The sequence below is a fragment of the Brachypodium distachyon genome, chromosome 2 (genome assembly GCF_000005505.3).
Source record: "Brachypodium distachyon strain Bd21 chromosome 2, Brachypodium_distachyon_v3.0, whole genome shotgun sequence".
Classification (NCBI taxonomy): Eukaryota; Viridiplantae; Streptophyta; class Magnoliopsida; order Poales; family Poaceae; genus Brachypodium; species Brachypodium distachyon.
Window position 1 is genome coordinate 38063859 of NC_016132.3, and position 69610 is coordinate 38133468.

A 69610-nucleotide genomic window follows, 5' to 3' on the forward strand; every position below is an offset into this window, starting at 1 on the left:
AAGATGTTCAGGCAAAAAAAGGCTTGGAAGTCTTGGTGAAAGATTTTGACTGAAGACAGCTTCTTTTCAAACAAGGTAGCAGTGTAGCCGAGCAGGGGATTCTGGCTAAAAGTAACCATTTAGGCGGCTTCAGTTAGTAGTAGTAGTAGCAGCAGCTTACAGTTCAGCCTCGGCTGTTTTGACATATTTCGCATCTTCTGTAGATCAAACAGCAGAATTATTGCTGCAGGAAGCTGGCAGTACTTTAACATGTTCTCTAGCCTTTTGTTTCAACTGTGGGCATGCACTCTCTTTTTTGCAAAATACATATAGACATATTATACTGTATGAAACTTGTATTTTGGCTGGTGAACCATCTCCATAATACGTACAGTTAATTAAGAAGGAGTTTTTATCCCTCAAAAGCAATTAAGGAGTTTTATGTTCAGAGTGTAGTGTGGGTGGATTTCCATGTAGCCTAAAGATATTCGTAGTGAAATGGAGAAGCATTACATTTTCAGGGACAAACGTAAAGAGGTACAGTAAAGATAGCACTAATCTTCTTCCTCGAGAATGACATTATGACATGCATGGAAGCAATCAGCAATGCGATGTGACCTAACACATGCACAAGCACAAGAGAATTTCATCACAATCCTGCATATATATGCAAGAAACCCAAGAACACACAACTCTCTGCCTCGATTAGGACTTACAGTAATTGTCATAGCATCAGAACATGCATGATCGATCGGCCGGCTGTTGGTTAATTACTTGGTTTTGAACTTTACCACACACATATTAGCATTCAAATCTCTTTACAGTACAGATATTTTCATGGAGTTAACCCTTTGGTTTCCTCGGTACAGATTCATTACTTACACTCGTCAAACGATCCATCAATCAGTCGTCGCGTTGACTAAATTATTTTTCTTAATTAGGATTTGAATCATGTCCAGAGCGGCTCGTCAGCCCAACCGATGGGGCTAGCCTGCATGATCCCTCCACCTCCGGCGCCGGCGCCGGCGCTGTCGCCGACGTAGAGGAGCGCGGCGTCTACCACGGGCGCCGCGGCAACGGGGACGGCGGCGGCGGCGACCGGCGGCGATCCGTGGCCGGCGCCGGCGATCTCGACGGCGCCGCAGAGGAGGGCGAGGAGCTGGGCGTGGTGAGCGCGTGCGGCGGCGAGGTCGGCGTGCGCCCGGGCGAGCTGCGCCTTGAGCCCGTCGAGCTGGCGCTGCAGCTGGCAGATGGCCCCCGCAGCGCCGTAGACCGGGTCCCGCGCCCGCGCCGCCGCCTCGTACACCATGCTGCTCACCGCGTCCGCACGATGCTCCTCCGGCAGATCCTGCGCGTCCATGCATGATCAGAGCACGTACGTCAGCGGCCGGAGCCATTGATTTATCGGTTTCATAATTGAGAGAGAATGGAGTAATTGGGATTATTTGGGACCTGGAGGAGCTTGATGATGTTGCTGGCGCCGAAGACGCGGTGGGCGGCGGCGAACTTGTGGGGGTCCGTGGGCGGGAAGTAAGGGGCCAGGATGCACCGGTCCACGCACCGCCGGCGGAGGATCTTGCACGCCGCGCACGGGCTCAGCACCACCGTTGCCGTTGCTGGCTGCGGCTGCGGCGATGCCGACGAGTGGTGCGGCGGCGGCGCGGTGGTGTCGCATGACGACGACTCCATGCAGCAGAAGCTCGTATGGTTCAATTCGTGCTTGGTTTTAGTCGAGGCTCGAGCTTAGCTGAGCTGAGTCTTGTGAATATTGGTGGGCTGTGGCCTGCGCGCAAAGCTAGCTAGGAGGAGTGGAAGCTCATCGCTGCTTCTGGTCCTATATATACTTGTGGGTGATGGCGGAACTTAATTAGCTTCAACCTAATCGAGCACCAGAAAATTAATGCACGCAAAAACCACACTCGCAATTAGCGCGGACAATACCTGAATGTTGCTACGAACTAGTAAAATGTACTATTCCCTCCCTCCGTCCAACTAAAAATGTCTCAAGTTTGTCAAAAAAATTAGATATATCTAAACATGACTTAATGTATAGATGCATTCAAATTTAGTCAAAGTTGAGACATTTTTGTTGGACGGAGCAAGTACGTGTTTACCGAGAATGTTGTAACCTCCGTCCCGAATTAACTTGCATGAATTCGCATATATTCTTATACAAATCCACGTCAGTTAACCGGAGCGGAAGGACTACTGTAATCAGTTATCTTATACTCACTCCGTCCCGAAATAAGTGACATCCGGACGGAGGGAGTATTATATCTCCATCCATGCTCGAGTTCTAGATTTTTTTCACTTTTTGACAAAACTAGCAGAATGCCCGTGCGTTGCCACGGTCCAGGAAAGCCACTTTTGGGTCTTTTCTTTTTTCTTTTTCTTTTTCTTTTTTTTTCCTCTTGGGCCACACCCGTTCTCCCTCTTGAGTTAGCTTTCCCGAGAACACGCAGCCCATGCCCGCACGAGCGCCCGTGCCCGTCTTCTTTCTCGCGCCAAAAGCAGCCCCCGCGCACGCCGGCCGCCGCAATCTCCGCCCTCGATGACACCTCCTCGACCCGCAACCCGTTCAGGTGCTCCGAACCGTATCCCATGGCCCTTCCCTTCCTTTTTCCCTCCTCGAGCATCCCCCATAATCACGGTTAGACCACCTTAGCGCGCGTTGTCGTAGCGGCTCTCGTTGGTCCAGATCAACACGCGGGGGATGAGGGCTGAGAGAACGAACATATTCCCCTGTTTTCTGTGGAATTAAATGGCTGCTGAACCGCCTTAGCGCGCGTTGTCGTAGCGGCTCCCGTTGGCCCAGATAAACTCGTCGGGGGATTAGGGCTGAGAGAACGAATCAATTCCCCTGTTTTCTCTGGAATTAAACGGTGTCTGACAAGATAGAGCCTGTAGGCCAGCGCCGCCGGCTCTCGGATGGAAGTAGGCACCGCATGTTGGACCATATTTTTTGTGACGAATTAATCTGCCGCTGCACCTAAAGATAATGAGCATCACCAAAGCAGCAGAGAAAGGTTGAAGGTGTGAAGAGATACTTTTGGTCTTTTAATTGGGTTTTCTTCGCTGCGTCAGGGGAAGTATTTTTTATGTTGGATTACGAAGGGTCTCCTATTGGTCTTCGCCAGGAGGGGGGAGCTCGGCGTCTGGAGCGGACGAAGGAGTAGTTTGCATGCAGGCGCACAAGGTGGGTCTGGGGGCTTGGCGAAAAAAAGAAGAAAAAAAAATGGAACGGTCCGTATTTTTTACATTGGTAGGTATACATAGATTCGGTGCAATCCTGGGGGCCCACAATTTTTTTTGGAAAGTTTGACAGACGACGGTGAAAAGAACGGTCCGTATTTTTTAGATTGGTACAGATAAGTGATATCTCGGACGTTCTTTTAAAAACAAGAAAACGTATATTTTTGGTATCTCATCAACTGTTAGCGTAGATTTTGTAACTCGATTCACAAAACTAAAAAGAGGCCTAATCCCTTAACCGGTTTTGGTCCCTCACGCCATTCTATGAGTGGTTTCATTGATGAGGTGGCACGATCATAACCGGGATCACTCGACAACAAGGCATTGTTTGACCATTGACTGTACCACATCAACGTGAGAGGAGACGTGTCCGCTTGCGTGTCGTGCCACTAGCTAGGAAGCTAGCTGACAACATCTATGCACATGCCTACGTCATCATATATTATGCATGCAACGTAAAAGAAGAGAGGCACGTACGATATTCTATTGGATGGAGATCGAGCTCCTAGACACATCCACAGGTGACGTCATGCTGACGAAGGACGCGCCCATGCACGCGTACGGCTCGGCCGTTCATTCGCTTTGCTAGCGAGTCAGCGAGATAAAGCTGCATATGTTGCGTTATATTCTTCACATGAATATATTGATCGATTTGGAAACAGCCTGTGTTCCACGTACCACACGTAACGTAGCACTATACCATGTTATTAGCAATTCGATCTACACGCATTCTCGTGATAGCAACGTGCAATTAATAGCCACATTACAGATACTCACTCCGTTTAACAAATCATGTCTCAAATTTCACCAAATTTAAATGCATCTATACAATAAGTCATGTCTACATACATTTAAATTTTGACAAATTTGATACATCTTTTATTGGAGAGAGAAAGTATATAATTAAATACACCAATTAATAATATATGCGTACGAGACATATATGTATGTACGTATCTATCTATAGTACGGTAGGTGTAGTGGAGTCTTTTTTTTAATTCCATTTGTATATCAATCAATCGAACTTGTGTTCCAAATTCCGATATGCATTTCGTACATATCTCAGCTCGATCCGGCCGGGAGGTTCTAAAGTTCGCATGATTGTGTATCCTAATGCCGCGTGGACTTTTATTTTGCTAGCAGAGTAGCAGTACTAGCTAGTGTACACAATAATGCAGATATGCACTTGTTGAGTTTCAAAAAAAGAAATGCATATGTATTTGCCGGCTATAGCTGGTGTGCTTTTTTCAAGCTCGATTGCTCATACGCGCAATCGAGCTTGCAAAAACTAACAATATATAGCATGACAGATTTAATAAAATTAATTAAAATTATAAGTGTTGGTAGATTTTTCTTTAAACTTGACATATAATCTTAAGAAGTTTGATTTTAGGAAAATTTAGAACATGTTATATTTAAAAACGTAGAACTAGCTAGAATATCTATTTGTTTTGCTAGCGAGCACACTACTGGTGTGCCACCTCACCTTTTGCAGTCAAATCATCTCATCTTTTGCATGCGCCCGTTTTTTCAATTCATATGAGAGAATATAAGTTCAGTACGTAAGTTGTAATTGTGCATTTGCCGATCGACTGCGCCGACATGCATACATAGATATGCACCGATTATATATAGGATTCGCACGTACGTACGTGATCTTGCATGACTAATCATCTGGGCCGTCGAGTCCATGCATGGATCGATGGATCTATGGGCATGTTTCTACGAAGCCAATTAACATATAGTCTAAATTCGAGCATGCATGCATGCATGCACATTATCTAAGACTTTAACCAGTAGAATTAATGGCACGTTGGCTGGAACGCACTCTGTGAAGTCCCAGTTGAGCCCAACCTGGCACGTCAAATACACGAATATGCATGCACCAAACAGATACACATCGACGAGACGACGACTAGTGCATATATGCAGGGGGCAACAAAACGCGAGCAGTGCAACAAAAACATAACTTTCAATCTGAAAGGGACGATTTTCTCGTCCTCGCAGCGCGCCACCTCAGCGAGTAAGCTAGCTGCGACAGTTAGGTATAGTGATCCACCAAGCACGCAAAAAAAAAAGAGTACACAAAAAGACTTTGGGACCCCTGCATGCATGATGGATGCATGGCTAGCTAGCTGGCCGGTTACTTAACAAGTTATTATTATAAGCTTGTGTGAACCGGGTTGTAGAGAAGCACAGTGCATGCATGTATATGTATAAACGCACAAATTAAAGCTAGCAGTAGTATACTATGCGTACTGCTCCATCCGTTTTATAATTCTTGTCAAAATATTACATGTATCTAGATATTTTTTAGAAATAGATACATTCATTTTTGGATAAATTTGAGACAATAATTATGAAACGGAGAATATATCAGTATATGTAATGCGAGGTAGGGCACTGTGCTTAATGCTGCCTTTCGTTTGCATGGAGAATAGTCTTTTCTTGCTCATTTCTTACGCCGTAATGGCAGTGTACCGAACTCGATCAGCCAAAGTTGGGCGCAGACGCGTACACGTGTATACGTATATCTACACACATTTTCTGCACGGGAATAATTAGGCGCCCGCCAGAGACGCGCATATCATGCACTGCATAGTGCATGCAAGCTAGCTCATATATGTCTCATGTATGATCTCGTCTACTCAATCTCAAGTAAGTATCTCAGGTTGCGAAGTTGGTTCCTGAGGTGGAACCAGCCTTTAAGGTTCAAGTTTTCGACTTGACGTGGGTGCTCGTATTTTCCTGTATTTATTTCAAGATCTAACCGGAGTTGTGTTTTCAGTGGGAGTGATGTATCCGTCAACTACGAAACGCATGTGGTGGATTCGTCAATCTCAAGATGATGTGCCAGACCAGTCTCTCGGAGGTGCTCCTAAGGATAGGGTGTGCGTGCGTACTTATGAGCGTCTACGTCTGTGTTTCCTTAAAAAAAAAGTAAGTATCTCAGGTTATATTAACGGATTGACGTCATTGATGGGCGAGTCAGGAGAAGAAGAAAAAAGAAACAACGTCTAACGGAGGCATATGAATTTATTTATTTATATTTGTAGTTTTTTTTGAAATTACATCTGTAGTTTGATCAGTTTTAGCTTTTGGTTTGAACAAGTGTTGACTGGAAAAAAAAAGTGTTTCCATCGCGTTCGTAAAAACAAAGAGTAACAAATAAAAGCGAAATTTGTTGCTGCTAGCTAAAAAATAAGTTGGAAAATACCGTCACTCCAGAGCACGTAGTATATTTCTGATGCTTCTTAGCTTTAAATATGCCCTTAAAAATAATGTACTTCTGCTCCAATATGTGTGAACAATAATGCGATAGAGATTAGAGGATGATAGTATGTATTTTTTTTATTTTTTTTGGGGGGGACGCTATGTATACTTTCATTTTTCCGATGAGGTAGCCGTATTTGGTTTTGGGGCTAACAATGCAGGTCCATTCACGAAGTTCTTACTGGGCCCTCCTTGTACCAGCAAGGCTGGCGTCAGAACAAAAACGGAAACAGTATACATGGGCCTAACTGAATCCGGACAGACACTTGGGCCGCTGAAAGGCTGTAATCTCACAAATTAAAGTTTTCTTCCTTCGTTTGGAGTAAGCAGTAAAATGGCAAATAAAATCAAGATCCCTACTCCAGCACTCTTACCAAAGTAAATTGAGAAACCACAGGCAGCCCAGCTGCCCAAGGAAGAGCAAAATGGCAGTATTTCCTGGAGTGATCAGTTAACTGTTGGCCGTATCCACGTCAGAAGATGCAAAATCTGTTTGATTCCTGCATATGCCATTTGTCCTCCTGCCATCCACTGTGTTTTACACACAAGTGGTTACTACCACCAACTTGGTCAAACCTGGTCGTCGTGTTGCCCACGTGGCGGTACACGTGGCGGCACCTGGTCCCTCCCACTCAACAAGATGAGTGGAAAAGAAAAATCATGATGTGCCTGGTACCTTTGCTGCTCTTCTGTCCTTGTGCTACCTCGAAACATTTTTAAGATTTCCCGGCCAGCTTAAGCTCTGCGGTTGACACGTGTAGATTTATTTTCATTGGGTCGTCGCTGGGTCAGGCTGGTGACCGTGTCGTGTCATGTTTCGAATTTTTTGCTCCTTTGACCCACAAAGCTCCACGTGTGACCATCCGCCAACTCAAAGCGCGGAAGGATCATTCAGCCAATTCAAAGAGCGGAAGGATCATTCAGTCAATTGAAATGGCAGAAGGGCACTGTTCGCTAGTGGAAAGCTTGAGTGGAACCCGGACGGGACAGGCTGTGTCGGTTCAAAAGAAAACAAAAAACTTTGTGTGGTGCCTGCACCTGCCACGTGATGCTAAAATAAAATCCTGATCTCTCTAACACACGAGCTAGTAGTATACTAGCTTTGGCTTTGGTTTTGATTAGCCGGCGGTAGTACTAACTCGCTAGCTAGGTTACAAGTACTAGCCTGTGGAATCTTGGCAGTGTCCACATCGGTCAAATAAGAGCGTCTTTCTGCCATGTCAGATGCAGAAATGGTGTTTCCGCCATTTAAGTTGGCGCAATGTGTGTGTAGCCCACTCTATTGGCGGAAAGTGCCACGTGGTGCATTTTAAACCTTCCGCCAGATCTTTTTGACATTCAGTTCGAAAAAAGAAGTTTATTTCTGTCAATTGCACTCGGGAGGGAGCCAAAGAAGCAAAAAAAAACTGTCATGTTTCACCGTGCTGTGGCTCTGCTTTTCACGAGTTGCTTTGTTCGATCACGAGGACGACAGTACAAGTAGTACAGTATTCCAGTAGAGTTCGAATCCCGAGGACGAAAACTAAAGGCCGATATTGTATATTTTCCTTAATTTTGGCATGAGTAACAATTTCACTATCCGCAAAAGAAAAATAACACTTTGACAACTAAGCTCTCATCATTTTTGACAATAAATAACTCGTTGTAGTTGTTTCGTAAAAAAAAATCACTTTGACTTGTCTATTACTCACCTACCTGAGTCTGACATCACAAAAGCCTTGATCGGGTGGTGAGGGCATGCTGCTCACCCACCTGAAAGTTACCAAGCTCGTAATTTCGGATAGATATATGTCACTCAACTTAATTGATGCTAGTGATTGTTGACACTAAAAATAATTGGTTTTGCTATTATTTTAGACGACTGAGAAATACAGGTTGACAACCGTCTGATCTAACCATTGAGATTCCTTGCTTTGGTGTAAATACAAATGATGAGAAAATTTAAATCGGATGGCTCTGGTCTCAAAGTAACTATATTTATAAGTCAACTGATAAATAGAAACTAAAAAACTAATACACTGTGCTCAAGCATACTTGTCACCTTGATGTCAGCTAATTTGTGAATGTTTCTCTTTCGATCGAGCATTCGAGGCTTCGAGCGATGATCGATACTAATCTTCTATTGCTTGCATACATGTCTACGACTCTACGAAGGTGACCCGTCATTTTCCAGCATCAATCCCTTGCTCCTTCGTCCCAACCATAGGTGGTTACTCGTTAATTATTCCTACATGGTCCTATATCAATTCCTTTTTATATACCCGCAAAAAAAAAGACCCATGGAAGGCATATGGTTTTCTTAATAATTGAACTAAAGAAACAAAATAGCCTTAAATTCTGAAAATTTCAGATTTATGATTTGCTCTTGTAAATTTTTTAGCAAAGAATAAAGTACTCCAACTTGTAACAATCTACTCTCATCTTCTTGCAACGTAGCCAACAGTTTTGCATACGGCCAAGAGTTTTTGGTATCTATATGGATGTATTTGTCTCCAAGTGGCACTTGTTGATCTGGACTACGTAGCTAACATCTAGACGTGGATGGGTCGCAATGTCAAGAGACCAATGCTAGACCGCCCATTGTTTGGTACTCCTGACAATTACGGATGTGCTTCAAAAGAACTTCATTTAGCAAAATTTCAAATTAAAAATGTATCTGAAAAAAAACAATTGGTTCTAAAATGTGCCGCCAAGATGATGCAAATTGTCAACTAAGCAGAAAATAGGTACTTGGTTCATATACGGAGAGTACCTGTATATGAGTATGAACCAATCGAGTAGCAATCTAGCAGAGCATCCTGGAATTGGGAGCCCAAGTGAGTCTGAACTCTGAAGAACTCGATCTGGATTAAGCCAGTAGCTGAACAGTATCCATTTTCGGAAAGTGGGCACAAAAGCCCAACTCTGATGGAGGAGCACCGGATCTCGGGAGACAAATGGGGTTTCCGACCAACCAAATCAAACTTGTGCAGGAGTGTACAACTGCACCGAAAATTAGTAACCCGAGTTCCCCCGTTGGTTTTTAGAAGGAAAAAAAATGCCGGTATACATTTTTGGGTGTAACTGGGTTGAGACACAGACTTTAAAACATAAAAAGCCTTACTAGTAAACATGCACCGTTCTCTTAACATATAAGAATCTGAAATTAGAAACAAGATATACACTTCAATCTGAAATCCTGAAAGACCTGCAAGTTGCTTCTGCTATGCTGATCGACAGTAGTTAGAAAAATATATGCTTGTCATAAATGTACACTTGCAAAAAATTTGGGTACACTTGATCATGGATGCATGCACCGGATCGTACAATGTGCTATTATTGTGTACAAACTGAGAGTTACTTGTTGATGCTGTACATGCACGTTGGATTGGATCCGTATAAGCAGGTTGGTCCGTGCAATGACCTTAAATAGGGAGATAAAAAGGAAAGCACATCTTTGCTTAATTATTATTTTTGAAGACATCTTTGCTTAATTGCTAGCAAGAGGTAGCTATGATCCTAGCTAGCTTCCACTCATCATGTTATCAGGCTGCCATGTTAGGTTAACAGTTTGTATATCTCTTTCGATCTCTCCATTTGATTAGTATGCAATTATCTTGGTACGCTAATTAACCAAACAAAATTAGCAAATTTGATTTTTAAAAAGAACAAAATTAGCAAATTAAGCCAATGCAACTAACCAAAGCATAGGTGGAGAACAAATATTCCTCAACAACTTGAGATCTTCAATAGTTGACCTTTTTTATGTTACACATGATTTGTTCAATAGGTGGAGTAGTGTTTAGCTAGCCCTTAAGCTGCAGGTAAGACACGATCACATGGGCTGATCATCAAAATTGACCTCTCCCCGGCCAGAAAGAAGAAAAAAGAATCACAATCGATGGAGAGAGGTGATCCGTCTTAATCCCACCACACTCTTCTCCCCTTCTTCCTCACAAAATATCTAATTAGTTTTTGTTGTTGATTTGATGGGTGATGATTAATTATCACTTTTTGCTGGTGGCAAAATGTACTCAGCACATTGCACGCATATATATACAAATTGTTCTAGTTTTACACTTATGCCCTTGCCACCTAGTACTCATCTTGAGTACTGGAGTTCTTCTCAGTTGATCCATGTGGCTTTGATGCTGAAAAATTGTACCGCTTGTCAATGTTCACTTGCTGGGAACCGACAAGTGGAGCCCCACACCCTTGTCCTAATGTCCTAACACTACGTGGCCACTATCTGCACATGGAATCTGATGAGTGCCAAGGACATGCAGGATCTTTGCATCAAATTCTCAATACGACGATGAATTTGATGGATGGCATTACATTCACATGCAAAGTCTTTGCATCAAATTCTCAAGAAGTAAATTTTTTATTGGCTGGGATTTTGTTTTGATGCAATGAACTTAATTATCGCGTGGATAGCATTCATGACATGAATTCCTTTCGAATCGGAAATACATGTTCGTCAAGTCTCTGGTTTTCTAGCCTGTGCAAGAGACCCGAACTCTTTTTTCGCCCTCCAAAATACATGTAAAATTCTTGATCTCTTGGGTCATATATACATGCAGGCCAAGTTGGCAAGACAGTACCCTGCCCTGCAACCAAAGATGCCTCATGCCCCCACCGGAGTTTTCTTTTCAGAATTCAGATGCCAGGACCTCCTAGACTGGTCTCCATTTTGTCACATACTTTTTGCACCAAACTTTTGGGGCCAGTTTCTTGATCACTTTCTTGTGCATCTGCAACTCTCACACAGAGAAGACACAGACACCAACAAGAAAACAACGGTACAGTAGTACTACTAGGCACTGGCACCATGGAAGAAAATAATCTGCACCTCTGAATTCCATCAACAAAAACAAATCCTTTCTTGTTTTTCTTTCTTTCTTTTCCCTGTTAGTTAGGTTCCAAGTTCCAATCCCCTACCAAACCTCATAGATGGCCTCTCCCTCTCCAGCTCAGAAAATGGCTTTCCCTTTGGGTTAAAGGCAGTGGAGGAACAGGATTAATTAGTAGCAGCATTAGAAGAAGATTAAGATTAGGTCTAGAGAGGGGTGTATTAGGGAAGGAGCAAAGCAAGCAAGCAAAAGCTGCAGCTCACCTACTAATATTCTTCTGGGCTATACTGGCCTGCCTGCCTGACACATCTCAAATTATCCAATAATCTGGAATCACCTGCTGTTAGATGTAATCTAGAATGTACCCCGTCCTCCATTGGAGGCGCCAGCACCACTGTGCAATAGTATTGGCAGAGGCAGCAGTGGATCATGTAATTTAATTGGAGCGAGTGAGTGGGAGACTGTACAGTTAAATGTGGTATTTTGGATGCTCTGGAGTTAATGAGGTTTCTTAGGTTCTTCAGTTCTTGGCTGCTTGCAAACTGATCTTGTGGTCAGTTTAATTTCTTCACAAAACCGGCCTTGGAAAAAAAAATAGAACCTTTAGGTTAGGTGCCCCAGTTCCAATCCTTTAATTAAGCAAGAAGCCAAGAACAGGACCAGTTTTTCTTGAAAAGCTAGATTAGGGCCGCTATCAGTTTTGGTAAGGAAATCTTAATTTTGCAGGATCCATAGTTTTTTCCCACACAAAATATGGCCGCCAGAATTGTTTTCCATTTTATGAAAAAAAAAATTGATGGCTTTTTTTGGGCTCATACGTCTTTCAAAGAAACTTAAGGTTCCGGTCCTTCGACGTTTTTATATTCGTTTATTGTTTGATTTGTAGGATCATGACCCTAAAATGAATAGAATGACTTATACGATGTTGTCAATATGGTGACGGGTCGCTCCGTTGGCGTGCGGGAAAGAAGGCTTTCCTCTTAGTTGATGAAGGGCAGTTTTCACCCGTTGCTTCATATTTTCTCTGCAAGTAGGCAGAAATCTCGCCGGTTTCTCGGAAAGAAAATGAGTGGCTACTTCTTTTTACCAAACAAACTCCTGGGAAAATTCAAAATGACAAGACTCTAATAAAATCCCACATTTTCTTGCCCTTACCTTCTTCAGAAACCCCCAAAATTCCCTGCATTCCAAATTACTACCCCAGCTGCTAGGTGTTGGTTCCTCAAATTTTCACCTCAGAAGAATCTCCAAATGTCGGCACTGCATCAGATCTCTGTGATCTCAAAAAGGGCAGAGCATGCCTGATTTTCCTGAACTCTCGAGTGCCAAAAACAGAAGCAGATTTCACATAGAAATCCTGTCAGTATAAGTAAAAAAACTGCTGAGGAACAGACAGACAGGCAAGTCTCACCGCACACACAGAAGCAAGCAAGCAGTCATTCCTCCCGCCCTCTTTAAACGCACGCTGCTCTCCGTCGCCAACAACCGCCCCCCAAAAAACGCCATTTTCACTTCACCCTCAAAGCTCCAAGAAGCAGAAGAATTCACCACAAGACCTTCCATTCCAGCTGCCCTGATCTTCTTCTTCTTCGCTGAGGAGAACCCCACCACTAGGCACAAATCTTGGTTCTGATCTAGGAGGAGGAGGAGGACTGCCTCCACATTTATGCCTGCCCCATCTTGAATTCTTGCTCGCTTTGCTTGCTCCATCCACATTGATTGATTCGGCCTCGTTCGTCCTGGCGTCTGGAGCTTCTTCGTCGGTGGAGCTCCGGCTGTTTGTGAGGGGCTTGATTTGATTTGAGGAGGTTGGTTGGTTGGTTTGATCTGGATTTGGATCCTTGGGCTTGATATGGGGACGGGGGCGGCGGCGGCGGCGGAGCGGCCGAAGCAGGCGCAGCGGCGGGGCGGGCACCTGTGGAAGAGGGCGCTGCTCCACTTCTCGCTCTGCTTCGTCATGGGCTTCTTCACCGGCTTCGCGCCCTCCTCTTCTTCCTCCTGGAGATCCAGCGCCGGCGGCGGGGGCGGCCTGCACCCGCACGGCGACCAGCTCGCGGCTTCCCGCGTCGCCGTCAACAGCGACCAGCACCTCCGCCTGCCGCCGCCCTCGCCCGAGGGCTCCGCGGCGGCGGGCGGCGGGGGCGCGACGGTGGACCTGGACGACGACGAGGAGGAAGGGCGCGGGCCGAGGAGGATGCTGATAGTGGTGACCACGACGCGGGGAGGTGGGGAGGAGCGGCGGCGGCGGCGGCCGGAGCTGCTGCGGCTGGCCCACACGCTGCGGCTGGTGCGCCCGCCGGTGGTGTGGGTGGTGGTGGAGCCGGCGGCGGACGCGCCGGCCACGGCGGAGGTGCTGCGGGGCACGGGGGTCATGTACCGGCACCTGGCGTTCCGGCCCGAGGAGAACTTCACGACGGCCGCCGCCGAGGCCCACGCGCAGCGCAACGCCGCGCTCGCCCACGTCGAGAAGCACCGCCTCTCCGGCGTCCTCCACTTCGCCGACGCCGCCGGCGTCTACGACGCCCGCTTCTTCGACGAGATCCGCCAGATCGAGTGAGTACTATTACTACTCCATCCATTTTTTTTGCTTCACAATTTTATCTCATTTGCTTTGATTAATTGCTCCTTCTTGCTGTAACCTTCCTAGATTGCCAATCCGCAAGCTTCTATAGATAGCGTTGATTTTCTTGATGATTCCTAAGAAGGAATTAATTTCAACTTAATTTGTTTCCCCACATTCGGTTCCGAGCTCTGCTTGACTTGATCCCCATTTCCTGCTTGCATACGGTTCTTTCAGGGTGTTGAATCCAGGTGAAAGTTTCTTCAGATTTCAGTTCTAGATCATTAATTTCAGATTTTTGTTTAGGTACCTCCATTTCTTAATTTGGGGTAGTAGTAATTTCTTGATAATAAATGGTTCAGTAGCCGTGTAGTTTGGTGCGAGTATAATTGAAGGCACGCACAAGCTGTCATTAGCAGAATAAGATCATTGACCCCTCACATCATGAACATTTGCAAATGCTGAGGGTCTGATGCTAGGGGTCAATTATTGGATCTACCTTTACCTCTTTAATTATTCCCTTCCTTCCAACAAACCAGTATGCTTCTTTTGTAGATTTATAAATTGACAATCTTTTTTTTTTTGCTTTTGCATACGCTCCAACGACCAAATTGTGTTGCAACCACTCCAATTAGTGGAGTACTAGTTTAATTAAGACTTTCAACGTGGCTCGTGAGTCATGAGCAAAGCAAAGCTATAAAAAACAGCAACAATGATTAGTACCCCGTAGCAGCACCACCTAGCTATTTGCTCGCTGACATGCGGGCCTGTCCCGGCGCTAATCTGACAAAACACATATTGAATGAACTTAATGCATGCATTGAATGTTGCGATGTTGATGCTCCCAAACATTGTCGCAAGATGCATGAAAATTTTGGCTAAAAATATTGGAGGTAGTAGAAGATAGTAACCGTTAGGCCATGGCCATTGAACTCCAATAAAAGAAGGGGCCATCTGTTGCTTTCTCTGACCCATGAGTGGCCATTTGAAATGCACTGCCAAGTTTGCCTACCATTTTGGGTGCAAATTTACAGCAACGGGTTAGCTGCCGCCAGCTGTTTGTGGAGACATGCACATGGGGAATTAGTGCTTGAATTGATGAATTCTGTCAAATAAGCAAGAAAAAGAAGTACAGTTTTTAGCCGACACTAGATGCTGATCATTGGTTTCTTGACCGAAATACCTAACATGGTCATGCATTTTCCACCATAGCTGTACTCCAATATTGTGATTCTGGTGTCTATCAGCAGCCACAGAATGTGACTAGTGTGTCAAAGTTTGTTTGCTCTGAGCCTCTTAAATCCAGGTCAAACATGCCGTCTTTGTTAGATCTTCGTTTGGACTCACTTCAGGAACCAGCAAAAAGGCCTAACATTTGACCTCCCATTTAGCCTTTTCTTATCCAGTCAAACAACGTTTAGGGATGCTATTAGAACTGTAAGATGCTATTGGATGCAAAGTAAATCTTCCAACATTTGGCCTTCAACAAGAAAAAAATAACTCAAATATTTGATTGTCCTTTCGCTTTTACTTTTCCAATAGTACAGCATCCTAATAACTTAGATAAATACTTCATGAAAGAAGAAATAAATCCTTGTCGTTACTATGGTGCCCCAATGCAACTCATGCCATGTGAGACCATGCTATTAATACTCCCAGGAAGAACAATCTTTTTTTGGTTGAGGGGAACATGATGAGATGAAAGTAACCTCTTTTTTTTCCAAGCAAACTTTTGCTGCACCACCTCGCCATCCACAGTGTTTTTATTCTTGTAGAGTTCCTCGTGATGCGTGTACATGTGGCCCCTTATGCTTTTCTGGCCGCTGGCTGCAGCACAACACAAGAGAGCTGTTTTTAGCATCAGACCCCAGATATTCTTCCTCCATCTGACCTGGAGTGCTTGTCCCAGAATTTACCGGTTACCACAAATGAAGTAGAGTACTGCAAAATAGTTTGGCATGGGTTTTGACCATGGTTAAATCTCTCCTCCCTGTTTAACTTGGGATTAGAGTTAATATACTTGTTTTAGTCCCAGGTGACTAAAATAGTAAAACTTGTGTACTGTCTGCCTGATTACCCAGAGAAGACGGGTACTTAACCTAAACTGAATACATTATTTACAATGATGTTTGACCATACAATATTTTTACATCGTGAAAAGGTGTGCTCAATAATGTTTTGCACGCGTGGTCAACGATTACCTCATCCCCTAGTTTGTTTGATCTAGCTTGTTCAAGGTTGGAATTGGGAACGGATCCATTTATTTCGCTATGCGTCACTCGTCCGCATGTGCAGGCAAGTGGTGGCTGTAGTCTATTCCCACGTATGGTGAGACAGCTGCATGCAATAACTCACTCGCCTTGTATTGTGTTCCTTGCCTAGTGTCTAGTGATGGAGGAGTGAGATGAAGTTTTAGAATACTAGTCTTTGTAATGGTGCTGTCAACAAGGCAGCATGTGGAAGATGTGCAAATGGACATAGGGTGACATATCTGTTCTCCTTCAAATATCTTAATTTGAGAGGATTCTGATTTTCAAATCTAACTCAACTGGCTCACACATGTTTAGTGTCGGTGGAGCCTAATTCTGTGCAAGGTTTATTTGTACAGCTCTCTAGATCAAAAGTGCTCTGTAGATCATAAACTACTGACCAATCAAGTGGACATTGACATATTCATAGCACTAGCTCTTTAAATTACTTCCTCCGATCCTAAATTCTTGTCGTTATTTGAACTAAAACCACGACAAGAATTTAGGGTCGGAGGAATACATGTTTGCTACTGACCATTCGGGAATATTTGCTTAACTGCATGTTTGATGTTCTGTATTGGTTGAAATGGACAGGGCGTTTGGCACATGGCCAGTGGCAACGATGTCTGCGGGCGAGAAGAAAGTAGTGGTGGAGGGGCCACTGTGCAGTGCGTCGAAGGTAGTCGGTTGGTTCTCGAGGAACTTCAATGACGGAACCACCCGTACAGTGACATATAACACAGAGGCTGACCTGAATCCTGCCGGGGCTGCTGGCACGCGAGCACACACCATTGATGTATCAGGGTTCGCGTTCAACAGTTCTATTTTGTGGGACCCTGAGCGATGGGGCCGACCAACATCATTACCGGACACTTCACAGGTTAGTCCACTCTCGATAATGGTGTCAGCCTAATTCTTTTTATGCTTTGTGAATGCCAGAAAAAACAGTGCATTCGATCCTAAATTAACAGTGTTTTAGCCTGATAGCACCGCAGTTGTTGGCCAGGCTACACACAGCATTTAATTATAGGACTACAAATTCGGCAATCCTTATCTAGACCATGACCGCTCTAAACAAAAGAAGTGTGGAATTTGAAGATCTTATTAATTGAGGGACCGAGTCTGAGACTAAAATAGCAAACCTCCTAAAATAGCCTACCTGCTGTTGTCCTTTGAAGTGTGGAGTTTCAATTGGATATTTTTATCCATTTTCAGTTTATATGAGATGCAACTATCTTCAGTTTCAATTGAATATTTTTATCCTTTTTTTACTCAAAATTACACAAGTCAACCAGATAAAGCAAATCTCATTCTATCAATTGGTGGAAGGGCATTTGCAATTGCAAAGCAATATACATCTGACAGATTGGTGCAATTAGTTTTGTACTCTTTTGGACTTAATCGCTTTTTATTTTGAAATTAACTGAGCAATTTCTTCAGGCAACAAAACCTTGTAGTCAAAAGATGTTTCCCTAATTTGTAACGAGAGTAATATTGTAGTATTAGATAAATCATCTTGACTTGCTGACAACTATCCAGTTAAAAATGATTCCAGAATTCTGTCCTGGAGTACTTTTGAGAGGGATTTAGTTGAATGGTTAACTGATGATGCATGTCACGGTTTCTTCTCCTCCCTGCCTATGATGTGATCCTATTTTAATTTACTGCCATGGTTGCACAATTATCGACTTTCCTTTTGAAGTTGACTGCCTTAGTGTTACCAAATTACCAACTTCCATGTCAACAGAATAAAACAGTGGACATATGGCAATTATATGTTCGCACCATCACTCTCATGCACTCATTTCTTTAAAAAATGTTGATTTTGATTTTGTTGGTCTCACCGACTCACCTACTCATCACATCATCCTTGAGTTGCATCCCACTAGCGAAACTGAAAGTCTGAAAGCTGCACACACCACAGAACCAAAATACTGATTTCTGATTGAAACAAGATAACGAGGCACCTTGATCCCTCACCAAACCCTTAACTCCATCTGTCACCCTGCCAGCTAGTTGCAAAGATCCTATTTTTCTTACCACCTCAACACATTGGCAAAATCCCTTTGGAACCCAGTGTTACAGCGCGATACTCCATTGCGAGCTTCAGTCAGGACCATGAAGTTGATGCTGATGGCACTATATTCTTCGTCCACTTCTCTCATGTGCAACAAACTAAATAACAGTTCTTCGATGGGGACGCCTGAAAGTATCATTTTGCTTAGCATATTCCTACCATAACCTACCAATTGCTATTCTTCCTTTTTTGGTCAGCTGAACTGCTACTCCCAGCTAATAATGGACATACTTCTTTTCTCATGATGTGGTTGCAGGATTCCATCAAGTTTGTGCAAGAGGTGGTGCTAGAAGACAGGAATAAACTGAAGGGTATCCCCTCTGACTGCTCCCAGATCATGGTGTGGCAATATACTGTTCCTAGCCCCATTCCTCTAAAAAAATCGCCCCCGAAAACTCACCATAGAAGGTAGGGAGGGAGTGAGAGGAAACAAGAGGAAATCTTCTGCAGAAAGACGATGCGAGAAACAAGAAGAAATCTTCTGCAGAAAGACGACGTGAGTTGATGTAAATGTGGCGAAAACAAGAGATAAGGGAGAGAAGATTGCTTACACCGAATTCCTTTTTTTTCTTTTCTTTTCATTTTTGTTCTTTTGGGAGGGGTCATGAATTATCCTCGGAAAATCTTCCCCGCCCCAAGCAATAGTATTTATTCAGATTTACATTTATGATTCTTTAACTCGCGACCGCTCCTCTCTTCCAGGTAAAATCTTTTCAGAACCCCTCCCCCCTTTGTGGAGTGCAATAATAAGCTGTGTACAAGTGTGGTAAAAAGAAAACTGGCAAAATGCCAAACACGATGCTTTCCAGAAATCTGAGCCCGCTCCCAGAAGAACACACGTTCAGAAAACAGCTCCCTTTGTGATTCTGGCACTGTCCATGCCAAGCAAATTTAAGGATCGGAATTACTTGACGTTCGATCTTTTTAAGTTTCGATTTTATACCAAAACTGCAGCGAATATGTGGATGTTATCAAGTGTTGTACTCTCTCCGTCTCAAATTAAGTGACACAAATTTGTATAAATTTTTATGCAAATTCATGTCACATGTTTCATGACGGGGAGTATTAAAATCTGTATCAAAATTGGAGTAGTATCTCAGGCAGAGCTCATTAACTGAGGATGTATAGTTTGCCCACTCAGCTGACAGGTGGCAGTAGCATGTCTGGCAGTGAGATCCACCCATCCATCTCAGCATTCAATGAGTCGCATCGCCCAGATCTACTATACGAGTGAGTGAGTACTCCTCCATTATTATGGGAGCCTGGTTGCTCGAGCTTTTCAGCTGCCATCGTGTCATCTCACACTCAGCAGTCAGCATTCGAGCCGACAAACCTTTCATGTGTCGGCAGCAGAGTCCCTGCCTGACGGACTGACACTGACTTGCGCTCATGATGAATCCCGTGGGCCATGGAGGATAGATGGAGCAATTTGCTTGGGCTGCATTTCGAGCCCAGTCATAACTTAACGATCTGCATTTGGGCCGAGACGAGATGGGCCGACGGATCGAGCGGTCTCTCACCCGCTGCGGTGGTTGGCTCATGCGGCGCAGTAAAATCTACAAGGTTAGTTCAGTTTATGCAGATTTGGTTTTTTACCGTTTCATCACCGGAGATTTGAAGAAACATAAAGGACGATGCAAAATACGCAGTTAGAGAAGTTTGCTTCAAAGATTTTTGACGTAACTTTCGGTTTTATCCGAAATCTTTGTTGTCTTTTTAGTTTTTTGATAGATGTACTTTATTCGTTGAATAAATAAGGCCAGATCCTTGATCTAAAAGAAACAAAGTTATAGATTTCCCAGAAAAACCAAAGTTATAGATTGAAGTATCATCGTCTCAAAATCGGATCTAGATTGCAAGTACGAAACACACAAAAATCAACAAATCATCGCTAATACCCGTACTACACATGGTCGGTTCTTCAAAGGTTGACTGTACTACAGTGGTAGATCAGGGCTGCACTGCAGGTCGCCGCCTGTTGGTGCCCTGCTCCTCCTCCGTGACATAGCCCAAGAAGATCCGCCTCATTTCCTCCTGCATGAGATCTAACTGGGCCGAGGCCCAAACCGAAGCCCGTGTACCAGGCGCCAGCACCAGGCTGCCCCAAGTTACGGGCCGTTCGCTTTCATCGGGTCAATGGCGGTGTATTTTGGCCCTGTTAAATGCTCGTTTCGGCCCACATAAAGCCTCTCTATGCACATAGACTGGTGCGTCAAATAATTTGGGCTTTCTCTCCATGACGACGCGAAGAAAATAGTTTAACCGAGACGATTTCTCAACAAAAAAAAGAGTTGAACCGAGACGAGTGGCAAGATGGATCGATGGAGTTCCATTTTTAGTTCGTGGTATGCAAACCATTCGATCGAGTCCCCCAACGCAAAAATAACATACGGAGTAAAATAGAATAATAATAGATTGAACGAGTTCACGAGGCCGGGTAACTATTGGTTTTGCAGCGGTGCTAGTTCACGGGGTATATATATGTAAATGATCCATATTTACATCTGCACGTACTTCTTCGTGACACGTACAGTACGTACGTGACGTCACTCGCTGGACGTGCAGTAATAATTTAATGCCCGTGAGAGCTCACGGTATATACACTGTCCATGAATACACAAGTACGTAATGTCTCTGGTTGTGTGTATGTGTGTGAGAGAGATAGAAAGGGAGATGCGTTCCGTCTCCAACGGGAAAGGGATCGAAAGGCGAAGCAATTAAAGGTGGAAGGAAATTAACGACCCAAAGCAAGCAGTGACCCCTGCCTGATTAAGCAACCACTTATTACTGGCAAGTTGCGACGCTTTCTTTTTTTTTTATCATAAAGGTGAAAACGCCCCCCTACCTGCAAATACTATAGGAACACTTGAGTAGTACTTTAATCTGTTAGCAGTTCTTGGTTCGGAATCGTGTCACTTTGTCTCTAGGTCGTCCATCGGTTCAAAATCAGGTGGGAAGGAAATTATTGTACCAACACTTGGCTTCATGAATTGGGTTCGATAATTATCAAGGAGCATTATCGAACGCCACTTGTCCATAATGCTCCTTGATCAAGTGGTATGCATAACTGGGACCAGTTATATCGATAATTCTTTTGAAAAACTTAACTCATGACAAAGCTAAAAAACATCTTATATTCAGAAACCGGAAATGGTAATCACCGGCGATTGCGTCAGTGTCGTTCATCAGGGAGCGATTATGTTCCTCTTAATTCACTGCCCCCGGCCTGCCTCGTCGCCTTATTTACGCTCCTCACAGCAGCATGGATGGCTTCTCCGTCGGGTCCTTCCTGCTTTGTTGCCAAAATCCGCCTCACGCGGCCCTGATCATCCTGCCAAAATTCTAGATAATCTAACTTTGTCCTCCTAGTTAATAAGGGCTTTCACTCTGAACAATGCCAAATTTGTCACGTCCATCAGAGCTAATTTACAGTTTCAATCCAATGTGTAGAGCGATGCCAAATTCCCTCTTAGGTGGGACCCAGTGCTGCCAAAAGTAAAATTAGAAAATGTCTTTTCTCTCATCTCTCACCGGCCATTTATCCAAGTACCAACCACTCAAGCTACAGCAACACACCCAAAAAAACCAATTTGACACCGTGATTTGGCTTTCATTGTGGAAACTCTCAATAGATTATTTGGGCCGGTTGACATGGGTTGTCCATGTTCTGTCGAGTAAAGCAAGATATTTTCTTTCTTTTTTTCTTTCAGCATAGCTTGTACATAAACCCTTTTTCTACCTAATCGAACGGACTGTCTTCTGTATTTTCCTTAAAAAAAAGAAGAATCCCATGCAAGTCAGAGAATCCCATGATCAAGAAGAGATTAATTATGCAGCTGTTTAAGGGGGCGCGTTTTAGGCTGTCGCTTTGCAACTCGTGACAGTTTTCTAAATTTATCTCTGGTGGGGAACACATCGAAAGGCACACACTAGCTTGTGTATATTCGACCACCATTAAAATTTTGAAGTGTCGGTTTGACCATGATTGCTAGTGTTGACCTTATAGTTAATGTATGTGTCAGGTCATTGGAAAATTAACTATTTATTGTGGTGCAGTTAGCTAGAACTGCTTACTTAATCGAGTATCGTTATCTTCTTCTCTTTTGCGACGACAAAAAATAATTAAGTATTGTTATCCATATAAGTAGCATTACAAAGTGATAAACCTCAGGTTGTTGATATCACTACACAAGCATAATACAACAGAAATTATTATCCGGTGAACTATATATGAAAACCAGGTGTAGAAGTTTGTAAATAAAACACAATATAGAGGAAATAATAGAAACTTTCCCAACATTTTTGTAGAATTTGAATATCAAGTAATATATGTTTTCTCATACATAAAATTTATATCAATATATTCGTCTTCAAAAGTTCTTGCTAATAATCCTAGTTTCATATCATAAGTAACATATTAATATAGTTATCACTGATCAAAGTCTTGTCTTAACGACTATCATTTTAGGACCCGTAAGTCCATGAGCAGAGAGAATTATTTGGTGTGAACCTATAGCTAGCTGGAGAATTTATGATACAAGACTTAGGATTTAAATTAGTAAAGTTTTCTGCCAGCACAACACACATGCATGTGGGAGCCAAAGCATGAACAAGAAAGAGAGATATAAACAGGTGTGATGAGTTGGCATAATGTTGAGATATGATCGACCAAATAATTCCCTGCCACCTAGGATGCTAGGATTTATTTTGTTCATTCATTAGCAGTGCCTCTCTTTTTTAATTTTCTCTGGGGGAGAGAGGATAGATGCACATCATTGGTGGTAGTTACAGTCCTTGAACACACAATTATCAACTAACCACTACATTTACTAGTATAATTTATTTGCATGTTGTACATCACCATAATTTGAGGTTTAGAGAAATTATGACAAATGCCATGTGGCAAAGGTCGTATATAGTATGCATCCCTATATATACAGAAAGAGTTAGCTTTGAAAATTCAATGTTGACACTTCTTGGTTAGTTGATGCAGGTCCTCAATGCCAGGTTGTGAAATCAATGCATGTATCTCTACAGGTGATCAACAGATTGGGATGTACAATCCCACACCATTTAAGTTAACCTAATTTTAGGACCATTATCTCTTACTGTATTTATTAAAAGAGCTTGCATTTTCCCATCAATTATGTTCCTTCAAAAAAAGAAGAAGAGGCAAGTCCTTAAATTCCAGATTCCAGAATTTATTTGCACCAGTATCTTGGGTCTCCCTGCAGTTATAGTTATCTCCAGTGACTCATGATGCAGTAGATCCCAGTCAGGTTTTAAGTACATCCAAAATATAGCTAAAAGCACCCAAGCACTCAGTTCCAAAATATAGATAAAGTTAAGCCAATTGCAGATGCCACTCCAATTCCAAAGCTGTTTCCAAGCTGTCCAATTCCAAAGTCACAAAGAGTATATCAAATTGCAACAGTCACCAGGCAAACGTACACAGAGCATCCTTCTGTGGTAGTACCACTTCTTCTCTTGTCACTCCCAGCTGCTGCCTTCCTGTCAGTCCTTGGCTCCAGCTAAAAATTCTCAGCTCCTCCCTCCTCCATCCAACCTCCGGCACCACCACCTCCCACATGATTGCATCCTCCTTCCCTGGAACAATTCAGCTGTCCTCTCACCACCACGCCAACCTGACACCTTCCTGTGAGTTAGTTGCTCCCCCACCGCACCGCACGGCACCGGAGGAGATTATTTGCTCTGCTCACCTTCTTCTTGCTTCCGCAGGAAGATCCATTTGGCGGTGACTTCCGCAGTAAAGTTGCCTCTCTTTTGTGTTCTCGTCGCGGCATCCCCGTGGGACAGATCTGGGAGGGCAGTTTGAGCCGCAGATCTGAACGGTGACCGTTTTTCTTGGCCGAGGATTTTGGGGCCATGGGCAAGAAGGGGAAGTGGTTTGGCGCCGTCAAGAAGGTGTTCAGCCCTGTTTCCAAGGAGAAGAAGGAGGAGGTAATTTGTTTCTTGGGTCTTGGAAACTCTCTCTTTCATGGGGGGTTTTGGTTTGATTTTAGGTTTTGGCTGTTGTAATTTTCTTGTGGGGATTCATGAGGATTCGCAATTTTTCCCCCTGAATTGCAAATGGTCAATTACTCCAGTGCATTAATTTATCAGCGATTTTCCAGGCAATGAAATAAAGATCTGGGACGTTTCAGATTGAATTTGGCATATAGTTTTGGCTATTACAGCAATCTATTCCATGCGGTTTCTTAGTTTTGATGGCTTGTCCACTATATTGTGCCGACAAAGATTTAGAGTTTCTAGATTTTTCATTCATGGTTACAATTGGGTTGCCATGTTTGGAAAAGTTTTTTCCTTTTTTTGACTTGCAATTCACTGATTCGAATGGAACTGCTGTCAAGATAATTAGATTGTCGAGTACTTTTACATAAATGTTGCAATTGTGTTGTTATACTATAACTTTAAAGTGAGTTGTGATCACAATCCAAACTTTGCCTTTGAAATGGGCAGAAACTCAGGAGGAAATTTGCTGCAAGCGACTCGAATCCACCAGATCTAACACCTTCAACTTCCTTGGAAGTCAATGTCTCGGCACTGCCTCCTCCTCCTCCTGCTGTTCCATCTTCTCACCAAACTGAGGAGGTTAATGTCCCTGAAGCTGAGCAGGAGCAGGAGCAGAGCAAGCATGTTACTGTGGAGGCAGCCCCTGCTGCCCCCGCACAGTCATCATCGGTATTGCCACCTGGGGATGAGCTCGCCGCAATCAAGATCCAGACCGCCTTCCGTGGTTACCTGGTAATGTGACATCAGCTCTTGAAGTTAGCTACTTTATGCCATTTGGAACTATGCAATGCATGCCCGTTTCTTGAAATGTTTAGAGAACTCAATCGCGACAGTTAAACTAGTTCACTGTTGCTTTCATTCATAACTATGTATGCTGTAAAAATACTTTAAAGGCGATCGCACGAGTGTCTATTTCTGCTGGCCTCTGATCCGGTGTTTGTCATTTTTGAGGTTGGAAGAACAATTCTCATATTATTTATGATTATCTCTCCATACCAAAAAGATTATGCAAGCAAATATCTGTCGGTAGGCATCATCAAAAATTTCTCTTATCCTGTTCTGAGGTTTTGGTATTGGCAGGCTGGCAGCTCACCAACTCGCAACTGGTAGTTGAACAGTTGCTGTTAATTCAAAGTGAGAACTGTAGTATAGTAGCTATTTACAATTCATGCATTTCACAAGTTTGTGTGGTAAATGAGCTTTTATGGTTGAAGAAGTAAGTATTCTTGCCAAGTGGAATTCTCTCCCTACTCCTTAGGGCCTACAGATCAATCTTGCCAAATATTTTAAAACATTCCATCTCTGGCAGTTGGTGGCAGCCACCTTTCGCTTTCATTATTAATTCTGGTTATTTATCATTTTTCCGATGCTGATGGCTTTGTCTGTCTGGCTTAGTGGTTAGCATGGGCTTCAATTCAATTTGTAGAGGGGTTAGCATATTCCATTTGGAAAACACGATACTGATTTATATTGAAATTTTTTGAGTTACTGAATAAGAATTTTACTTCAACAATTCAACTGCACATGTGTTGAGAGCCTGAGAGTTTTCTGTCAATATTATAATGCAGGCAAGGAGGGCATTACGAGCCTTGCGAGGCCTTGTTAGATTGAAGTCATTGGTCGAGGGAAATTCTGTTAAACGCCAAGCTGCAAGCACTCTGCGGTGTATGCAAACTCTGGCGCGGGTGCAGTCACAGATACGTTCAAGAAGGCTGAAGATGTCAGAGGAGAACCAGGCACTCCAGCGCCAGCTCCTGCTGAAACAGGAATTGGACAGTTTGAGGGTAGGAAGACAAATCAAAGCCTTTAGTAAAATAACATTTCATGACTTCATGTTCCACTATTGTCCACTAAACTCCCTAGTGCTACTATTTTTTTATTTGTTTTGCGAAAGATTTTTTCTTGACGAAAGATTTTTTCTTGATGAGAACTCCAATATCCAGAAGTATCCTCATAAAAAAATTATTCAGAAGTATTGAGGCAAGTCTGATAGGCAATCACAATTTTTCATTGAGAAGACTAAACATACTCCTTTTTGTTGACTATACCAGATGGGGGAGCACTGGGATGACAGCACTCAATCCAAGGAGAAGATTGAGGCAAGTCTGGTAAGCAGGCAAGAGGCTGCAATCAGAAGAGAGAGAGCGCTCGCATATGCATTTTCCCATCAGGTAGGAATTCCTGCATTTTAAGAACAGATGTCAATCTACATTTCATCTAATTTGACAATGGCACTCCTAAATTGTTTCAAAATGTATACATTGCAGTGGAAGAGCAGTTCAAGGTCCTCCAACCCAATGTTTGTAGACCCAAACAACCCACACTGGGGCTGGAGCTGGTTGGAGCGCTGGATGGCAGCAAAGCCTTGGGAGGGTCGCACTGGGAATGACAAGGAAAGCAACATTGACCGCGGATCAGTGAAGAGCATAAGTTTGAACCTTGGAGAAGGTGAGATCACAAAAGCCTTCAATCGCCGAGGCTCCTCCAAGCCAGACAAGTCATCACCGACGACTCCAAAGCTGACTCGCCCAACCTCCCGGCTATCCCCTTCAACACCCTCTGCCAAAGTGACACCAATAATCGTGAAGAAGAAATCTGCCACACCAAAGAATGGGCTTTCGCAGGTGGACGACGACGCGAGGAGTGTGCTCAGCGTGCAGTCCGAGCGACCAAGGAGGCACAGCATAGCCACCTCTACAGTGCGGGACGATGAGAGCCTTGTAAGCTCCCCATCAGTCCCGAGCTACATGGCTGCCACACAATCTGCAAGGGCCAAGTCCCGCCTCCAGGGCTCACCGCTGACTGAAAGTGCAGAGATCCCGGAGAAAGTAGTGTCTGTTGGGTCGGCCAAGAAGAGGCTGTCATTCCCAGCCGGAAGTGCGTCTCCTGCGCCAACGAGGCGGCACTCCGGCCCTCCAAAGGTGGAGAACCTGGTGAAGGACATCGCCGAGACACCACAGCCAGTGGCCTTGGCGGTCAACGGCGGCAACAAGTGATTCATACAACAAGTGGCAATCCGTTATCCTCTGATAGTGGAACCCGGTCGAAAGATCGTAAGGAAAAAAAATACAACAACTGGCAAGAGGAGCCATGGATTATGCAGATATACATATTTCATCCATGAACAAAGTTTGGAGTTACATCAGATGTATGGATTATTGGCATTTATTATTATTTTGTCTTCATCCAGTTATGTCTACATTGTTTGCTGTAGGAGAAGATTCTCAGGGCCGTTTGTCGGTTCATTTCATTTATGACTCAGTGTAAAAGCAGTTTCAGTTTGTCACCGGGACCTTTGGTGCTTGTATGTAAACAGGTCTTCTATTTATGCGAGCAATATATTTCTTCCATGTCTTCTGAAATCCCCCAGTGTACTTGTCGTTTCAGATTTTTGCTTTGATCATCAGCAATGATTTTTGCTTTAGTCTTTCAAGCCCACATGATAGAAAATTCCAGTCAGTTTCAAAAAAAAAAGGGTCAAAAAAAATTCCAGTCAGTGGTTTTCTTCATTAGGACATGAACACCTGTTACCTAGTAGATGGGGTACAAGAGTAATGGTCCATATGCTGCTGCTGTCCAATGCTTTGTGATGGTCCATACACATGTATATATGCCAGAATCTGATCGAAATCCTCTCCCTGTTTCTCCAAACAGAAACAGAGTTTAACCTTGTAGGATACCTGACCATGTTTCAGAGGGGATTCCTTTTATCTTCTTAATACAATGGAATGAAAGGCACGGATACCGAAAATAACAAGGGCATAACTTGATGTAGACAACAAAAACAGCCAACAACATATACTCATGCATTAATCATAAATCCTTTCTCCAAGCTCTAACAAGTTCAGTTCTTCATCAGGCTCTAATAACAGTTCAGCAAGCTCAGTTCACCCGCAATCGCAACAAGACGCTTGAAAGAAGCAGCAGCGCAAGCAAACAAGATGCATCATACATTTTGGATGGAGATTTCATACATCCTCATCAAATCACTTAGAAGCTCTCTTACATACAATCATAATTGTTTTTCCACATGATTGGGCAATTGCAACATTGGTTTCCACACACATAAAAGGAGAACGGAAAGATTGGCATATATTACAATGCAAAGAATAAGAGTACTTTATTTTTCCAGATAACAGGAGCATAGCTCAGCTCCCCGATCTCATCACGAATCAAGAACAGTATTTGCAGCGAAATCAATCATGCCAGATTGAGTCTCCAGTAGCATATACATATATCATGTTCTCAAGAACAAAGTTCACCATGTTTAAGAAAATAGCTAGGTAACAGAAACTACTGCTTACTGATGAGAAGAATCCTCATTACATGATTCATTGCCATTGTTCGTCATGCCCAAAGGTAGAAACTGAATTCTCTGTCGTGCAGCTCATGAGAAGATGATGGAGCTTGCATTGCAGGTATGGTCACCTAATCCTTTCCCATATTCCTTTGTGCATCAGCACAACTGTAACATTCCTTATGTGGCTAATCTTCATTACATCTTCGCTGCATTCTTCTGAATCTCTCTTCAGCCGAAGTTTCTCTATCAGCTCTTCCGATGTAACTTCTCAAGACCTGCAAGATGTTCAATGCCATCAGGAAGAAACTTTAGCTTGGGGCAGAAGCTGAACGCTAGTTCAACGAGGTTTGCATCGCACCCTCTTCTATTCCAACTTTGTTGAGTTGTGCCGTGCCCTCTATGTGTAGGAACCGAAGTTTTGGAAATGACCCTGCAGCAAAATCCAACTTCTTCCCTTCAAAAGCCTTTGTCAGCTCGAGAAATCGTAGATCATGTAATGCATACAGAGAGGAAAAGGATTCCTCGTCAATATTGGAGAATCCCAGGGTCAAGCGAGTAAGGCTATTAAGGTGTGACCAAGAAGAGAAAAGCTGAGGCATCGATGTTTTTTCTAGCTGTCCTCCCAAGGAAAGCCAAGAAAGGGTTGGAGGTAAATATATACCTTCCAGCCGCAGCACCTCATTGTCAGCTGCAGCAAAGATTTCTAGATGAACAAGATGGTCCATTTTCGTGATAGCATTGCTCAAGTCAGCAGAGTGCTCACACCTCACGTCGCAGACACTGAATGTTCTTAACTCTGTCAAAGCTTCAACTTCAAGCAGAATCTCTGGACTGGCTTTGACACATTGAAGAGCACGCAGTCCTGCCAATTGCCGTAAGCCATTAGGCGCCTTGACTCCACCGATACCTCCAATATCCATTGTACCAATAGTACATGCATACATGTATCTCAAGTTTTGAAGTTGTACAACATTGTTCGGCAAACACGACAGCTTACTGTTGAAAGCATCCAAGACTTCCAAGCTTTGCAACCTCCCCACTGCTTCAGGAAGTCTTTCGATGCCGGTACCTCTAAGGCCTAAATATCGCAGATTAAACAAGTTGAATACCTCATTGGGCAACATTTTGATACAAGTACCATGCAGATCCAATGTGGACAGCAATTTTGATGATGTTAGGATAGGCTTCCGCAAATGAAGACTATCAACATTGATATAGCTACCAAAAACATGGAGAGCACGGAGATGTGATCCACCAGACTGGCTCAGCTGTTCAAGGTTTTCACCCTGGACCGATATGCGACGTGTGCCCTCTATATAGAATACCCCATGAGAGCCATTACAAACTGTACCAAAGCATTCCTCCTTGGCTTTGTTGCGGGCAAGAAGACGTGTAACATCATGCAACCGACAGCATTTCAACCGTCCAGCATGATTCCTCTTCACTACCTGCAGTAGGCTTCGGTTCACAAGCTCAGTCAAGTATCCCTCTGCCACTTCCTCCAATGTTTTGTTCTCCTCCTTTTCCCTGATAAATCCTGCGGCAATCCAGTGCCTCATGATTCTCCTCCTCTTTATTTCATAATCTTCTGGGACCAATGCACACTGCAAGAAACAATTCTTCAGATCATACGGAAGGTCTTCCAAGCTGACCTTTAGAATCATATCAACATCAGGAATCACATCTTTCGCCAACTGCGAATCCAACCTCCTGTACACATTGTCCCATTCAGCGGGTGTTGGAGGTTTGCAGGAGAGTAGGCGGCTTATGCATGCAATAGCAATAGGCAAGCCTTGACACTTCCTTAGGAACTTGGAAGCCAGATCCAGCAACTCAAAAGGGCACTCTTTATCATCATTGTTCCAAAAGGCTCCATTGCAAAATAACACCCAAGAGTGATGTGCTTGTAGCGGTTCCAAGTGAATCACACACTCTCTGGTTGCCAACAATGAAACTTCATGGTTTCTTGATGTGATAACAAACCGGCTGACACAATTAGCCGGAAACACATTCCTTATCTCCGACCACACTCGCGGAATCCAAACATCATCCAAAACCAAGATGAATTTTTTACCCTGAAGGTGCTCATTGATTGACTCTGCTAGGCTTCTCATCTCGGTGTTGGCGCCATCAACTGCAATGCCGAACTCTGCAGCGATCTTCTTCAACAGATCTTCAAGCCGGTAACTCTCCGACACGGTTACCACACCGCGGCATCAAAATCAAGCTTTACAGTGTTGAGAAACCAGAGTGGTCTTACCAACACCAGGCATCCCCCAGACAGTTGTGATCTTGCTCCCCTGTTCCAAGTCTTCATCCCCACCCTTCAGCCACCGCACCAATCTCTCCTTATTCTCCTCAATCCCCACAAGATCCTCATCCCTGGTGAAATGCAAAGCTTGATTGGTCGATTTGGAAGCAGACCTGCCCATCTCCTTGGGGATGGCGTAATCCTTTTTCCTCCGCTTCGCATCCTGAAGCTCAAGCCCGATCTCCTGGAGTTTGGAGGCCAGCCGGCGCCAGGTCCTGATGTGATTTAGCCGCTTCTTCACCTTGGCGGCGAACCCTCCGTGCTTGTCCCCGAGCAGCTTGTAGGTGAACTCGTCGACGACGTCCTCGATCTGGAAGGCGAAGCCCCTGATCTCCTTGACGAAGATGCCGGTGGTCTTGTCGGTGTCCTTGAACCGCTCCGCCTCCAGGAGATACGCCTGCATGCTCTCCAGCTCCGACTTGGACTCACGGATCTTGCCAAACAGATCCTTGAGGGCAGAGGCTTCCTTCCAGAGCAGCGACGCGCCGAAGATCGCCGCCTCTTTTGCTAGCGCCGCGCCGAGCTTGACGACGAGCGACCCTACAACAGCCTCCGCCATGGTCGAGGCCGCTGACCGAGAGTCAGAGCTGAGGAGACACAGGTTTGACTGAGGAGTGCTTGCTTGGTTTGCATCGGAAGACTTGAGCTTGTGCTGGTCCTTGTCACTTTGTCAGTGAGTTTTCTTTTTTTTAATTCGTGGAGGTGCTGGTTAAAAAAATCGAAATTCTCAAAACATCTCCAACATCGTAATTATATTTTACTTGGGGTGAATAAAAAAACCGTCAATATAAATATTTTTCCCAAAAATTAGTTCAGTGGTATACTCATAAAAGTTGGATACCAGCAGCTACTCATATTTGGATATTAAGGCTAGAGTACCCAAAAACTTGGTGGGAACCCCAACCCCTAAGATCCTGAAATTTCACCCTCGTCCTTCTAGCCGTCACCACCCCCTCCCCCATCGCCGGCATAGATTCCGGCGGCTGGAGTGCACCAATGTTGTCCCTCGTGCCTCCGGCGGACCCGCCTAGCTCCTGCGCTACTCCCTGGTGCCCTTCGCTGCCGTCGCCGCCCACCTCTTCACCCTGTGCTCGCCACCAGCCTCGACGTCTCATGCTCACCGTCATTCTCGTACCTGCTCCCGAACCTCCCCATGTTCTCTCGACCTGTGCAGCCCCTCCTCGTGGCCTCAAATTCGGCCATGTAGTGGCACGACGGCGAGCGATAGCAGCACGGACACTTTCGGCCTTGTTGGGGCTCGATTTGGGGTTCAATTTGGGCTCAATTTTGGGTTTGATTTGGGACTGATTTGGGGAAGATGAGAGACATGTGCAAAAAATTAATTCAAGAAACAAAATATATGCATGGGTATGGGTGCCCAATTTTGGGTGTGCTGCAAAAGTTGGATAAGTTTTGGCTACCTACTCATATTGATTTTGGGTACCCAAAATATGTGTATGTTGTTGAAGATGTTCTAGATGTCAAAAATTGAAAAAATTACACACATACCAGCTCCATTTCGAAACATAAGTCATACAAATTTTGCCAAAATCCAATTTTTCTAAGGTTTTATCAATTATATAGAAAAAAGGTCAACATCTAGTGTGTCAAATCAAAATCACTAGCAAGTTGCATGTGCTATGCAACGGAACCCAAAGGGACAATGTGAAATATAGTTTATTTAGGTTAAAAAGTTTATTCATTTCACTTATATACTTTCAGAGTGAGCTATATGGGTAGAAGACTAATAGCACATGTACAAATCATATCATGTGCAAGACCACCGCGACAAGAGTATGCAGACCAAACAAAACCATATAGGGTAGGGATATTTAACTTGAATATGTTTGCCGAAGTTTCCGTACGTCCATAAGTTCCAGCACTGAGTGAAGATCACCAAAAGCAGATACTCTCCGATCCAAAATATGTGACGTGAATTTGTATAAATCTTATGTAAATCCACGTCACTTATTTCAGGAAGGAGTGAGTACAAGTCAACGACACAATGTGTGAAACATAAAAAAATAAAAAATAATTGACCTACGTCACAAACAATAGGAATCTGCTCAAACTTGCATACATAACAGTTTGCCCATATTATTGGTTCTGTTTACTGTTTCAAGTTGGACTCGGCCGGCTGGGCGTGGCCCACCCCCACAGAGCGTAAAAATAAGAAGGGTAAATTTCACAAGTCCATATTTTTTGTGGCAGTAGTCTCAGAAAATCACAGTTGTTGCTAATAATCTCACAAAACCAAAACTCTTAGAGCAGAGAGTCTCAAAAAACCCTAATCTTGATGATTAGGCGGCTTGATGGTGTTTCTGACGGCCCGAGCCCACAAGTCAGTTGCCACGTCAGCCTCCCCGACCCGTCTCCAATGCCACCCGGGCCCACAAATCAGTTGCCATGTCAGCCTCCCCGACCCGTCTCAAATGCCACGGCCCACAAGTCAGTTGCCACGTTCGCCTTCCAGACCCGTCTCGATCCAATGCCACGTTGTGGGCCCGGGTCGTCAGAAACACCATCAAGCCGCCTAATCATCGAGATTAAGGTTTTTGAGACTTCATGTCCCAAGAGTTGTGGTTTTGTGAGACTGATAGCAACAACTGTGGTTTTGTGAGACCACTGTCACAAAAAGTGTGGTTATGTGAAATTTCCTCAAAGAAGAACCTAATGCTTACGTGAAGAAGAGTAAATTTCACAAAACCACACATATTGGGGCAGTTTTCTCATGCAGGCACCACTTTTGCTAATTTGCCCGAAAAACCACACATTTTCAGTCCGGATGTACCGACAAGCCCGTAATGACGCGATTAAACGAGTTGATAGTTTTCCTTACAGGTCGGACCCACATGTCAGATGAACTATCAAGCCCGTTATGTCCGTCCATCTTCTTCTTGCTCTCGGGCAAAGCTCCATGTGCTTCTTCTTCCTCGTGTCCGGGTCTTCGGCCGGATGCAGCTCGGCCACCGTGCCTTGTCCGCGAGACCGGCACCGCACGAGCCCGCAGCCGCCGTTCCGCACGCCCACGCGTGCCGTAGCTGCGCTATCTGCCCGCGCGCGTCCCTGGCACGTTCCAGCGCGCCTCCGCGTCCTGCCTGCCCGCGTTCCCGCGCGCCGCTGCCCCTGCTTGCCCGTGACCTCCCGCCGCCTGCCCACGCGTGCCCTAGCCTGCCTGCGCGTCCCCGCCTGCCCCCAGCCGGCCCACAACCGCCCGCCGCCTGCCCGTGTGTGCCCGCCGCCCGTCCGCGCCCCCGCCTGCCCGCGCGCGCTCCTGCCTACCCGTGTGCACCCACCGGTCCGCGCGCCCGCCTGCCCGAGCGCCCCGCCATGCCCACCCGCTTGCCCGAGCCTGCCCACGCGTCACCGCCTCCGCTTGCCCAAGTTAGAGCTCGGGATGCTCCCCTGCTCCCGCAGCCATTGATGGAGACATCATCTTCATAGTCTGTGCTTACCGGGCTAACGGGTCGGATCGGGTTCGGCCGACGTGTCACCTGAGACCTGACAGGTGGCCCGACCTTTAAGGAATACTGTCAAATGCGGTAAACATGTCATTTCGAGCTTGTTGATACATGGTGACTCAAAATGTGTGGTTTTTCGGACAAATTAACAAAAGTGGTGCCTCAACGAGAAGGCTGCCTCAATATGTGTGGTTTTGTGAAATTTATTCCGTGAAGAATTCCAGATAGGCAACAACCTTAATAGATTACCAATGGAGTCCCCGTTTGTTTGATTGATCAATAATGGTTATGGGAATTGCAGATAAAATTAGAGTGTCAGAGACGATGTGTTGCGTACATAAAAACTGAATTTGGTCGCCATCGATGGAAACAGAATTCAGATGACGCAATTGAACAAGTAGAAATTGTACCGTACAATTCGAATGTGCTCATCTCCTTCTGCTCGCACGTCTCGCCCGCGGCAGCATCATGGGTTTTTTTCCCTACACTCATTGAAGTTTCTGTCCGCCAACTAAGAGAAAAAAAATACAATAGAAGCTGCCAACGGAATCATAATTTATAGAGTAAATTTCACAAAACCACACATATTGAGTCAGTTTTGTCACGCAGACATCACTTCTGCTAATTTGGCCAAAAAACATACATTTTCAGTCACAATGTAACAACAAGACCGTAATGACCTAATTAAGAGAGTTTTCCTTACAGGTCGGAAACTGTCAAACCCCCTTGGCCCGTTAGGTCCGTCATCTCCTTCTTGCTCACCGACGAAGCTCCTTGTGCTTCTTCTTCCTCGTGCCCATGGTCTTTGGCCAGATGCAGCTCGGCCACCGTGACTTGTCCGCGAGGCCGCCACCGCACGACCCCACGGCACGCCGACGCCTGCCCGAGCGCCGCCTCCGCGCGCGCTCCGCGTCGCCTTGGACAGCTACCGCTTGCAGCGCGCCTCCGCCGTCGACCGCTGGGTCTCGTACGCGCTCAGCCACGCCGCCGCCAATGGCGGGCTCGAGCTCTGCCTCCGCCTCCGCCGCCAACCCATCTGCGACCGCCTCCGCTTGTTCAACCCCGACTCCACCGACAGCAGTTCAGAATCTTCGGACAGCAGCTACCGAGATGACGACTGGAACGAGACTGCTTCTTCAGACTCGAACGAGGAGTCTAGCTCTAGCGGCAGAGGTTCGTCTTCGAGCTCTGACTCCACGCCGGGCTCAGACGACGACGCCGTCTCCGAAGACGAGGCCTCTGCAAATCGCCCCCGGCCGCCGGAGTACACCGTGCCGAGGAGTCTCTTCTCCTGCGCCGTGCTGCGGTCGCTCAGCATCGGGCCCTGCAGGCTCTCGCCGCCGCCCGCCGCCGCCATCAGCCTGCCGTCCCTCGAGACGCTGCTCCTCACCAACGTCTCGGACACAGAAGCAGCGGTACGGAGGCTCGTCGCCGCCTGCCCGCGGCTCGCCGACCTCACGCTCGAGGCCTGCGGCACGGTGGCCGCGCTCTCCCTCCTGGCAACCCGCGCCTCCGCCGGCTCGCCCTCCGCTGCTGCCACCGCCTGGCCGCCGTCGCCATGGACGACGGCCACACGCTGGTCTGCTCTTTCGAGCACCGCGGCGCCGTGCCCGCCACGTCGCTCCTCCCGGCACCAGTGCCGAGCTCCTTGGAGTCGTGCAAGCTGGACATCTGCGGCAACGAGGTCTCGTGGCCGGAGGAGATCCCCAAGCTCGTGAGGTTCCTGCGGCTGCTGGCGGCGTCCGCGAAGCACCTCCACCTGCGGTCCCTCCGCCTGGGCTCCGGCCTCGGCCACCCCATGGCGACGGCCGCGCAACCATCCCGACGTTCACGAACCTCCTCCGCCTCGAGCTCACGGGGTGCCTGCCGCCCGGCGACGCCGACGCTTCCGTCCCCGCCGTCAGCGGCATCCTCCGGCACGCGCCGCTCCTGGAGGTGCTCACGCTGGTCTTCGAGACGGCGCCAAGCAGGTGCTGGGAAGATGCGCACGAGCTCAGGTACAACAAGCACGAGGTCCTGGTCCCTGATCCTTGCCTGATGAGCAACAGGGTGAGGGAGATGAACCTGGTGCACTACCACGGCGGCAGGGCGCAGAGGACGCTGGCCAAGTTCTTGCTCTGCAACGCTCTGCTTCTCGACAGGCTCTACTGTGGACTCGCCCGGGGGCCGCTGTGGATTCAGAACAGGCTCAGGGACGAGATCCAAGGATGGGCGATGAACAAAGCGGAAAATATCATCTTTTCCTAAATCTGTTAGCATTGTGTGGCTAGTTCGCTTGCTTTGTTTTCTTTGCACGCAATTACACTACTTAGTACTAGTCGTGTCGTTTGCAATTGAAGTTGGAATGTTTAAGGATTGTGTGAGTGCAATTTTCAAGTTTGCGGTGAACTTGTTGAGCCGTCTCAACAAGTACATGAAACTTCAATTGCAAACGTCTCTAATAGCATGAAACTTCAAGTACATGATACTACTAGCATCCAGTCCATCTACTTCTAAGTCTAGCAAAACATAAAACTAGTTGTGCACTTATACCAAAATTTATTTATTTAGTCTAGTCTTCCTGTGTATTCAAGCACTTAATATGTTCATATCAAAGTATACGCATTTGGGTATAATTAAGATAATTAATTATGAGTCTTGGCAATGAAAATTGAGCCCCGGTCATGCCGAAATCCTGGGTCCGCCACTTTATCTACCACATAAGATAACTGACAATTACGGTGACTTCTTGTGTAAATCAGGAGTAGTCTATTTAAAATGAACGGACAACCATGGACTCACATACATCAATCCAATCAGTTTATAACCAAAAGATGTGTACGTGTATATACCATATAGAACATGTGATCATTACGGTGATTTACAAGCAATTCAAAAGGTAGTTTTTTTTAAGTGAACGGATGACCATCAACTCACATCTTTATTAAAGTAAAGATAAAGATATATATACAGTCAAAGCGAGAAAAGTTTGCCTTCATTGGAAGGGGCCGGAGAATATGGGCATCAGCTATGATCACTATAAATTTCAGAAAAAAAACTACTATATGACGAAAGATTGGAAATGATAGATCTCTGCTAAAGCGAAATAATGTCTGGAAACAAAAATTTGAAATCCTACTCTTCACGTACGTACTTTGCTAGTTCTACTTTCGGGTTTCAAGGGGGAGGACTGCAACACTTTCAATTGCATTGGATGGGTTCAAGTTCAACCTCCTCCGCTTGGACGAAGGAGCAGCAGCAATCCATCTCTCAACTTTGGGATTCAAGTGCTGATACATCTTCTCTATTCCAGCGTCGATCCACATCTCCTCCAGAACCATGGCGTTCTCAGCAAAGACTTTGGTGAGCCTGACTCCAAAGCAGCAGCTCGTCTTCTCCTCTTCCCGCACCCGCAGGAACTGCACGCCGACTCTTGTCAAGCAGCTTTGCAGGCATTCAAACGAGTGCCCACTCAGTGCGGGGAGATCCGGAACCTCGTTGTCGTCGTCATCCTCGTCTCCGGCCGCCGCCGGCTGTGATCTGAGGAGCTTGAATCGTTCGATGGACTCCTGCAGGTCCCACCGGTCTTTCGATTCTTTCCTTTTGACTAGGTCGTTAGCTTCCCAGGGCATGACCCCGTACAGTGATTTGCGGGACAAATCGCCATGCGTGCCGAGCTTGATCTGGAGGTCGCGGAGCGCGGGGCAGCAGCGGAGCAGGTTGGCGATGGCCACCGCCGCCGTCGCTCCGGCGGGCCTGTGCATCCCCTCAAGGTCGAGGCGCTCCAGGCCGCCGAATGTTGGCAGGAGCTTGACACGCCGCGACTCTCTGGCGACGGCCAGGTCCTCGAGGCGGCAGCGCACCCTCAGCTTCATCTCCTTGGCGCCGGCGAAGTTGGCGAGGAATCGCCAGAATCTCCGGCGGACGCGGCCTAGGTCCGTTCAGAAGAACCGTGATAGGATTGGAGTGTCAGGCCGTCTACCTGCGCCAAGTCCGGCGGCGGCGGGGCCAGCGAGATCCGCCGGAGAATGCCCCTGTACCGGAAGCGCCGGAGCATCGGCGCGTGGATCTTGAATGCGCCGTGCTTGCGCGCCGTCCAGCCGCACTTGTCCAGCACGAGCGCGGTGGCCGCCGGGCAGCGGAGCGCGCCACTCTCGCCGAGGACGACTGACTTGAGGATGACGGCGGCGAGCGCCGGGGCCGCGTCGATGAGTTCCTGGAGAACCTCGAGCGGCAAGTCGCAGTGGCAGTTGGTGAGCTCCAGCACCCGCAGGGTGTTCGACGGAAGGGCGTCGAGGCGGAGGCGGTAGATCCCGGTGCGGAGGAACGACGACGGCGACCCGACCTCGTACTCGTGGTCGTGGATCTCCATCGCGCGGAAGGCCGAGTCCACGCCGGCGATCCGGAGCTCCTCGAGCTGGCCCGCGGCGGGGTGGGACAGCAAGTCGGCGAGCACGTCGACGCGGCGTCTCTTGTCGCGCAGGAAGCTCTCGATGGTGCTGCCGAACCTGCTCTCCACGCGGAAGGTGAGCCTAGTGACGAGGGCGACGGAGGAGAGAGCCTTGCCGGTGGTGGAGACGAAGGCGTCGCGCCCCGTGCAGAGGCGGCTGCAGTCGGGGTCGACGTCCGTCTCGAGGTTGACGGCGCCGGAGGAGAGCCAGCGGTCCTTCCACCGCCTGGAGAGCGCGGTAGTGGAGACGGCTTCCCTGGCGGGGGCGAAGTGGAGGATGCGGTGGAGGAGGTCGTCGCCGAGGCCGGAGAGCCGGTCGTCGCCTTGGCGGCCGGCCGCCATGGCTGTCAAGCCGCGAGATTGAGAATTAAGCGATCTCGATCGGTTGATCGACCCGCAGCCGCTCGCTAGGATTAATTGGGCCGGGATAACGAAAGTGGGCCTTTTTCCATGCTCTGATTTTTTTATATCGTTTTTAATTGAATTTCCGTTTTTCAAAATGAGATTTACCAAAAAAATTCATCTTTTCTTCTGCTCTTAAGTCTCTAAATTGAAAAAGTCTAGTTTTCGTAATTGACCAATTCGTTAACAAACCACCGAACCACTTTTTATTAACATAATGACAACGAACCCTTATTGCAGCTAATGTTACTAAATTCGCTGCTCTCTTTTTGCCCTTCCTTTCCTTTCCTCGCAAACAAGCAATAAACTAGGTGAGGAACAAACCCTAGCCACCAAGGAAAGGAACCCTAGCTGTCTTTGAGGAAAGTTTTGATCTCCGACAGTTCCCCTCGTCTCTGACAGCCAATCTGGCGTTGAAAGATGGGGAGAACCATGGATTAACGTATGGCTTCTAGTTTTTTCCTATCAGGTTTGTGTGTTCTTCACGGTGGCATCTTGACGTGGAGATGACGTCGTCTAGAAAATTGTTGTCCTGGTTTCTTCCTCGTTCTGGTGTAGTCGTCACGGCATACTCCATGGAGTCAGTGGTTATTGTGGCTCATCTTTTGGTGTTTTTGATCTTTTTTCTTGCCGATTTATCGACGAAGCAGCAGTTTCACGACTTGCCTTGCAAGAGGTGTGTCCCTGTCCATGGTGCGTTCAACGATATTAGGTTTTCACTGTTTGAAGTGGACGACTCATGCGGCTTCTCAAAACCTATAAGGTTGGTCCAGCTTGTGCAAGGATAGTGTTCTGCAATTTCGTCACCGAATACCTGAAGGAATATCAAGATGCAAAAGATGAATCTAGCGATGTTTATTTCGAATAATCTTTGTTACTTTTGTCCTTCTCAATTGTATCGATGTAGTGTACTTTCTTTTGTGAAATAAAGGCAGACCGTTATTTGAAAAAAACGAAAGTATCCTTCCCAACAAAAAACGAAAGTGAATTGTCTTTTTCTTAGAGGATCGAAAGTGAATTGTCTTTTGTGTCCGTCGAGAACGCTAACAAAAAAAGAAAAGAAAAACAGGACAACCACGCCGCCATCTCTGCCGCCCGCTGCCGATCTCTGTAACTCTGTTGGCGTCGCCGGCCATTCCTCTGGCCTCCACTTCACCCCTCTTTTCAAATCTATTGGCTGCGCCGCCCCCCTCCAACAACGGGCAACAGGCCTACCGCCCTACCCTTCCCACCCCCAGGCCCCAACCCCTCTCGGCGGCTCGGCGCTGCCCGCTCCTCGCCTCCTCCCCTCCCTCCCAGCCACCGCTCCCTTCTCGTCCGTCCTCGATCCGACCAGCGGGGCCTCCGTGAATGCACTGCTGCATCGCCGCCCCTCTCCCGCCCGGCTTCCTTGTCTCCAGCGGCGTCTGGTGGGCCGACTTGAAGTCCGTCTAGACTCTAGATCCACATCAAGGTACCGCTGTTCAGCCTCTCACACCTGTTCCACATCAAGTCGAATTCAAGGCGACCTCAGAACCGTTATTACACTTAGAATGGATTATCCAAACACACATTGGGTTATAAGGGATTATCCACACACATTTATTTGTTACACTTCGAATGGATTATCCAATCCAAGCACACATGTACACACATGAGAAAATTGATCGTGTCTAACTGCCCCTATGTCTTGAAGCTACTCCGTATCTCTAATCCCATGTTCAAGCATGAATCATATTGATTTACTTTTAGGTGCTATTTTGCATGCTAACATATTAGTATTTTACAGATATTAGCGCTTAGTTCAGAAGAAATGGGAGATAGAGAAAGGCGAGTCGTTTTTGTCACAGTAGGTACTACATGTTTCGATGCTCTTGTCAAAGCGGTAGACTCTGAGGAGGTTAAACAAGCACTGCTGCGGAAAGGTTACACTGATCTTCTGATTCAAATGGGCCGGGGGACATATGTGCCATCCAAGGTAACATTTCTCTCCATTTTCAGAGTCATTTATCAATTATCCTTATGTTGTTTTCGTTGGAGACTGGCTGACTGCCTTTTTAGTTGATGACTATCGCAATCCACTATATACTAAATGGGAAATAAGGGGCGGATGTCATGATGTTTTTAGTAATATCATCAAATGTTACAACTGCAAGAAGTCATGGATCTGTAATGGTGCTAACATTTATAACAGCTTATCTGAATGTGAGATCTGGATGGTAAATTGGTTTTTACTTGTGGAAAGAAATAGCATGAAGACCTTTTTCTGCAAATTGTGGCATCTGAAGAGGTAGCGGTACTTTACTGCTGCAGTCAGTTACATCTCTTGCTTGATGCATATCACACACATGGAAAAATAATCAAAACTTGCAAAATTCATGATAAAGTTAAACTGTAAAGGTGGCAAGGAAAGAGAACACATATAACATCAGGATAAAACATTGGCAGAAAAAATGTTGATTGTCCACGGTTCATGAAAGACAGTCAATTCACACCATTGAACCTATTTGCTTTTGCTAATTATGATTCAAAGCCTCATGGTTGAAAAGATTGAACTATTGTATGGTGAAGAACAGGTGCATGATTGGTGGTTGAGTGTACCAGAATCTAGTTAACTCAGCATTAGGTTATTAGAGGGTGTAAAAAAAGTGGGACAAATGAAGGATTCGAGGTAAAAATGGAAAATTGACTTACTCATGTGTTCATTGATTTCTTGTGGATATTTACATATTGCATTACATTATACTTTAAGAAATAGCAGAACAGAAAACCCACTTTCAGTCCTAGCTTTATTTCTATCCAGTATGTGTTCTCCTCAACTGTACCACGATTATTGTTTAAACAATTGCAAGCCATCTTTAATATTTCATATAGATACTTCTTTTGACTTTTATCTCTTGATCATCTGAAAATTTTCAACTAGTTGATTCGGCATCCTAACAGAACATAAACAACTTAAAACCAAAGATCTTGGTGCTTACAGCCAATTCTGATGTAACTATAGTATACAGTGGCATTGCAAACTTTCTCATACAACGCAGGTTTCCCTTAATCTTCAGTAGGCTGCTTTGTTGACACCAAAATAAGTCTCTAGATAATTTTCTCAGACATTTGTGTTTACACTCCAGTAATGGATACCTTCATACTTTAAGTAACTTGACTGTGCTATACTGCTATTGTAACATTAATTAATAATAACTTCTTTTGGTCGGTATTTCTAGGCTCATGATGGTTATAACATAAGTTTAGTCTAAAAAATAAGGGGAAATGGATTCATGTAGTTAGCATTGGTTAGTTGGCTGTCAGTAAATTGACATCTTGGTGCTGACTGTGTGAAGGATTCAGGAAAATTAAATCTTCAAGTTGATCATTTCACTTTTTCACCAAGCATTGCTGACTACATAAGAGAAGCATCCTTAGTCATCAGTCATGCAGGTGATCATCAAATGTATATATCCTGTTGAACATTGTGCTATGCTGGTCTGTGGTATTTGAAAGTCATCTGATTGAAGTTATTTGTTTATCCTTTGGCAACACGTCTTACTGCTGACAGGTTCTGGAAGCATATTTGAGACACTGCGACTGGGCAAACCTCTTATCGTCGTCGTGAATGAAGATCTGATGGACAATCACCAGAGCGAGCTAGCAGAGGAACTGGCTGAGAGGAATCACCTCTTCTGCTCCCGTCCACAGACGCTGCAAGAGACTGTCGAGGCGATGGATCTGGATGCGCTCCAACCTTACATGCCAGGAGAAGCGAAGCCAGTTGTGGCACTGATCAACAAATTTCTTGGCTTTCCTGTTTGATCGATAGTGGGAACCGGTGATATGGGGAAATGGCAAGATGGGATTGCGTAGCTGCCTGAGGTAACATCTCAAGATATCACCGCGGAGGAATCGCAAAGAACGTGCAACAGCACACTATTTTAACACAGGGTACTTATCTGGTTTTTATTTCATTTGTAAAGATGCAATATGACAATACTGAAATGAATTTAAAGTTAAGGCGGTTTGTTATTATATACAACTCAGAAATATATATACTGCGCTTGCGATGACCAAAATGAAAATAAAGTAAATTTCATTTTAAATCAGGATTTGTCGCTGAGTTTCACAACTATTCAGTAAAATCAGAAATCTACTCTTATTTGTTTGCCAGAATTTTGCACCACAATGTTCTACCGGATTAATAACCCATCGTGTTGTGGTTACGTTAAAAAAAAACTAAAATGTTGTACTAATTCATTTTGGATTTCAGGAACTAAACTTGTTTTTCTGGCATACTTGGTTCCAAGAATCTAATCTGAAATTACATGGAACAACGCTTATACCTAATCTCAATTTTTTTCTTCTAAAAGGCATCATTTCTTTGAAACTGTCTCTAATTTTCCAAATCCATGTGACGGACAAACATGAATTTTGAATACGAAATTCAAATTCAACCAAATAAAATCATATACTCCCTTCATCTCATATTAAATGCTGGAATACTACATGTATCGAGAGGTATTTTAGCATATAGATATGTCCATATTTTAGCATATAGATATTCCTTCAACCAAATGAGTACTCAATTTTTAGAGGTTTGTTGATATTTCGTCGGAATGGATTAAATAATTTTGTCCACGGTCGGGTGGTCAGAGGATCAGAGCTCCATGGCGGCGCGAGCTTGCCGGTTCACGGGTTCAAGCTTGTTCCAGACGTCTATCTATGGAAGAAAGGAAAAATCTTCAGCTTTGACTGATCCTCGTCTTGCATTGGATGGATCCGGATTGAGGTCGTGCTCGACTTCCAGTTTGAATCGGACTAAAAGCCGCCATCATATTACGGCAGATATCTCCTGCTGCCCAACCCCATTGCATCGAAATCGATCGCTTAATCCGCAGCTAGCTTGGTCGATCGATCGACCATGGCGGCCGGCCGCAAAGAGGACGACCGGCTCTCGGGCCTCCCCGACGACCTCCTCCGCCGCATCCTCCACTTCGCCCCGGCCAGAGAAGGCGCCTCCACCGCCGCGCTCTCCAGCCGCTGCAAGGACCACTGGCTCTCCTCCGGCGCCGTCAACCTCGAGCTGCGCGTCCCGGAGAGCGAGGATGACAACCCTAGATGCGTCAGGTCCCGGGACGATCCCCGCTTCTACGCCAGGCGAGACGCCATGGTCGCCGCCGCACACAGGGCGCTCGACAGGGCCGCCGACGGAGGAGCCGCCCCCGTCACGAGGCTCGGCTTCCGCGTGCAGGTCAGCAGAGGAGGCGACACGATCAAGGACTTCATGTACCGCGACGTGGACTGGCGCGAGAAGCACGACGTGCTCGCCGGCGTGCTCGCCCACCGCGCGGCGGGCCGGGTCGAGGAGCTCCGGGTCGCGGCCGTCGACAAGGCCGACGGCGGGGAGCCCATGTACTTCGAGACCAGCGAGTACGAGCTGTCCGCGTCGCGCTCCGGCCTCGGGTTCTTCAAGCTCGGCCTCGGCGCCCTTCCGTCGAACACCCTCCGCGCGCTCGAGCTCACCAACTGCAGCGGCCTCGTCCTCCCCCCCCGCCGCCCCCGCCGCCGAGAACAACGACGAAGGCGGCCTGTTCTTCCTCCCTCGGCTGGCATCCCTCCGGCTGCGCCACTGCGACGCGCCGCTGGAAACCGTCCAGCGCATCATCGACGCCGCGCCGGCGCTCGCCGCCGTCCACCTCGAGTCCGTCTCCTCGAGGAAGAAACCGACCGCGTGTCCCCGCGGAGCTGGTACGGGCACTCGCGGGCGCCGCGGCAGCCTCCGCTGGACGAAGGCGATGTCCGCACCCTCCGCTGCTGGGCGGCCACGTCGCTGGTGCTCGACCGGTGCTGCCTCAAGGAGCGCGGCCGCCTCGAGATCTACGCGCCGGCGCTGCGCCGATTCCGGTACAAGGGCGTGCTCCGGATCGTCTCGCTGAGCCCGCCACCGCCAGAGCTGGCGCGGGCGGAGCTCATTCTCATCGACTACGGCTACCTCAGGCGCAAGGACCAACGCGACGCCCGCCGGAGCTTCTGGCGGGTCCTCGCCGGCTTCGTCCACGCGAAGGAGATGAAGCTCGCGGTAAGGGACCTCGAGGACATGGCAGTCGCCAGCGAGGCGCTTCGGGTGCGGATCCTGCCGGCGTTCCGCCGCCTCGAGCGCCTCGAGCTCGAGGGCGTGCACCGGCCCACGGGGAAGACGGCGGCGGCGGCCATCGCCAACCTGCTCCGCTGCAGCCCCAAGCTCCGCGAATTCCGGGTCAAGCTCACCACCGCGCACTGCGATGCCAAGAGGGAGTCTGGCTACGGGCGCGATTACTTGAAGAGGAAGCATCGCTCCGATTTCCAGGACTCCGTCGACCGGTTCGAGCGCCACCGATCACAGCCGGCGGCGGCGGAAGCCGGAGACGATGAAGACGACGGTGCTGCTGAGTACGACGAGGTCTCTGACGATCTCCCTGGCCTGAGCGGGCGATCATTCGAGTGCTTGCAGAGCAGTTTGAGAAGAGTCGGCCTGCAATTCCGGCGGGAGAAGAAGGATGAGCACTGCTTGGGAATCAGGCTGATCAAATTCTTCGCCGAAAATGCCATGGTTCTGGAAGAGATGTGCGTCGACGGTGGAACGGAGAAGATGTGTGAGCACTTGAATCCCAAGGTTCAAACATGGATCGCTGCTGGTTCATCCAAACTGAGAAAGATGGACTTGCACGGTGCGGGCGCAGGCGTTGCGGTCTTGCCTCTTCCAAGGAGAGATTAGCAAATTCTCGGTTTGACCAAGTTTATAAACTGTATTTACTCATGTGTGCCACATGATGTATGAGATAGACGGAGACATGGTTGAGACTTGAGAGAGAGATAGAGAGATAGAGAGATGAATAAGTAGAAAAATCACAAATTATATACTCCCTCCGTCCAACAAAAAATGTCTAAACTTTGACTAAATTTGAATGCATCTGTACACTAAGTCATGTCTAGATACATCCAAATTTTGACACTTGAGACATCCTTTGTTGGACGGACGGAGTACTCCTTCTGATCCTAAATTCTTTACTCAAATTTGCCCAAATATGGATGTATCTATTCTTAAAAAACGTCTACATACATGTAATATTTCGGCAACAATTTAGAATCGAAGGAAGTAGTACACACAGAATGGAAATAACACGATGGATTTTATTTATTTATTTAGATGAACATTGATCTATAAAACCACCAACTGTTGCACACTTGTGATTTCTTTATTTCACTCTAACATTTCTCATAGTAACTCAATCACTCTGATCCTTGATCAATCAAACATGACTCTGCAGACTACTTTGGCTAAATTTAGGGCTGAATGCGCCGATTTCTTCTCCCCTGTTGTTCTTAAGGTTCTGAGCTTCTTGAATAGAGATGCCGTACGCGTTGGCGATGACATCGACGGGCAAGGCACGCAGGATAGAGTTCTTCCCCGCAACATTACTAACCATAGAGTTTGCATTGGTCTTGAATGCGATGTACTGGAATCCTTCACGCTCCGCCTTCTTTAGAACAACATAGTTTTGTGGTATAATTAACAGCTGTCCTTGACGAAGAGGGCCGTCGACCTTGGTTGTTCACGACCTGAACCCATGCATGTCCTTGGATCATGTATACCACGCTATGGGCATTAATGTTCCAAAATGGTGAGAGAATGGCATTCTGCAATCACAACGAATTTGTATAATTAAATAGTGTTACTGTGTTTATGCAATGAAGTTTAAAACAGTGACACGGGTCCATCACAATACAACATTAGATATACCTGGTAGAGATTTACTCTCGTAGCACTCATTTGCACGATGTTAAGGATTGGGAAATTCTGACCATTAAGGTGGGTTACACTGCTAGAATGTGGGTTATATGTGTCGACACGACTGGGATCTTCGATGTTTAGCCTTGGCTCCAGTGAACAGTAATTCTCCTCCAAACCGTTGCGACTGGCGCCTGACATTTGTCCTATTTGATATGAACTCGATTGTCCTTTCTGAGCTTCGATTGGTTGGAAGGGTTGTTGTTGGGTACCAACAGGATTCAAGAATTCAAGGTCATCGTTCACACGAATTATTTCACCTCTTTCGGCATTTTGACTCTGAATTTTTGTGTTGTCTGTTCACTAATACCAAAGGCTTGGCTAAGCAACTGAACATTGAAACCCTTGAATATGTTTTGTCCAGACCGTAGCACTCCATTGTACTTACCAGCCAACACAAACTCCTAAAAGTCCAAATTGACCAAAAAAATGAGCATCAAGACACCAACTAAAAATACTTGAAACCTTGCATCTGAACCAGTGGAAACAAAATCTATATGTCTTCCATATGTAGTTACCTTTTGTGCAGGTTCAAGCTGATTAGCGTTGCTATTTATGTCAAAAACATAGACAGCTACAATCGGCACATCACCATCATTGTAGAACCAATGCGCAACACCAGCTGGTAGTGCAACAACATCTCCTTGTGTAAACTGTCAGATCCTTTGGTGCTCATCTCCAAAATTTTGGCTTTGGCTTGGCCTTTAACCCAAGATAGGTTGGGCTTGCCCGAATTGTTGAAACTGCTCCTGGAAAGTCTCTGGGCACCCAGGTAAAGCTAGTCCTACAAAACCAGTACCTACAAAATAACATGTTGTGTCAATATTAGTAGGCTTGCAGATCGATGCTGTTGTAACATTAGACGCATAAAACACATAGAAACTCCAAATATGGTATAGCATCGGAACTGAACTATTCAATCGAACACCAACCTTGGATGATGTAGACTAAGCCAAGGGTGTTGTGGTATCGAGGTAATAAGAGGCCTCGAGGCTCGATAACACGACGTATGACAGATACGCCGGTACAACGAAATTGCTCATTCTGCTCATCAAAATACTCGGTCAGTCTAGAGGCTCGATAACACAACGTATGGCAGATACGCCGGTACAACGAAATTGCTCATTCTGCTCATCAAAATACTCGGTCAGTCCAGCTTCTGATCTCACCTGTCGAAGTGGTTCAACTGCTTGCAGCCTATCAAAATTGCACTCTCTAAAACCTCCTTGACGAGGGCTTTGCCATGGGGAGTCTTGTGAAAAGAGTTGAGCCATGGATCCATGGAACAAGAGGAAAATGCAAATGTAAGACAAAAGTGATGGGAAACTAGTAGTTGCCATGATTGTTTGAAGAGATGGGAGAAGCTTGGTTGATGCTAATGTTATCAATGGAACTTAGCTTTTATAGCCATGGAAAATGGTCTAGGATTTATGTGGTGACATAATTTGTTATGATAGATAAAATGATATACATGATGACTCAGAGTTGATCTAAAAGTGTGAATAGATATAGTCTTGGCTCACAAGTTAGGTGTTTCTTCCCACCTACATCAAGAAACTTATGACACAAGCTTGAATCACTTTTTTTTATCTAGATACCATGACTGTTTCTAGTGGGTAGGTCGTGTTGGCCGAGGTTTTTTAATCCAGATACCATGGGTGTTTCTAGTGTGTAGGTCGTGTGGGCCGAGGGGGGGAGTGTGAGTTCACATAATTTGAGCAAATAAGTCTACAGTACTGACGTTGAACTCAGCTCACATGCACATTTTTTGTTATGTCTTGAAGAAGCACAACCACAAATAGGTCAATTTTGATAAATACAATGACGCACGCTCAGCTCCTGAGAATTAATAGAGTTTCCCAAATTTTGATAAATACAATTTTTCAACTCACCTTTTTGGGTACGCTTTTTAGTTAGTGCAATTTGGTGTAGATGTGTATGTGAAATTGATTCACCCGTTACCTTCTCTTGTGGATCCCCTCTTAATATTACGGATGTCCTACGAATCAAATCAACCGAAAAAGCCGCTAAACACCGCTACGCTTCTTTCCTTTTTAGGGATCCACAACTCATCTTGTGTCGAGTTCTTTATAAACCTGAAATACATAGCACAAGATAAGATCATTACACGTGTTGTCATCACCACCAAAACTACTTAGGGAGAAATGCCCTTTCAAAGGCTCTGTTAATTTTTTTTTCTTTTTTTCTTTTTTGGGCGGTACGTGTTTTTTCTGCGCTTGAAGACTGCGGGAGCCGGGATTAAAAGACACGCGGGGACATCGATGGCAGATTCGTAATTTTGGTGAAGTGACGTACCGCGACTGTACCATCATCACCAACTCCAATTTAATATCTACTAGCAAAAGAACCCGTCCGTTGCTACGGACAACGGAAAATTGTATCAAAACGTCAAATTAAATGTTTTTATGTTTCATGAGCACATATGTATATAGCGATTATGATACGTTTATTTTCATGGGCTATACTCTGGTCTCTTTCTCTTTTTTACATGTTTTATTTTTATATTTCTCCTTGTCCTGCTCTCCTATAACTCCTAACTAGCTAAGTACCCGTGCGTTGCAACGAAGACACAAATATTTCAATGATTTACGTCTCAAATATAGATTACGCATGTCCATCGACCGATCGAATTTTTTTCTTTCCAAAACGTAATTGACAAACGCAGAACTTACCTTAATTTGTGGAACTTACCTTCCACATGGGCTTAATTTTCTCAAATATAGATTACGCATGGTTTCCTTAATTTATGGAACTTACCTTGCTATGGGCTTAATTTGTGGAACTTACCCTGCGGCGGAACTGCGTCCCATGGCGGCGACCACGGGGACCGGCAGTGCCGCACCCCATGGCGGCGGCGGCGGCGTGGACCGGCACATGGAGGGACGGGCGCGGAAGGGATGGTGAGGGAGAGGAAGGGATCGAGAGGGAGACGGAGGGATCGAGTGGGTTCCGGTGGAGAGGAGAGATTTCGGGAGAGGAGAGGCTGGTGGGCGGTGGCGGCACCGTGCGGGGCGGGGAGCAGCGGTGGCATGCGGGCTGGGCGAGATGCGAGAAAAGGAAAGAGAAAAACGAATCGGGAGTTCGGGCGATGGCATACGGATGTAATTTCTGTGAATTTGGGGCGACGGACCAACGTCCAACGTACCAAACTGCAAATTAAATAGTAGTAAAGATCCGTATTTTCTTTCTCAAATCTCTTCTCCCAATTTCTCGCTCTCCCTTTGACTATGCTCTCCATCCACCATGAGTGCAAACTCCTCGTCTCGCCGTGCCGATTCATCCCGCCACCGAACATCATGCCGCCATGCACGGCCGCCCGCTTGTGCGCACCGCCTCGGTCCGTAGATTCCCGTCGCCCATCCACTCCCGCGCGCCGTCTGCTCCCACTTGCCACCTGGTACGCTTGTGCGCCGCCCGCCTGCGCCATCTCGCCCGTTCGCCGCCCCACATCGCGTCCGGCCCCTGGTCGCCGCGCGCCACTGCCGTCCGAAGGACCCCCGATGGCTCGCGCCGACGCGGTCCCTACTGCCTTGTGCGAGGCCACTGCCCTCTCGGCCTCAGACTCATCCCATCGCCGTCTAAGACCCGCGGGGAGCCACCGGCGCGCAAGAGCCGGTGAAGGCGGCGGTTGGACCACGCGACGGAGCCGCGGGTCCGTAGCCGCCTTCCGCACATGGACGCTGCCGACGCGCACAAGCTGGTGGAGGCGAGCAAGAGCGGCGGCGGGCGCTCGCGAGATCCGAAGGGCGGTGGCAAGATCCGGATCAAGCAGGGGGTGGGGGTGAGATTTGTAGGAGAGGAGGAGGAGAGCTCTGTTGGTTTGTTTTTTTTGGGCGGTATGTGTTTTTATGCGCTTGAGGACTGCGGGAGCCGAGATTAAAAGGGAGGTGGGGACAACGGTGGCAGATTCGTAATTTCGGTGAAATGACGTCCGTACCATCACCACCAACTCCAATTTAATATATTGGTATATATCGTACAGGCGTCGCGGTACGTCAATTCACCAAAATTAAGAATCTGCCACCGTTGTCCCCACCTCCCTTTTAATCTCGGCTCCCGCAGTCCTCAAGCGCATAAAAACACATACCGCCAAAAAAAAGAAACCAACAGAGCTCTCCTCGCTCCTCCTCCTCTACTATGAATCTCACCCCCGCCCCCTGCCCGATCCAGATCTCGCCGCCGCCCTTCGGATCTCGCCCGCGCCCGCCGCCTCTCTTAGTCGCCTTCACCAGCTCGTGCGCGTTGGCGGCGTCCATGTGTGGAAGGTGGCTGCGGACCCGCGGCTCCGTCGCGCGCTCCGACCCCCGCCTCCACCGGCTCGTGCCACCGGTGGCTCACCGCGGGACTTGGACGGCGATGGGATGAGGCTGAGGCTGGGATAGCGATGGTCTCGCGCAAGGCAGCAGGGACCGCATCGGCGCGAGGCATCGGTGGCCCTCCGGACAGGCAGTGGTGCGTGGCGACCAGTGGCCGAACGCGATGTGTGGGCGGCGCGCGGGCGTGCCGAACATGCGGACAAGGCTGCTAGAGGGCGCGGGCGGGTGGCGCATGGCGGCAAGTGGGAGCAGACGACACGCGGGAGGGGACGGGCGGCGGGAATCTACGAGTAGAGGCGGTGCGCACAAGCGGGTGGCCGCGCATTGCGGTGTGATGTTCGGTGACGGGATGAATCGGGACAGGGAGAGGAGGAGTTTGCACTCATGGTGGATGGAGAGGATAATCAGAGGGAGAGCGAGAAATTGGGAGAAGAGATTTGAGAAATAAAGTACGGAGTAGGAGTAATAGGAGAGCAGGGCAATGAGAAATATAGACATAAGACATGTGAAAAAGAGAAAGAGATCAGAATATAGCTCACGAAAATAAACATATCATAATCACTATATACATATGTGCTCATGAAACACATCAACATTTAATTTGACGTTTTGATACAATTTTTCGTTGTTCCGTAGTAACGCACGGGTTCTTTTGCTAGTATTGGTATAGATCTGAGTTGGTGGTTGCGAGTTCGCTCCAACGAGACTACCCCTTAATGACTACGTAATCATCTAATTGCCACTCATTTTAGGAGTATCATGATCTTTTGACTATGCTTATTGGTTTTCATGACTTTCAAGATAATTGTTTTTTCAAAAATAATATTTTGACATAATTCTTATTTATTAGAAATTTAAAAAAATATGAGCAACACATATTTAAACAACTCATGCATAATACAAACTAGCAAAAGAACCCGTGTGTTGCTACGGAACAACGGAAAATTGTATCAAAATGTCAAATTAAATATTGATGTGTTTATGATATGTTTATTTTCGTGGACTATACTCTGGTCTCTTTCTTCTTTTCAGATGTCTTATTTATATATTTCTCCTTGTCATGTTCTTCTATTACTCCTACTCCGTACATTATTTCTCAAATCTCTTCTCCCAATTTCTCGCTCTCCCTCTGACTTTCCTCTCCATCCACCATGAGTGCAAACTCCTCCTCTCCCCGTCCCGATTCATCCCGCCACCGAACATCACGCCGCCATGCGCGGCCGTCCACTTGTAGATTCCCACGCGGTCTCATCTGCTCCCACTTGCGCGCCAGGTACGCCCGTGCGCCGCCCACACATCGTGTCCGGCCATTGATTGCCGAGCGCCACTGCCCATCCGGAGGGCCACCGATGGCTCGCGCCGACGCGGTCCCTGCTGCCTTGCGCGAGGTCACCGCCATCCCAGCCTCAGGCTCATCCCATAGCCGTCCAAGTCCTGCTAGGAGCCACCGGCGCACGAGCCGGTGGAGGCGGCGGTCGGAGCGCGCGACGGAGCCGCGGGTCCGCAGCCGCCTTCCGCACACGAACGCCGCCGACGCGCACGAGCTGGTGTAGGCGACAAGAGCAACGGCGGGCGTGGGCGAGATCCGGATCAAACCGGGTGTGGGGGTGAAATTCGTAGGAGAGGAGGAGGAATAAGGAGGGCTCCGTTGTTTTTTTTTGAACGGTAAGTGTTTTTTTTGCGCTTAAGGACTGCAGGAGCCGGGATTAAAAGACATTTGGGGACATCGGTGGCAGATTCGTATTTTCGGTGAAATGACGTACCTAATACAAATTATTAATTCCGTGGGAGGGCACGGTTCCTAAAATCTGTCATTGGCCGATCCGCGCTCACTCTGTTCTGAAACTATCAAAACATAAGCCGTTTGTTTGTTCTGCTAGTGGATCCGATTAAGGCCGCATGATGGGAAAATAAGCGAGTGAACGCAATGCTCGCAGATTTAGCAAAAGAAGATATTTTCCGCTTTGTTCATCGCCCATCCTCGTATCTCGTCCCTGAGCTCGGTCTGAATCCACAGCGGCCCCCGGGCGAACCCACAGTAGAGCCTGTCGAGAACCAGAGCATTGCAGAGCAAGAACTTGGCCAGCGTCCTCTGCGCCCTGCCGCCATGGTAGTGCACGAGGTTGATCTCCCTCACCCGGTTCCTCAGGCAAGGAGGGACGGCCGCCGCCGGCGCGACGACGTCGAGGAGTACCTCGTGCTCGTTGTACTTGAGGTGGTGCGAGTCGAGGAGCGCCGCTTCATTGGTGTCCCGCCAGCTCTGGCGCTCGCGCAGCTCGTCGTCGTCGCTGGGGCCCATGTCGAAGAACAGCGAGAGCGCCTCCAGGCGCGGGGCGCGCCGCAGGATCCTGCTCACGGCGGCTAGGGAGGCGCCGTCGTCGTCGTCGTGCGGCAGGCGCCCTGTCAGCTCGAGGCGGCGGAGGTTCGTGAACGCCGGCAGGGCCATGGCGTGGTGGTCGACGCCGGAGCCCAGCCGGGCGGACTGCAGGTGGAGGTGTCTCGTCTACGCCAGCAGCCGGAGGAACTTTCCGAGCTTCCCGAGCTCCTTCGCTGACGAGACCTCCTCGCCGCAGATGTCCACCTTGCAGGACACGAAACTCGACCGACCGCCGTGGAAGGTCAGGAGCGAGGCGTCGGGCACGGCGCCGCGGTACTCGAAAGAGCGGAGCAGAGTGCCGTTGATGGCGACGGTGGCCAGGGCGTGGCAGCAGCGGAGCGCGAGCCGGCGGAGGTGCCGGTTCCGGAGGAGGGAGAGCGCGGTCACAGTGCCGCAGGCCTCGAGCGTGAGGTCGGCGAGGCGCGGGCAGGCGGCGACGAGCCTCTGCACGTCTTCTTCCTCGTCCGAGACGTCGGTGAGGAGCAGCGTCTCGAGGGACGGCAGGCTGATGATGGCAGGCGGGGAGAGACTGCAGGGCCCGATGGTGAGCGACCGCAGCACGGCGCAGGAGATGAGAGTCCTCGGCACGGTGTACTCCGGCGACGGCGGCCGCTCCCATGACGGCACCGGCCAATCCGGTCGAGATCGAGAGTCCTCGGCGTCGGAGACGGCGTCGTCGTCCTCGCCGGGCGAGGGGGTCTGGCTTGGGCTGCGAGGAGGCGTCGGCGAGCGGTAGCCGCGCGACCGCGGTGGGCTGAGACCGTGAGGAGTCGGGCTGCGGCCGCGATCGGCCCCGGCCGGGTCGTCGGAGTTTGAGCTGGAACGGCTGTCGGGCGAGCGTGGGGCGGATGGCTGCCGTGGGCGTGGGGGCGGGGAATCGGCAAAATGATTGTCGTAATCACTCGCAGCAGCGTCATCCATCTCGTCGCCAGAGACCGATCTCCGCCGTCGGGGCATGGCGCGGCGATCCGCCTCCTCCTCGTCGGAGTCCTCCGCCATGGATTGGCTGCGGCTGCGCGTCCGGCCCCTTGGCTCCTCCTCGCAGTCAACGTCAAAGTCCTCCTCGTCCTTCTCCTCCAAGCTTCCAGCCTCGCGGCGCGCGACGAGAGAGTACTTGCGTCCGCAGACGGCGCCACGTCGGAGCCGGAGGCAGATCTCGAGCCCGCCGGCAGCGGCGGTGTGCTTGAGCGCGTACGAGACCCAGTGGTCCACCTGCGACGCGTCCTCCCGGCGGTAGCAGTTGAGCGCGACGCGAAGCGCTCTCAGAGGCGGCGCGTCGGGGCCGCTACGGCGGTGGCGGGCGAGGAGCGCGGCGGTGACGGCGGTGGCGAAGGGCGGCGGCGGGTTGGGGTCGACGGGCTTGCCGAAGCCGCAGTCCATGCAGCCGCAGCCGCGGTCCTCGTAGTCCGACGGCCGGAGCGGGCGCTCCGGCTCCTCCATCGACACGGCGTCCGCGCCCGCGAACGCGTCGCGCCACCGGGAAGACAGCGCCGCCGCGCGCGCCGCCTCTTTGGACGACGGGAGGAAGGAGAGCACACGGCCCAGCGCGCCCTCGCCCAGTGAGCTCAGCCGGTCGCCGGCCATGTGGATCGATCGATCGGTATCGAAACCAGTCCGCAGCAAGGTTCGATGGGTCGATGATGAAATCGCGCGATGGATCGAGGAGCTTTATAAGAGTTGAGAAGCCGGCGTGTATCGCGATTCCGAATTCGTCTATGGAACGGGTGACGAAACCGCCGTCGAGTTTCCAAGCAACGAACGGACGAACAGAGAGTGCTGGTTCTAATTTTTTTTGGTCTCGCTGGCGCACCGAAATCGGCCTAGTGGGCTCCAACGTGGGCTGACTCCGCCGAAACCGGCCTTCGTATGTACCGAATGCTTAACCCTGAAAAAAACAAGATAAAACCGACGCGTGTTACCGCGTGGGAGACCCGCGGCCCAGCACGGCCCATCACCCATCCCGTGGACTCCGTCACACACAAACTCACGTGGCGAGTCAAGTGGTACGAATCCGAGGGTGCGCGTAGCAAACGTACGAAGGGGCGACCAACCCCCCCCGGGCGCGGACTCGCACGGCCCGCGGAGTTAACCGGATTTGATAGCGGCCGATACGTCCGCGGCGGCTGCTGGCTGAATAGGAGAGAGAAAACCAGAACCCGAGCGGGCCCCACACGCAGCGCGAGGGAGAGAAGAGAGGAAAAAAAACGCATCGATACAAAACGAGAGCCGAGAAAGAGAGGTGGGCGAAGAAGAAGAGGTGGGAGGAAAAAAAAAGTGTTGTTGGGGCTTGGCTGTGCTCCCCCTTCGCCTCGCCTCGCACCCGCGTCGCCATTCCATCCCCGCACCGGATCTCGCCGCCGCCGTCGACCTCGTCGGCGCCCGGGTCGTCCTCCTCCGTAGTCTCCGGCGGGGCGTCCCTGATCGGCTGACTCCGGCGGGTCGTGTCCCCGCCCCCTCCACCCCCCCCCCCCCCCCCCCACACACACACACACACCAGCGCGCGCGTCGTTGAGGTCAACGGCGGTTCGCCATGGCGGACCTAGCTTCCACCTGCAAGGTAGGCGTGCAACCGCACCTCCCGCTCTTGCGCTAGTTCTCGTCCCCGATCTCCGCCGATTTCGTCAGGAACTTGTCGCGTACGGGGGAATTCGAGCCCCTCCTAAACTCCCTCGCTAGTTCCCTTTGATGATAGCTGTTAGAATCCGTGTCCAACTCCCGTTATCGAACGCTGTCCCTCTGTTCTGTGTGGTGTTAGCTGTGGTTGCTCGTCCCTTTGGTATAGATCATCGCGTTCGAGCCTTGGGTTATCTAACGCTTACTACCACTGCGATGGTGTTCCTGTTGCTGCAAGTGCCTCACGAGGGGATGATTGCTGTTATGGCGAGCGCTAGTGATGGATGAGGAATTGCCGCTACTTCTGAGCCTAGTTTTGGCGTCAAGAGGGTTGCGGATGACTTGGTGTCGATAGCTTCCTCACAGTGGTGGATCCTGCGAGCTGTGGAACTCCTTAACCTGCTATTTCTCTTGTTTGGAAAGCATAGTCTTTGCTCAACTCATGGTTTGGTCTAGTGTCTGGAATCATACTGGAACTTGAGGAGTGTCCTTTGTTGTCTTAGTTATAAGTTAGCTTCTCTGCGTTGTGGACTGATGAGGAAAAGCTTGCTAGTTTGGATCCATGAATTTCATGTTAATTACTTAAGCAGGATTGGTTGTACTGTGTTTAGTTCCACACACAAATAGGACTATCCCTCTTTGAAGTGCTGAAATGTCCCCAGAATTGGTATTTTTGTTTTAGTTTTTTAGTCCATGGATCATACACATGGTGGACTACATAGCATTTTGTGCAAAAAAAAAATTACTTCTACCACTTTAGCGTCATCTTTTTTTATTGTTCATTGCAGGATAAACTGGCCTACTTTCGCATAAAGGAACTGAAAGATATCTTAAATCAGCTCGGCCTGCCAAAGCAAGGAAAGAAGCAGGTTGGTAAATGTTGACTGCATGGCGTGTAACTTTAGCAGTAAATGGTGGGTGCATAACTTCATATACATCGTATGGTAAATTCCTAAGGGCACATGGGAGCATGTTCTCCTGGGAAAAACAATAATGTTGACAATTTAAAAAACCCAAAACATAAGTACTCTATGCATGCAATAATTTGTGATTTTTTCCATTTGTGTTCTTGAAAATAAATAAATTCGATACGTATTTAGTTGCTATATTGTCCTTCATCCACCTCCTTCCCAAAAAGGAGGCCGTTTTGGTTTTTTACCCCATAAAATAAGTCACATTAGGTAATCAAGGCCCACTAGCCCCTTGCACTAATTAAGGTCTGAAAACAAGGAGCGTCCCGCATAAAGTAGCGTTCACTAGTACGAATGCAAACTGAGGAAGTTTATCCTACTGCTACATGAAACACTATAAATGCTACTGCAGCCAGTACATGATCCTCCTTGGTATTCGTGATAGTATTAAAATAACCTATAAATTTGGAAGGAGGGAGTATTTATTTTGGGCGCACAAATAGGCATCAAATACATAGAATCTAGAGTCTCGCAACATGTGCCTCGGAGAATTAAAATTTAAAGTAGTTCATTCAAACTTTTAAACCTCCAATGAGCACTAAATCCACACCCTACATAATATTCTTCTAACAATGCTATTTCACAGTTTTTAGTTTTTGTTATCTAATTCAGTTTCCTAATCTGGCCACAGGATCTTATTGATAGGGTATTGGCACTGTTATCTGATGAGCAAGGTATGCATGTCAGTGTTGTTCGTGATTTCTTTCTCCATTTCTTAATTAATCACATTTGATACTTTCATGGGACATCCTTTCATTTAAAGTTATGTGTAAAATGATCAGTTTTTATTTGCTGCTCCATCATAACCCTGGATTGATTCCTAGTTCCTGGTTTGTTATCTGATTGAAAATTTCTGTTTCTATTGAGTAGATTGGCTAGTTAGCAATTTGGGTTCCTCCTTATCTCTGTCTTGATGATACCAATTTCTTCGTCATGAATGTTTGATGATTTCTTAGTTTCCAGAAGTACCTGTTAATTTTTTTGTTCTGTAATCCTGTTACAGGTCAAAGGCATCATGGATGGGGAAGGAAAAATTCTGTTACAAAGGAGGCAGTGGCAAAAGTTGTTGATGATATATACAGGTTAGATTTCATTTGTTTTATCAAATTGTCTGCTAAGCAAAGTAGAGCAGATGCTTGAAATGAAATTATTGGCACTCCTTTTTTGAGGTCGTTTTGATTTCATTAGCAGGAAAATGCAAATCCAATGTGCTCCTGACCTAGCTACTAGGAGCCACAGTGGATCAGATTTCAATCATCTCAGGCCTAAAGAGGAAGTCAATGACTCCTCCCAGCCAGAGACTAAGGTCCGCTGTCTTTGCGGTAGCACATTGCTAAATGACAATATGATTCAGGTATGTCGCTATTTTCCTCTCTTTTTTCCTTGAAAAGACCACTACAACATGAAGCAACATGTTTATAAATTTGTGTACTTTGGTTGGTTTGTTGTACTGCCATCCCACTTTGGTAATTTTATTTGGTGTGTTCCTTTCTGCAGTGCGAGGCTGAGCGATGCCATGTGTGGCAACATATGACTTGTGTGCTTATTCCAGATAAGCCTACGGAGGGTGTTAGCCCTGAAGTTCCACCTCATTTCTACTGTGAATTGTGCCGACTTAGTCGGGCAGACCCGTATGTCTTGCTCATGCTTGGCCTTTCTTTGGTTTTAGTTCATTTTCTATCTGATACTCCCTCTCAAATACACAACGCCAACATGGAATCTTATGCCAAAAGCTTTGACAAAATATGAAGTTATTGTGACACAGAAGTGATATTGTTGGATTCGTATCGAAAAACACTAACATATAACTCTATATACATGCCAAATATTACTTGTCCAATAGCTGGTAAAAGTTTGGCATAAAATTCCGTCCTGGCCTCGATTATTTGGGAGGGGGGGGGGGGGGGAGGGGGCTTATTATTGCACAGTGCATTTAGTTTTCACTGGAGGGTTCCTAGAATGTTTCTATAATTGGTGTCGATAATCTGTTTTTATGTTGTGCTTACTAAGCACCAAATTATTGTTGCTGGACTTCTAAGGTAGCTCAGTTTTATTTCCTCTTGACACAAACATAAAGTAGAGTGAAGACAAGTACATACTTGTGATTTTACTGAAATTTTTTAGAATATCTGATGAACTGTCCTCTAAACTCTAAAGGGGCAGTGAACATTGTAAATGTAATTAGGGCCTCCGAGTTCTGTAACTATTAATAGCATTAGGGCTTGACCTCTGTAGGATGCCCTCATGCCCTGTTTATGTCCAGTAGAAAGCATTATCTAGGCTGAAGCACTTCTTTACAGATGACTTGTGTTTAGGTTGATTCATTCCCCTACTTTTCTGTGCAGACTGGGAACTTCAATTTTAGTTTTCATTTGCTAAAGGTGCAGCCTTTTGAATTTGCAGATTTTGGGTCACCACAGGAAACCCATTACCCCCTCTGAAGTTCATGTCATCTGGTGTTGCAAATGATGGGTGAGTATAAGAGGAAAATCTTGTTACTGGTAATTTTCAACTGCTAATCAGTATGTATAACAATATTCATATCGATGTCCTTCCCTCTTCCTTAGATAAACATTTGGGAGGAGCACATTGATGCTCATCATATTTGATTCTAATTTTAGGAGTGAAATGCATGGTGGATTGCTCACGCTTTGTTTGTCAGCTTATGGATGTCTATGTTTGCTATTGATATAGACGAATATACGGAAGTTACTTGTTCCAATTAATAGATGCTAGTCCACTTAACGCAGCGATTTACATTTATTGGGTTACTTCAGTTCATGACCTTTTGTTAGTCTCTCCTTAATGCATATAATTGCACTTAGTAAGGATGTTGTTTATTCCAATTATTGGTCACTCAGTTTGCTTGTTTTGTAAGTTTAAAAGGATAACTTATTTTTTTTAGTAAATGTCAAGGAACCCCTATAATTGGGACCTTGTTATCACAAAACCACAACTCTTGGATTTTTTATCACATACATGCAGCTTCTGTGCTAAGCAATATCCTTAGTTTGACTATATTTGCTATCCGGCGCGTTCAACTCAGATCTGGACCGGACCGCCAAAAAACCGGCTTAATTTGACTCCTGGAGGCTGACATGTGGGCCCCATATGTCGGATCTGGTGTTAACCTGTTTGAGTGTCAACATGGGTTTGTCTTAACCGATTAGCACAGAAGTTGTGTTTATGTGATAAAAAATCCAAGAGTTGTGGTTTTTTTATAGTAATAAAGTGCCAATTATATGGGTTCCTTGATATTTACTATATCTTTTTCAAAGGCTGATTACTAAGCACGCAGCCAAAATCTATTCTGTTGATGTCAGAACTTAGTGTCCATGTCTCTCAAAATAGTCAATATTATACACAGCTTCTTAAATGTTAATTTGTCTTGGCATGTTAACCATCATATATTACCCAAGGCTAGGTAATATATATGTTTATTTTTATGATAAGGTAAGGTGAATATTTAGCTCTATAGCAGCTTGCTTAGCACATTTAAAAGGTAGCAGTATGCTTTTAGAAGACTTACTGTGCATTGTCTGCTTTAATACTCTTGTGTTACTTCTGATGTATAAACTTATCTTATTAAATCCTCACATATCTATAGAACAAGCGTACTTCAAACTGTGGAGAAAAACTTCCAACTTTCTCGAGCAGAGAGGGAAGCAGTTCAGAGATCAGAATATGATCTCCAGGTATGCGCTCTTCTGAAAAGCTAAAATTTACATGCTTGAATTATGAGTGAAGTCTTCCCTCACTATCGTGAGCTTCTTTACAATCGTAGTTAACAACTTCCACAGGGAGGTTGGAGTTTTCATTGTCTGACTTGATATAAAACAATGCTATCTGAAGGGAGGGCGCAGATTAGGTAGGAATAGATCCGAGCATCCAAATCGAATATTCTGGATTCATTCACTTTCTTCCTTTGCTATACACAAGTATACATGGGCCACTGGACCTAAACCAGCTCACGCAAACCAGTCCAAATCAATCTAATCTCTAGAAGACACTAACTATGATGGAAGTTTCAGTTTAAAGGGCTTATCTCCAAAATCTTGTAATTTCACTATACAAGGCCTCTTCCCACCAACTCTCATATCTTGTAAGTTTTTGAGCAACTAATGCATGAAGTAGATGGATAGTTAATACATAAGAATTAATGCTTGTCCTTGGTTATAGTGATTTTGGAGATAGGCCCTCTAAACTGAAACGGAGGGAGTAACACTCACTTTAATTTTAATATGGCATGTTGATGTTATGAATACGCTTGGATCGTGGCCAATATATACCCTACCGATATTTTGGCAGTGGCCAAAAAGTTGGTCTTTGTTTTATTGTTTTGATGATTGCCAATATCCCTTTGGTCATTCTAATTCATTTTTCTTGCCAATGTGGGCCAACTCGTGGGCGAGCAAAACCTTGACCAAAATTTTGTCTAGCCAAATTTTGGTACGGCAACCTTGGTCTAAAACCAAACACACCATGTCTTTATGCACCTGAATTCTGAGTGAAGTCTTCCTCACTTTATGATACTGCTATGTTATAAGTACCAAGGAACAAATATGGTTTTATGCCTGACAATTTAAAGCACGTGCGAATCTTATCATCGAATTTACACTGTTAGGGATATTATATGTACTAGCTAAATATACCCATGCGTTGCTATGGATGAAAAAAGATAGACTACTTGCTAAATTAGATTAAAATCACTATTACATGTTAGCGGCACTGCCCATCTTATTCCGATTTTGGTGACAAACATTATCCACATGTCAATCTTTTGCAAGAGGTTTAGTTTTTTCTTTTTCTTTCCCATTCGACCAAAATATGATCGGTTCTGCAATCACTAATAACGGAACAAATAGGTTTAACTGTTTGCATTAGAAGGAGAGGGGCAGTTGTTTTTTTGACAATAGAGAAAGATGATGAGGTTATTTCTTCACAACAAAAGGAGGTGACGGACCGCCGCCACCAATTGGCTCTTTTTATTATAAGAGTAATTATTCATATTTGTTATTGAGTGATGAAGGCAAATCTGTGTCAATAAATTATTATTTTATGTAAAATGGGATGTCTGTAATTTGTTATGTTTACTTGCCAACTAGTAATTTTGCACAGTTGGAGATTGTTGTTTTTACCATTTATAGATGCTAGTCATGTTCCTCGAAAAAAAAGATGCTAGTCATGTACATGGATACTTGCAGATTATCGCTTCTCTTAGGAGTAGTATATGTATTTATCCTCTGTATTCTCATCGAATGATGAAGGCAAACCACTGGGAAATTTGGCAAACCTCTGGGAATTAAAATATTTATTTTGTTCACTTGCCAACTATTTATTTTGCACTGTTAGAGATTTTCATTTTTACCATGTATAGATGAATGTCTTGTAAATTCGTAGTGTTTCTTCTCCTAGAAGTTCTATTAGTTTGCAGATGTACTTCTTGGACTGGAATGTACTTCTGTTGTACTGTAGTTAATCAGATGATGTGTTATGGACAGGCTTGGTGTATTCTTATGAATGACAAAGTTCAGTTCAGGATGCAGTGGCCCCAATATGCAGAATTGGAAGTGAACGGTATTGTTGGGAGTTTTTAGATTATATTTATGTTTAACTTTAATATTTAAGTGTTAGCTTATATACTCTATACTGCGCTAACATATGTGGTACACCTGAATTGTTGTAGCTTGTATTTTACATTGATTGTTTCAGCAATCAAGGGATTATCAATACGAAAGTTAGTTTCCTTTTTCTGCTCAGGTATTCCTGTACGAGTAGTGACCAGGCCTGGTTCTCAATTACTAGGCTTAAATGGACGGGATGATGGGCCACTGGTGAGTTCATTCTTGTTCTGTCCCATTAGTAGATTCTAGATACTAACTACAGAAAGACATGATTTTGGTCCTTGATGTGCTTTTGGGGGTGTTTTCCAAAGTTTGCTCTGCCCAGCCCACCATGGTATGGGCCCTCCCACGCATGGCTCCCTGCTTACACTTTCGTCCTCGCTACGTTTAAAATGGTTAACCGGAAGGTGCTACCATTGCACCCAGCTAGCATTATGCTAAAGGTGCTATGTTTGGACCGAACCAGCACTATGTGCTAGCGCAACTTACATTGAGCTTCCAATATGGGACTAAACCAATACCACCATCGGAGCAACATCTGTAGTGTGGGTACCTGCTAGTGGGTTAACTAGTGCTCGTGCTCCTTCCTATACTACATGGGTCTGCACAGGCATAACAAGTAAACACTTTTCTATTCGCTTCAAATAAAAGGGTTAACCTGGAGCCTGCAGGTTCTTTGTTTTGATCCAGTTAGCAATATTCTAGCACAATTTACTTCAGATGTACCATCACAGCTTCACTTGTGCTACATGGGTGGTGGGCAATATTATGCATGTGCAAAATTTTAGGTGCCATCATGTTTACTATTATTCTTGCTCACTTTTGACGATTTTGAATCCAAAATGCCTTTTCTTTACAGTGCTAATAGTTTTGAACCCAGCTCAATAGGAAGTACTAGAAGTGAATTTACATACATATATGTGGTAAAAAAAGCTGGAGAGCTGTAAATGAACAACTGACAGAACAAATTGTAGGATAACTGATAATGTTATGTCGCATACAGAATTTAATAACATGGCCATGGCACTGTAGGGCATCACTTGCACCAAAGACTTGATTGTCTTGGTAGCTCTGATGTGATAAAGACCTATCTTGCAAAGCCACTATCATGTTTTTTGGATCAACAAATGGAGTTTGATAATCTAACTACGAAACTGACAGTAAAGCAATCCAGTTTTAAGTTATGTCCATTTGATGTGGTATACAGTGTTGATATGTGCAAATTGGGTGCATAATTCTGGTGCATGAAGAATGTTCTAAATTCACTCTGTGCATAATATTGATTGCCACATCTTTACTTTGCAATTATGTTCCCATGTTCTTCTTTTCATGGTTTCTTTCAACTTGCCATCCTAATATTTGTGGTCATTTGCAGATAACCACATGCAGTAGAGAAGGCCCTAATAAAATCTGCTTACGGAGGGTTGATACCCGAACATTTTGCTTTGGAGTACGAGTGGCTAGGAGGAGGACTGTTCCTCAGGTTTTGACTATACTTATGAATATCATTCAGTTCAAATGATTAGTATAAGGTGCTTTATTATGGTTCACTTGTCTCTCAGTGGCCTTTGCTGATTTGACTGGAATATAGCCTCCTTTTAAAGAGAAACTTAACTCGGTACGATCGCAAATATCAAATATGTACAAATTAAAAAGTGCTGTCCCATGTGAGGCAGACAAGTGCGCCATGGAGCCACATGTCAGTGACACATCGGTGGTCTCCCCCAGTGAGTTATCTTTTCAATTGTGTTGAACAATTCGTGCACCTTTTAAAATGTTTCCCTACCGAAGATTAAGATTTGTGTATTAGCTGCTTGCTCTTGTTCACCTTACCCTTATCGATGAACAAATCTGCAGTCCAGCCTTGCCGTTGTTCCCCTGTTCTATGTCCAGGTCAGCTAGGCTTGGTCGTAGGTCGTTGAGTGAGGACATCATGTTTTTTCTTTTCCTTGCCTCACCGTTGGCTAGTTCCTTGCTCGTATCATAAATATTTGTTATGGTCATTTGTGCTAACTTAGCACTTAAATCTTAATGAAAATGACGCGCTTCCAGGCGTGTTCAAGAATTTTTTTTGCAGTCCAGCTATACATGTGATGAACTACAAAACTTTATAGTATTTGCCGTCTTGATGAATGACAGAACTTAATAATTATTTCCTATCAGCAGTTGTAGTCTTAGCTACCCGGCACTGGCTTTGTTATTACCATCAACACTATTATTATTGTTCTCCAGGTTTTAAATTTGGTTCCAAAGGAAGCTGAAGGTGAGTCTTTTGAGGATGCTCTTACTCGTGTTCGGCGTTGTCTGGGAGGTGGAGATACTGCAGAGAATGCAGATAGTGACAGTGACTTGGAAGTGGTTGCTGAATCCGTTACAGTCAACCTTCGTTGCCCTGTGAGTTTTCTTGTGTGTAACCGTTACTATTATATTTTGGCTGACTCAACATATACTTGTCAGTCCTATATGCTTCCCTCACAGTTAGTAGCCATCTCCTGACAGTGTGCTAGTATTCCTTGCTCAGGTAGCTGAGTAGTTTTATGACATATATAGGTTGTATTGTTGCGTATTTGAGAAGCAAAAATAGTAGCTTCAAATATGTGTTTTCTTTGTCAAATGTGTTATGGGCTTATGGCTTCTGCATTGAAAAGCCAAAGCTAAAGATTGTTTGGTATGTGCCCTGATCATTACCAAATTCTGGCCATGACACAAATTTGGTCCTTAACTGAATGCTTGCCAATTTTTGGTGTGCCTTTGCCACTTGGCCCAGTTCCAAATCTTGGACCACCAAAATTTTCTTGTGTCGCATGCAAGATTTGTACGAATTGACATATTCAAATGTATATTTTCAGAATAGTGGATCCAGAATGAAGACTGCTGGAAGGTTCAAGCCTTGCGTCCACATGGGTTGTTTTGATCTCGACACTTTTGTTGAACTGAATCAACGTTCCCGCAAGGTTAGATTTCATGCTTATAGGTGCATATCAACACATATGCATGTGCATCCAGGAAGTCAAATTATTTTTTATTGTTGTTGATGTGATAACTGACAAGTATATAGAAGGATTTTCTTACATGTACAGTGATTTTCCGCAAGGTTACACCCCCACCTTTTGATGCGAAGTTGGTTTTGTATGTCTTATATAGTCTCTCTGGTTGCTCTGTTCTTGCTTTTGTGCAGTGGCAGTGCCCAATATGTTTAAAGAACTACTCTCTTGAGAATTTGATGATTGATCCTTACTTCAATCGGATTACTACTCTGGTAGGTCTTCATCGTACCTTTCGCTTCTGCTTTGTGTTGAATTTGGTTTCTCTTATTGGTTTTTTTCATTATGATGCAGTTGCGCAATTGCAGTGAAGATGTCAATGAGATTGATATTAAGCCTGATGGATCTTGGCGTGTGAAAGGTGATGCATCGACAAGAGAATTATCTCAGTGGCATCTGCCTGATGGCACCCTTTGTGTCTCAAAGGGAGATACCAAACCTGGTGTGGAGAATTTTAATGAACTCAAGATAGAAGGTACTTCTGATGGTCACAAAAGTTTAAAACTTGGAATCAAAAGAAAAAATGGAATCTGGGAAGTTAGTAGCAAAGTAGATGACAAGAAGCCTTCTGTTGTAGGAAATCACACCCAGGACAATATTATTTTCCGAGCTCCAAACACTTTTCCTATGAGCAGTAGTCCTACTGGGAGTTACAGAGACGGGGAAGACACAAGTGTGAACCAAGAGGGCAGTATGCATTTTGATTTATCATTAAAGAACGGTCATGAGTTTGACAGTTTTCCTCCCAATTTTGGTCAAACGTATAATACAGAGGATACATCGCAGCAACAACATAATGTTGGGGAGGTCATTGTTCTTAGTGATTCTGATGAAGAGAACGATGCAATTGTTTGTCCACCAACTAGTTATGACAATGCTACTGCAAATGACGGTGGTTTTCCTTTTGCCACTAATGGTGCTGGATTTACTGAAAGATACCAAGAAGATACTGGCGTTGGTACTAGTAGCCTTCCTTTACTAAGCGACCATACTGAGGGTTTTGAGATACCTAATTGGCAACTGCATTCTTATCCTCAACCGGAGCAAGCCTTCCAGTTTTTTGGGAGTGATGGTGATGCAGCCAATACTTTTGTTGGTTCGCATTCCTTTACCATTGCACCAAACGAGTATTCCCTTGACTGTAATGTTGGTGTAGAGCAGGCTTCTGTAGCTCATGATCTTCCAGTTTGCCAAAATAATAATGAAATGCATGGAAGCTTGGTTGATAACCCTTTGGCTTTCGCTGGCGATGATCCTTCTTTGCAAATTTTTCTTCCGAGCCAACCTTCCTCCGTTCCTCTTCAGGATGAACCAAGTTTGAATGTGTCAAATGGGGTTCAGTCTGATGATTGGATATCTCTTACGCTTGCGGCTGGCGGAGGTGGTAATGAAGAGTCTGCACCTGCTGATGGCTTAAATCCGCAGCAACACATTCAGTCAAAAGAGACCGGAGGGGAACCATTAATTGATGCCGGTTTGTCTCCCTTCTATGCATTTTGTTTTTCTTCCAGTCTCTTTGTGAGTTTCTCAAATGAACTAGTTTGTGTCCAATTATAAGTTATGCACCATTTCAGCAACTGCAGAGCATAAAGCTCTTTTAATGGAACTGCAAATATGAAGATCAATAGTTACTTAAAAAGATCTCAACTTTGTCCTATGCTTTTTCCCCACCTTTTCGTTTTTCTTGATTGAATAGGAGATCAGCTTAAAGTTTGTTCTTTCTATATTGGTCACTTCGGTAAAATAAATTAACCCTAATTTCTTAATAGAGGGTTTACATTTTCACTCTAGTCATTCTGAACTAGTACACTGAATTTGCTATAGTTATTCATTCCCCAAATTTCTCCACTTTCAAGTTTCCAGTATTGACTATTGGAAATCTTGATCAGAGTTATAAAAAAAGAAATTACACTCTGTTTCAACTTTTTGTAGTATGAATTGAACTGGATATAGAGATTTGCAACCTTCTTGCTTGTTTTGTAGTACAAACTGAACTGGATATAGTAATTTGCAACCTTCTTGCTTTTTGCCTGCTAATATTTATAGTTCTGTATTCCCACCAATATGATAATGTATTTGTCAGCACACTATTACTTCCTCTGTTTTATTTGGCCTGTGATGTTGGCCTAATTTTTTCCCCCTAATTGCAGCTTCTGCACTTCCGAGCACAAACAATGACAGACATAGCGGATCTAATTTGAATCCAAAAAGGATTGAAAATATATTTTCTCATCCTCGCCAGCCTCGGTCTCGGTCTGTCAGGCCTCGACTTTGTTTATCAATAGACACTGATTCTGAGTAGCTTGGACTTCTAAACGGGATTGCTGAGTTTGCATTAATTTGACAAAGCTGCCTTCCAGAAATCCTGATTTTGACTGAGGGTTAGCAGTTTCTTCTGGTTGATGTAAAGAGGAACATTGGCGTAGATGCTTTACGGTGTCATCTGGTTTACAAGGCTCCAAGTGAATTCATAGGGATCACCATTGAGGACTCTGATGGTAAGCATGATCAATCATCTTTTTCTGTAGTGTTCAACTTCTTCCAAAAGCAGTCCTAGCAGCTTGTTGTTTTTATGGGATTCAAGTTGTTAATTTGTAATTAAGCATGTTACATAGAAGAGAAAACATGGCATGGAATGGAAGATATTCTCCTATCTATTACTCAGAGACATGCAGTGTAGTGCAAATAGAATACAGAACTTACAAAGTAAATTATGATAGAAGCAAAGTATGTTTGCAGCCAATTCTTTTTTATTAGAAAAACATTAAGCGTATAAATACATTCTCCTAAAGATTTCTTATTCTTGGGCTTGCTTCTGAACTTGTATAAGGTAGCCTGTTAGGTTATTTTCTTAATTTAAAAAGATATGTTTTACATATTTGCCAGTTGCTGGTAGCTTTTTTCACAAAATAAGCTACCCTTTCAGGATGAGAGGAACCGATAAGGGTTGGAATAAAATGGGAGGGGGTAACTTGAAATAGTGATTGACATACACACAGCATTTTGATAAACATTGGTTCATCTGAGATTAGGAAGTTATAAATATACATAGGTTTTATGTGAAAACCGAGAAGTATCTGACCTAGTGCCAAAATCTGTATATAGTTTTCTTGCATCTACTTTATTGTGATCTCGGCAGTAAGATTATAGTGGGAACTGGGAAGCAATTCAAATTTCAAATAAGCAGTAATTATATGGTCTTATAGCTCGATTTGAACACTATATGGATCAAGTGACAACCATAGAGTGAAACAGCACAGAATTTTAAATTTTCTTTTGGTTAAAACAACATGAGATTGTCCATATATTTATTCACTTGTTTGTGTATATATTAGAGGCTGCTAATGTATTTCTGTGTCTGCTAGGTTGTTATAGAAAGAAACATCTAACAGGAATCAAGGCTTCCTGTGGAGCAGTTTGTACATCTTTTCTGACTTTTACTGGACATACGGAATAGGGAGGCCATCCCTGGATGCAAAACTGTACATGTGGATGTTCGTGTGTACCATCATTGTATTTAGGGTTGGAGGCACTAACTTAGATGTTTATCACCCTTGATATTTGGTGGAAAATAAATTATCTCCGGAGTGGTGGTCGATAAACTGTTGGTTCATCTGTGCTTTGCGAAAGCATGAGAAGTGCAGGGTATTCCAAGATTTCCCATGCTTTCATAGCCTTGGGTTGAACCAAG

General features: G+C 45.9%; 5 protein-coding genes and 2 pseudogenes across 8 annotated transcripts in view; 4 read left to right on the forward strand and 3 right to left on the reverse strand.

Annotated features, from left to right (window-relative positions):
* Window positions 1-745: 745 nt before the first annotated feature.
* Window positions 746-1783, reverse strand: LOC100822220 (LOB domain-containing protein 1). Its single transcript, XM_014899621.2, has 2 exons — window positions 1432-1783; window positions 746-1327 (listed from the first exon to the last, which is right to left on the reverse strand). The coding sequence occupies exons 1-2, from the start codon at window positions 1666-1668 to the stop codon at window positions 929-931; spliced, it is 636 nt and encodes a 211-aa protein (XP_014755107.1). The 5' UTR covers window positions 1669-1783; the 3' UTR covers window positions 746-928.
* Window positions 1784-12714: 10931 nt separating this feature from the next.
* On the forward strand, window positions 12715-18969 carry LOC100831545 (probable glucuronosyltransferase Os05g0123100). Its single transcript, XM_010233493.3, has 3 exons — window positions 12715-13889; window positions 16740-17025; window positions 18479-18969. Exons 1-3 carry the CDS (start codon window positions 13189-13191, stop codon window positions 18632-18634), a joined length of 1143 nt encoding a protein of 380 aa, XP_010231795.1. The 5' UTR covers window positions 12715-13188; the 3' UTR covers window positions 18635-18969.
* A 4711-nt stretch (window positions 18970-23680) lies between these two features.
* On the forward strand, window positions 23681-27617 carry LOC100831847 (protein IQ-DOMAIN 1). Of its 2 annotated transcripts, XM_003568993.4 has the most exons (6): window positions 23681-23880; window positions 23962-24183; window positions 24703-24987; window positions 25824-26039; window positions 26307-26426; window positions 26523-27617. In XM_003568993.4, the coding sequence occupies exons 2-6, from the start codon at window positions 24109-24111 to the stop codon at window positions 27249-27251; spliced, it is 1425 nt and encodes a 474-aa protein (XP_003569041.1). In that variant the 5' UTR covers window positions 23681-23880; window positions 23962-24108; the 3' UTR covers window positions 27252-27617. The 2 variants fall into 2 exon arrangements, with proteins under 2 accessions (XP_003569041.1, XP_024314224.1); XM_024458456.1 differs by having other exon boundaries at window positions 23681-24183.
* Window positions 27618-28204: 587 nt separating this feature from the next.
* LOC100832144 lies at window positions 28205-31509 on the reverse strand (annotated as a pseudogene).
* An 8704-nt stretch (window positions 31510-40213) lies between these two features.
* Window positions 40214-43157, forward strand: LOC100832454 (UDP-N-acetylglucosamine transferase subunit ALG13 homolog). Its single transcript, XM_003568994.4, has 4 exons — window positions 40214-40611; window positions 40927-41115; window positions 42476-42572; window positions 42691-43157. The coding sequence occupies exons 2-4, from the start codon at window positions 40951-40953 to the stop codon at window positions 42942-42944; spliced, it is 516 nt and encodes a 171-aa protein (XP_003569042.1). The 5' UTR covers window positions 40214-40611; window positions 40927-40950; the 3' UTR covers window positions 42945-43157.
* Window positions 43158-46414: 3257 nt separating this feature from the next.
* Window positions 46415-48293, reverse strand: LOC100822530 (annotated as a pseudogene).
* A 7618-nt stretch (window positions 48294-55911) lies between these two features.
* Window positions 55912-69610, forward strand: part of LOC100832769 (E3 SUMO-protein ligase SIZ1) — a 14006-nt gene continuing 307 nt past the window's right edge. The window contains exons 1-18 of one of the 3 annotated variants that reach the window (XM_010233496.3): window positions 55912-56224; window positions 57069-57149; window positions 57883-57925; window positions 58255-58333; window positions 58440-58605; window positions 58749-58882; window positions 59655-59723; window positions 60859-60946; window positions 62753-62828; window positions 63012-63085; window positions 64251-64358; window positions 65108-65269; window positions 65725-65829; window positions 66054-66134; window positions 66214-66394; window positions 66497-67393; window positions 68070-68417; window positions 69285-69610. The exon at window positions 69285-69610 is cut by the window's right edge and continues 307 nt beyond it. In XM_010233496.3, the coding sequence (XP_010231798.1) occupies window positions 56198-56224; window positions 57069-57149; window positions 57883-57925; window positions 58255-58333; window positions 58440-58605; window positions 58749-58882; window positions 59655-59723; window positions 60859-60946; window positions 62753-62828; window positions 63012-63085; window positions 64251-64358; window positions 65108-65269; window positions 65725-65829; window positions 66054-66134; window positions 66214-66394; window positions 66497-67393; window positions 68070-68221 (2523 nt within the window). In that variant the 5' untranslated portion in view covers window positions 55912-56197 and the 3' untranslated portion in view covers window positions 68222-68417; window positions 69285-69610. Of the gene's footprint in view, window positions 56225-57068; window positions 57150-57882; window positions 57926-58254; window positions 58334-58439; window positions 58606-58748; window positions 58883-59654; window positions 59724-60858; window positions 60947-62752; window positions 62829-63011; window positions 63086-64250; window positions 64359-65107; window positions 65270-65724; window positions 65830-66053; window positions 66135-66213; window positions 67394-68069; window positions 68418-69284 lie in introns of all 3 variants that reach the window. The other 2 variants (XM_010233495.3, XM_014899328.2) reach the window with 2 other exon arrangements.

Excerpts from the sequence above, each read along its gene's own strand:
- LOC100822220 (XM_014899621.2), bottom strand. The coding sequence starts at position 1,668 with ATGGAGTCGTCGTCATGCGACACCACCGCGCCGCCGCCGCACCACTCG. Across the intron at positions 1,328-1,431 it reads ACATCATCAAGCTCCTCCAG|GATCTGCCGGAGGAGCATCG; the intron begins GTCCCAAATAAT and ends ATGGACGCGCAG.
- LOC100831545 (XM_010233493.3), top strand. The coding sequence starts at position 13,189 with ATGGGGACGGGGGCGGCGGCGGCGGCGGAGCGGCCGAAGCAGGCGCAG. Across the intron at positions 13,890-16,739 it reads GACGAGATCCGCCAGATCGA|GGCGTTTGGCACATGGCCAG; the intron begins GTGAGTACTATT and ends TGAAATGGACAG. Across the intron at positions 17,026-18,478 it reads CATTACCGGACACTTCACAG|GATTCCATCAAGTTTGTGCA; the intron begins GTTAGTCCACTC and ends ATGTGGTTGCAG.
- LOC100831847 (XM_024458456.1), top strand. The coding sequence starts at position 24,109 with ATGGGCAAGAAGGGGAAGTGGTTTGGCGCCGTCAAGAAGGTGTTCAGC. Across the intron at positions 24,184-24,702 it reads CCAAGGAGAAGAAGGAGGAG|AAACTCAGGAGGAAATTTGC; the intron begins GTAATTTGTTTC and ends TGAAATGGGCAG. Across the intron at positions 26,040-26,306 it reads AGGAATTGGACAGTTTGAGG|ATGGGGGAGCACTGGGATGA; the intron begins GTAGGAAGACAA and ends TGACTATACCAG.
- LOC100832454 (XM_003568994.4), top strand. The coding sequence starts at position 40,951 with ATGGGAGATAGAGAAAGGCGAGTCGTTTTTGTCACAGTAGGTACTACA. Across the intron at positions 41,116-42,475 it reads GGACATATGTGCCATCCAAG|GATTCAGGAAAATTAAATCT; the intron begins GTAACATTTCTC and ends GACTGTGTGAAG. Across the intron at positions 42,573-42,690 it reads CTTAGTCATCAGTCATGCAG|GTTCTGGAAGCATATTTGAG; the intron begins GTGATCATCAAA and ends TACTGCTGACAG.